The sequence below is a fragment of the Pongo pygmaeus genome, chromosome 1, assembly GCF_028885625.2.
Source record: "Pongo pygmaeus isolate AG05252 chromosome 1, NHGRI_mPonPyg2-v2.0_pri, whole genome shotgun sequence".
Classification (NCBI taxonomy): Eukaryota; Metazoa; Chordata; class Mammalia; order Primates; family Hominidae; genus Pongo; species Pongo pygmaeus.
Genome location: NC_072373.2, coordinates 125,250,740 through 125,322,828, shown reverse-complemented (window position 1 = coordinate 125,322,828; position 72,089 = coordinate 125,250,740).

Below are 72,089 nucleotides of genomic sequence, written 5' to 3'. Positions count from 1 at the left end.
TTTCAATATGTCACAAGACGCATATGGTATAGAATTATAATAACCATTGTAATGTTTTTCTCTGCTAATTTTAACATCTGTGTCAGTTTTGAGTGGATTTTGATTGATTGATTCTTCTCCTCATATAGGATTTTGTATTCTACCTCTTTTTACACCTGGTAATATTTGACTGGAAGATAGACAGTGGGTCTTTAGCTTGTTGATTTCTAGATATTTTTTATTCTTATATGTCTTCATGAGTTTTGTCCGATGATGCAGTTAAACTTCTTGGAAATGTTTTTATACTTTTAATACATATGGCTTAACTTTGTTTAGTTGGGATCATAGCAGGGCTTATCTAGGGATACTTATTTGCCACTATTAATAAAAGACTGCCTTGAATTCTTTATAAAATTATGTGAATTATAATATTTTCTAGGCTGGCTTATGGGAACAGGCATTTTTCTGGTTCTGTGTGTTAGGCACTGTACCTTCTAATAATTTTTAGTGATACTTCTTCTGGCCTGATGTAGTTTCCTCACATGCATGAGTTTATTAATTCTCTACCAAATTCTCAAAGAGTATGGATGGATGACCCTCCATCTCCCTAAATCAGAAAGTCAGCTGGGCTTTACTTCATTTCTCCTCCTGCTATGACATGGTCTGCAGTAAATTTGGCAAAATCTGGGGCTCACCTCATTTGTTTTCCATCTCTCAATGATTTCAGTTCTTTATTGCTTGATATCTAGATGTCTAACATCTCCCAAGGCATTGTTTTTGTAACATGTCTGGCTTTTGCTGTTGTTATTGTTTCAGACTGATTTAACAACTATTAAGCCTAACTTTAAATTCATAATTTTATTTAATTATTTCTAACTATATCTGGTGACCCTAATAATCAAAGGAATTCCAAGTTTCTGCTGGTGAGAAAGAAGAAAGCATTTACTTTTTTATTTCATCCTAAATTTGATTTATGTTGGCAGCCCCAATAGAATCTTTATTTCTAACAAATTATTTGTGTACTATATTCAGCTGACTCTGTTTCATAATCAGATTTACAGTACTGTGCTATAATTTCTGCCCATACTCTCTGTTAACTCTATCCTATAATTCTGTCAATCTCAGTTAAAGAATTTTCTTTTCCTAAGTAATGCCCCAAAGAGATACTTTCAGTACTCACCACTACTATGAAGTACCTATGTTTTACCTTCTAATTATGCATGTGATGCTTTATATATACATTTACTTTTTTATTATCTGGAATAAAAAAATGATGAAAGCCAAAATAACATGTCCAACTCCTTTTATTTCTACACAATATTAAATATAGTTCTCTGCTCAAATTAATATGTGGTGGGTCAATCAAATATCAGATCATCACAATTGGACATTACAAATCACTGGTTCAATGCCTTGTAAAAAGTGCCATTATTTAACATTTATGACAAACTGTACTCATATAAATTATCATTTATATTTGATGTATCTTTTATTATATTTTGGGGGGTGCTTTGTTTCTTAATCTAGCATATTTTTTATTCACTTCCCCCACTGCCTCTAATTTCATTTTCTCTTTTGTGTTCAATGACATCTTAATTAACGAGTTCTACTTGTTTAAAGGAATTCACCCAAACATGAATGATGAGATTCATTTAAGGTACCTAGCATTTCTAGTACCAGTTATATCAAGTAATTATAGTCCTCCCACCATTTTCTTTAGATTAAATTATTGCCCAAACTTTCAAATTTAGACTATAAAAACTACATATTTTTTCTTCTGTTAAATGTTCTATGCATATTCTCTAATGTAATGATTAATTTTTGATATAAATTAAAGCACACCATTATTTCTTTTCTCATGCAGTGAGGGAACTTAAAACATTTGTTCTAGTATGTGCTTTTCAAAGCTGATTGCCAATTTTTACTAATTTCCGATTATTATTCTTCTCAGTTGCTCTATCTCCCACTTCATCAATAACTTTGTTTTGTTCTTCGATTTGACTATTTTTGAACAGCAGTCTAATTTAGTGTAGTGGTTTTTAGAGTGAGGTGAAAGCAAGATGTTTTATTAGAGTATAAAAAGAAAGCATTTTAGTATCTTATAATTATTTTTATCTGAAACTAAATAGATGAATATGTACTATTTGTGATAGTTTAATTGTATGTGTTAACTTGACTTGGCCACAGGGTGCCCAGACATATGGCCAAACATTCTGTGGTCGTGAAGGTGTTTTGGATAAGCTTGCTATATGAATAGGTAGGCTGAGTAAAGGATTGCTCTCCCTAATGCTGGTGGGCTTCGTCCAATCAATTAAAGAACTGAATATAACAAAAAGGCTGAGCAAAAGGGAATTCCTCCTCTCTGACTGTCTGAGGTGGAACTTTGGTCTTTTATAGCCTTCAGGTTCAGATTAAAACATTGGGTTTTTGAAAGTACCAAGCTTGCTATTTTTTGTTTTTGTTTTTGTTTTCATTTGACTGAAACTTACACTTGGTTCTACTCATTCTCAGGGATTGGAATTATAATGAAAATACTTATCAGTTCTCCTGGTCTCCAGCTTTCTAATTCACCCTGCAAATCTTGGATATTGTCAGCTTCTAAAACCTCATGAGCCAATTCCTTATAATTAGTCTCTCTCTCTTTCTCTCTCTCTCTCTCTTAAACCAATTCCTTATAATCAGTCCCTCTCTCTCTCTTTCTCTGTATGTGTTTGTTATTATTAATACATACATACACACACACGCACACGCACACACACACACATATTATAGAGATAGATGTATCTCCTATTGGTTCTTTAACTCTGGTAAAACCTAATACAGTATTATTTAAATATAGATTTATATAATGAGTATAATGTATTGAAGGGATATTGAACTATGCCCCCTTCCTTTACATTCTTTTCTCATTCACATCTATAGCATCTTTCTCTTATATCCTTTTTTCTATTATTAGTCATTCTACGGCTATTTGCTAAACTTTCTGTGATTGTTCTGTAACTGCACTCTGCTTGTGCATTAAAAGATATGTTTTCTAGATATCTACTTTTGGTTCATCGTTCTCTATTCTTTCAATTATCATTTCAGTAACTAATTTATCCTCCTTCGTGCTCCCATAGAAATCTGAACCTATATATTCTTTACGCTAATGTTGAACTTAATTAATTTGTCACATGCCTGCCTTTCTCACATAAAGACAAATTTGCTTAGGAATGGAGACTATTTTTAATTCATTGTTCTATCCTAATTGGTTAGTATATTGTTAGGTATGCAAAAAGGGACAACACACTTCTTTTGTTGAAGTAACTTGAACTGAACTTTTAGTAGGGATAATCTGCAGGGGAAAAGTCAAGATTTAAAAGCTATCTATAGAAAAATGATATAATTATTACTATAGCAAATTGTAACTCCCAAAAATATTTTGGGAGATAAAAGAGTAACAGAATTTGAGTAATCTAGTTCTGTGCAAACATGGAATAGTAATAAACCAACCTAAACTGGTAGAATTAGTTTGGTTCTAGATAATGAAATTTACTAAAATGCGTTTCACCTTGGTCACATTTGTTCTCTTTTAACTTTCAATTTCTCTCTTTCAGTCATGCTAGTGAATTAAGTATGTTAAAAAAAAAGATTGGGCAAAGATATGATTTTGAATGTATAGAAGTTTAACATGATACAATTGTAGAGTTTTTTATGTTTGCATTGCAGAGGAAAGAAAATATTGGCTAGTAGCAAGAGCATAAAAGACAAGGTTGGCAGCAGAAAACTATTTAGTAAATTTGCACAAGTGAACATACTCAAGTGAGAAGTTTTGGGATGAAAATATAGGGGAAATTCAACTAAATTCTCCTAGTATGTATCAAGGTATGTAATATTAATTGTATTTTCAATAAACAAGAATGTTGAGATTATTCCTTTAGGCTAAGTTTAAAAATGTATGAATAAGCAAGTTTTCCCTAAGTTTTAAGTGCCTTTTCAAAAATATAGGATTTGTAGATAGAAATAAATTTAAAAGACAGGGCCTCCTGGCCTAGAACTGAGTAAATTAACTGAGAACACAGCAGGGTTTTATTATTGAGGAAGAAATTAGCTCAATACCTTTTAAAACACAATTTGGGAAACTTTGAGTTCACTAGAAGGCAAAGTAAGAAATATATTTGACCATCAACGAGATGCATTAATTAACTCCTGTCAAGTTCTCTAACATGTTCTTTAATTTTCTTCCTCTCCTCCCCTTTTCTTCCTTTTCTCCTCCCTCCTCTCCTTTCTCTCTTGTCCCCTCGTCTCCGCTCTCTTTCTCCTTAATGTTCCTGATTCCTCATATTTTATATTTAGTGCAAAGGACTAGGACCATAGTAGCCATTCAAAATTATATAGGAATTATATTTCACTACCTTGTATTCAAGGAATAAATAATTAGTTTGTGTACCAGTTAATTAATGATCCTTCATCATTCATTCACAAACTGTTTTCTTTTTTCTTTCTCAGTTCTACCAAACCTACTCGCTCTACAAAGATGAATAAAGCAAGATATCTTTTTGTCAAGGTGCTCAGGATAACTAGTATAGCAGCATCGAAGCATATGAAAGAATATAAAAATCACTTGTGACGTTTTAAAATACAAGTAGTCAATCCCACCAAGACATATTGAGTCAAAGCCTCTGGGGGTAGAGTCCAATGTTCATATTTTCTGAAAAGTTTCACAGTTAACTCTAATATTTACCAAGGGATGATGACAGCTGGCAATCGGAGCACAAAAATACATAATGGATTACAAATGGTATAACAGTATTATGAAAAAGGTGGTTCTGATTGAAAGTTTTGGTTGAAAATATCTGAATACTTGTTTAAGTGCTTGCTTCAGCTATGACAATATTGGCATTTTCTGCCAATACATTTGCAGATTCTTTCTATTAGAAATGATATGAATGTCCTCTCACTAACATTACTTTGCCAAATGTGTTTGTGTGTTTGTGTGTGTGTGGGGGGTGCCATTTCATCACATAAAAAGAAACTTACAGTACAGAATACATGGAATTCTAGCAAATTTCAGGAGTTAACACACTTCTGTTTCTTCTTCCTTTCTTCCCTCTTTCTTTTGTTGCTGTATGACAAATACTGTTTTAGGTATTGATGAATTAGCTGTGAACAAAATACAAAATAGGCAAACTTCACTTTCAGGAGCTAACATTTCAGTCTGGGGAGAAAAAAAAATAAACATATTAACTACTAAATAAATTAATTTCAGATTCCATAAACAATAACATGAAGATAAAATACATAATCATAGAAAATGACTGAGGGGAGGGTGCTACTCTAGCCAAAATAGTATGAAATTATATTTAAATTGTTTCAGAAAAATTCAAAGTAGGGACCATATGAAGATAGATGGAAGGATATTTCTGACAGAAGAAAAGCAGATATAAAGGTCTAAATATGAAACACACCCTAATGTATTCATGTAGCTAAAGACGAAAGGCAAGAGATCTCAATCATCAAATAGCTGTAATCTAACTCATTTCAGGTGCATGATGAAGATACATTAAATGTACTTTAGCGTGTAATGGTAACTAACCAAATTTGTTTTTCAATTGGTGGCTAACTTTTAAAGCAAAAAATGTACACTTTTCTCACCTTTATAATATTTTTTAACTTTTAATTAAGGTTCAGGAGTACATGTGAAGGTTTGTTACATGGGTGAACTTCTGTCATAGGGGTTTGTTGTACAGATTATTTCACCAGACAGGTATTAAGCCCAGTATCCAATAGTTATCTATTCTGCCCTTTTCTCTCAATTAGACCCTAGTGTTTGTTATTCCTTCATTTTCCTAAGTTCTCATCATTTAGCTCCAACTTATAATTGAGAATATTCAGTATTTGATTTTCTGTTCCTGCATAGTTAGCTAAAGATAATAGCCTCCAGCTCCGTCCCTGTTCCCACAAAAGACATAATCTTGGATTTTTATTGTTAAATAATACTCCATGTTATAAATGTACCACATTTTCTTTATCTAATATGTCATCGAGGGGCATTTAGGTTGATTCCATGTCTTTGCTATTGTAAACAGTGCTGCAATGAAGATTTGCATGCATGAGTCTTTATAGTAGAATGGTTTATATTCCTTTGGGTATATACTCAGTAATGGGATTTCTGGGTTGAATGACAGTTCTGCTTATAGCTATTTCAGGAATTGCAATACTGCTCTCAACAATGGTTGAACTAATTTTACACTCCCACCAACTGTGTATAAGTGTTCTGTTTTCTCTGTAACCTCATGAGCATCTGTGATTTTTTATTTTTTTAACAATAGTCATTCTGACTGATGTGAGGTGGTATCTCATTGTGGTTTTGATTTGCATTTCTCTAATGATCAGTGATTTCAGCTTTTTCTCATATGCTTGTTGGCAGGTGTTTTTTTTCTTTTGAAAAGTGTCTATTCATTTACTTTGCCCACTTTTTAATGTGGTTGTTCATTTATTTCTAGTAAATTTGTTAACTTCTTTATAGATTCTGGATATTAGACCTTTGTCAAATGCATAGTTTGCAAAATAATTTTTCCATTGTGTAGGTTGTCTGTTTACTCCGTTGATAGTTTTTTTTGCTGTGCAGAAGCTGTTAATTTTAATCAGTTCTCACTTGTCAATTTTTGCTTTTGTTGTGATTGCTTTTGGTCTTTTTGTCATGAAATCTTTGTCCTGAAATTTTTGCCTGGTCCTGTGTCCTATAGTATTACCCAGGTTGTCTTCCAGGGTTTTTATAGTTTGGGGTTTTATATTTAACTCTTTAGTCCATCTTGAGTTGATTTTTGTATGTGGTGTAAGGAAGGAATCTGGCTTCAATCTTCTGCATATGGCAACTGGTTTTTCCAGAAGTATTTATTGAATAGGGAGTCTTTTCCCCATTGCTTGTTTTTGCAAGCTTTGTCAAAAATCAGATGATTGTAGGTGTGTGGCCTTATTTCTGAGCTCTCTATTCTGTTCCACTGAACTATGTGCTTGTTTTTGTACCAGTACCATACTGTTTGGGTTACTGTAGCCCTATAGTATAGTTTGAATTAAGATAATGTGATGCCTCTAGCTTTGTTCTTTTGCTTAGGATTACCTTGGCTATTCAGGCTATACGATATGGTTAGGCTTTGTGTCCCCACACAAATCTAATCTTGAATTGTAATCCTCAGGTATTGAAGGAGTGACCTGGTGGGAGGTGATTGAATCAGGGGGTCAGTTTCCATGCTGTTCTCATGATAATGAGTGAGTTCTCATGAGATCTGATGGTTTTATATGGGGCTGTCCTGAGTTTGGTCTGTCTCTCTCCTGCTGCCATGTAAGATGTGCCTGCTTCCCCTTCTGCCATAATTCTAAGTTTCCTGAGGCCTCCCCAGCCATGCATAACTGTGTCAATTAAACCTCTTTCCTTTATAAATTACCCAGAAATACTTGGGTATTTCTTTATAACAGTATGAGAACAGATTAATACAATAAATTGTTACCAGGACTTTGCGATACTGCTATAAAAATACCTCAAAATGTGAAAGTGACTTTAGAACTAGGTAATGAGCAGAAGTTGGAACAGTCTGGAGACCTCAAAGGAAGACAGGAAGATGTGGGAAAGTTTGGAACTTCCTAGAGACTTGTTGAATGGCCTTGACCAAAATGCTAATGGTAATATGAACAGTGAAGTCCAGGCTGAAGTGGTCTCAGGTGGAGATTGGAACTTATTGGGAACTGGAGCCAAGGTCACTCTTGCTATGTTTAGCAAAGAGACTGGTGTCATTTTGCCTCTGCTCTAGGGATCTGTGGAACTTTGAACTTGAGAGAGATGACTTGAAATTTGAACTTATGTTTAAAGGAGAAGCAGGGCATAACAGTTTGGAAATTTTGCAGCCTGATCACGTGGTAGAAAAGAAAAACCCATTTTCTGGGAAGGAATTAAAGCCAGCTGCTAAAATTTGAGTAAGTAATGAAGAAGCTAATATTGTTTGCCAAGACAATAGGGAAAGTGTCTCCAGAGCATGTCACAGGTCTTCATGGCAGCACCTCACATCACAGGCTCAGAGGCCTAGGAGGACAAAAAATGGTTTCATGGGCTGGACCCAAGGCTCCCTTTCTGTGTGCAACCTCAGGACTTGGTGCCCTGAGTACCAGATGCTCCAGCTCCAGCCATGGCTGAAAGGTTACAAGGTACAGCTCAGGCCATTGCTTCAGAGAGTGCAAGTTCCAAGCTTTGGCAGCTTCCATGTGGTGTTTGGCCTGTGGGTACACAGAATTTAAGAATTGAGGTTTGGAAATTTCTGCCTAGATTTCAGAGGATGTATGAAAACTCCTGGATATCCAGGCAGAAATCTGCTGCTGAAGCAGAGCTCTCAAGGAGAACCTCTGCTAGGGCAATGTGGAAGGCAAATGTGGGGTTGGAACACCCATACAGAGTCCCCACTGAGGCACTGCCTAGTGGAGCTGTGCACAGAGGGCCACCATCCTCCAGACCCCAGAATCGTAGATCCACTGACAGCTTACACTGCACACCTGGATAAACCACAATCACTCAATGCCAGCCTGTGAAGGAGCTGCCCAAGGTCATGGGAGCCCACCCCTTGCATCATTGTGCCCCAGATGTGAGACATGGAATGAAAGGAGATTTTTTGGGAGCTTTAAGATTTAATGACTGCTCTGCTGGGTTTTAGATGTGCATGGGGCCTGTAGCCCTTTTGTTTTGGCCAAGTACTCCCATTTTGAATGGAAACATTTACCCGATGCTTGTACCCCCATTGTATCTTGAAAGTAACTAACTTGCTTTTGAATTTACAGTCTTCTAGGTAGAAAGGACTTGCCTTGTCTGACATGAGACTCTGTACCTGGATTTCTGGGTTAATGCTGAAGTGAATTAAGATTTGGTGAGACTGTTGGGAAGGCATGATTGGTTTTGAAATATGAAACGGACATGAGATTTCAGAGGGGCTGGGGCAGAATGGTATGATTAGGCTTTGTGTTCCCACCCAAATCTCATCTTAAATTGTAATCCCCAGGTGTTGAGAGAGAGACCTGATGGGAGGTGATTGATTGGGTCATGGGGTCAGTTTCCCCCATGCTGTTCTCATGATAGTGAATGAGTTGTCATGAGATCTGATGGCTTTATAAGGGGCTGTTCCCCCTTTGGTCTTTCTCTCACCTGCCACCATGTAAGACGTGCTTGCTTCTCCTTCCTCCATGACTACATTTCCTGAGACCTCCAAGCCATGTGGAACTGTGAGTCAATTAAACCTTTTTCCTTTACAGATTACTATTCTTGGGTATTTCTTTATGGCAGTGTGAGAAAAGACTAACACAAGCTATTTTTTCATTTCATATAAATTTTAAGTTAGATTTTCTAGTTCTGTAAAAAATATCATTGGTAGTTTGATAGAAATAGTATTGAATCTGTAATTGCTTTTGGCTGTATGGCCATTTTAAAATATTGAATCTTTCTTTCCATGAGCATGGGATGTTTTTCCATTTGATTGTGTCTTCTTGGATTTCTTTGAGCAGTGTTTTGTAATTCTCATTGTAGAGATCTTTCACTTCCCTTGTTATCTATATTCCTAGGTACTTTACTCTTTATATGCCAATTGTGAATGGGATTGCCTTTCTGATTTGGCTCTTGGCTTGGCTGTTGTGGGTGTACAGGAATGCTAGCTGGAGATGATGGAATGACCAGCTGCAGAGAGAAGTACCCTCTCTTCTGAGAGCTGCAGAGATGACCTGCTGGTAGAGAGGAGCTACCCTATCTGCTAAGAGCTTCACAGACCTGCAGAGACATCAGAATGACTTGCCTGAGGAGAGAAGCCACCTCCTCCAGGGCCTCCTATCTGCTAAGAGATGAACACTTGACTGGAAAACCTGACTACAGAGAGGAGCTACCCACTCTTCTGAGCTGTTCTAACACTAAATAAAACTCTTTTTCTTCACCCTTCACTTGTCTGTGTAACTCATTCTTCCTAGACACAGGACAAGAACCCAGGCAAATGCACTGAGGCCACAGTGGCTTCTGACTAGAAAAATCAGCACCCCAGACATCTCATAACACTAAGGGTAGCATGGGCATTTCTACTGCAGAGGCAGTAGAGAGAAGCTTTCAGTTTCCCCATGGGCCAGAGCTGCTACTTGCTTGATACCTCTGGTGGTGTGTGGCTGGAGGCCCAGGTATGGAGAACCCTACCAGCAAAGAGATATAGGAATGGGCACTGATATAGCAGTTTGGCCATTTTCTGTATGGCTGCTGTGGTATGCTGGGGGCCTGCTCTACTCCCTAGTCATCTCAGATTTTCCAGCACCTGGAGGTAACAACAATGAAGGCTGCGTAACAGCAAAGATAACTGCCTGCCCCTCTCTGGGAACTCTGTCCCAGGGATTTACCAAACTGTTGCCAGCCCAAATGCACCTGGAGAAGGTGGCTGAAGACTTCGGTTGGCAGGTCACCTCCAGTGAGGAGAAATGGGACCAGAGACTCACTTAAAAAAGAAGTCTGGCCACGTTTTCATAAAGTAGCTGTGCTGTGCTGAAGAACCACTTCTGCCACTGGTTGGCTTGGGCTCTACAAAGCCCAATAGCTGGAATAGCTAAGTTGCCCAAACAGCAAAGATGGCGGCCCACCCCTCCCTCTGAGAGCTCCATCCCAGGGAAGTTTTAAATCTTTGTCAGCTACAGAACACTGATGGGGTGGCTGGCAGCAACCTTGGTTAGGAGGCCCTGCCCAGTGAGCAAGAATAGGATCGGGGACTGGCTTAAAAAAAACAGTATGGCCATGTTTTCATAGAGCAACTGTGCTGTGCCTAAGGATTGCTTCTGTCCCTGGTAGACTTGGACTATCCAAAGCCCAAAAGCTGGAACAAGTAAGTCCACTAAACAGCAAAGATGGTAGCTTCTCTCCCTGAGAACTTCATCTCAGAAAGTTGCAATAGTGCTAGTGGTGGCTGACTGGAATGTTAAACCAATGGGTCTTACCTGTGAGGCACCATAGAAGTGGGGCCTTCAGACTGTTACTACTCAGCCTCTTGGATTCAGCCTTTCCTAGGGGTACATACCGGGTTTAACATTCCTCTTTGGTGGAGTTGCAGCTACTTTTGCTGGGAAGCCCAGAAAGCCTGGGTATCTCAGTTTCCTGTGTCTCCGTGTATGCCTGAGTGACTGCTCTGTCAAGATTCCATGTAGCTCTGTTAGACTGAAGGCCCTGGTGGAGTGGGTTCACAGGGAGATCTGACCTGAGGGTTGCAAAGATCTGTGGGAGAAGTGTGGTTTCCCGGGGTCACACATTCACTGACTGCTCCCCTGGGCATGGGAGGTTCCCCTTGCTCCATATTCCTCCCAGATGGGCCACCATCCTACCTTGTTTTTTTCCATTCTCTGTGGGTCACATTGTTTCCTTGATTAGTCTCAACGCTTGTACCTGGATGTTCCAGTTAAAGGTGTGGTATTTACTTGCCCCTTTTATTCTTCTCCATGAGAACCGTGCACACTAGCTGCTTCTAGTCAGCCATTGTGGCCACCCCTCTGATCCTTTATAATTTTGAATGTAAGAGATGATTTGGGTTTTTTCCATTTCTTTAACCGAAGAAGACTAATTGATAAGGTATGTGTTTATTACAGCCTCTATCCCTGCTGTAAGATTTCTGGTACAAACATCTCACTGAATTTATCTTTTTTGTTTAATTTGCAGTATATGATTGACTATACATGTAACTATTTTTAATAATATAATCCATATCTATATTTTTATTAGTAGATGTACCAGAAACAATACAACTTGAGTAACTTTTTCTGTTTAACATAGTTATAAGCCAATATAATTAGCTTCTTTGCTATAGGCCTCTTTAAACTTATTGTTGATCACTCAGATGTGTGTTGCAGTGATAGCTCATCATACTCTATGAAAACAACTCAAAGTGCATGTAACCCTAATGAAAAAAGTGACGGACTCTGTAATTAGAGAGCATAAAAAATGTGTTTGAACATAAGTTTGAAACAGCATAATCTAGCGGTAATATAATAGCCAGTACCAGAAGACATGACTTTGACTGAAAAAATATGTGACTTTTAAAATACACACTATGAAATTGGTTGAATTAAGACATATTTTAAGCTATTTTTTGTGTAGAGGTAAAAATAGAAATTTAAAATATGGAAATTAAAAAGTCTGCTTTTCCTCCTAGGTATATTATTTCTCTAGCTAACGTTATATTTCATGGATTTTTTCCTCTGTCATGTTGGCATAGATTCATATTCCTGTTAATTGTATAAATTATAATGTAATGTTCTTTTTTTAAAAAAAATTGTGTCAGGGTGGTTGCTTTTGTGCCCAGAGCAATGTGACAAGCATATGGCCAAATAAGCTAAACAAACAAGAAATTAAAATCACGAATTTCATCAAGAACAATTTTAGAAGAGATTTTAATACATTTTACTGAGTTATACATGATTCCAAATATAATAGGATTCATAACACATAAAGTAAGGCTCTAAAAAGTTAAAATTAAACCATTGCCATGCATAGTATATTGTGCATGCCATTATAATGGAAAAAAAGCAAACAACTCTTCAAGGTCATAATTACTCTGTAATAAACGATTGTGAACAAGTTTGTTAAAGTGTTTACCATTGTTCTGATTTCCAAGCAAGCAGAAACTTTATTAAACTAAAGGCAATTAATTTTAAAATGCTTCAAATTGCAGCTAATGAGCCTACAGGATTCATTACCAGTGAAGGTCACAGAACTAACTAGATCCCTGAATTTATCTTTATCTCTGGTTGTGTGAATGACTAAGCTGAGTATTGGAAGGTCTATCACAGAGCAATCAATCAGACTGTCCCCCAGCAATAGGTCTACAGTAAGGCACTCTGTAAGAAGAATGTCAGAGGGAATTATATGGACTATGTGCACTACTGTAAGCCCCAATTTTTTTTAACGATTTAACTCTAATTTTGTAAAAAAGCTTACTTGAAGTGTCCTATACTTCTTAACATAAGAAAATAATTAAACATTTTATATTATAGCTAACACATTTATATGGTCTTAAAAATCTACTTGGAATAAAATATTTTATTTTCATACGTCAGTAAAGTATCATTCCTAAAGGAGATTATAGCAATGAATAGTAGACAGAATATGACATATCAAAGTCAGTAAATAAGCACCACATAAACCACCTTTTGGCCACACTGGCTGAGATTGCATTGAAAAGTATTTTTAATTATATTGTGGCATTTATTTGCTTATTCTATCATTAATTTTTATATTTATTTATGTCTCATTTTTAATTATTACTTATTTGTTTCATTGTTCATTTTTGAATGATTATTTGTTAAACAAATACTGAACAATAAGTACTAAATAGGGCTGTAGGAATAAGAAACTAAAAACAAAATGGACTATCCTGTAAAGAAATTTGGACCCTACTGAATAGTGTAAGGTATCCTTTCTAAATTGATATGGTTTGGCTGTGCCCCCTCCCAAATCTCATCTTGAATTGTAACTCACAATTCCCACATGTTGTGGGAAGAACCCAGTGGGAGGCAATTGAATTATGAGGGCAAGAATTTCCTATGCTGTTCTCGTGATTGTGAGTAAGTCTCATGGGATCCGATGGTTTTAAAAGTGGGAGTTTCCTTGCACAAGCTCTCTCTCTCTCTTTGCCTGCCGACATTCTTGTAAGATGTGACTTGCTCCTCCTTGTCTTCCTCCATGATTGTGAAGCCTCCTCAGCCTTGTGGAAATGTAAGTCCATTAAACCTCTTTTTCTTCCCAGTCTCAGTATGTCTTTATCAGAAGCATGAAAATTGACTAATACACAAATATAACAATGTATCATTATAGCTGCTATCATAAAAACCTTCTAGAATACATTGGAACAACTAATATTTGGTCAATGTAGCTAATCCTTAGAAAAATTTTATTGTAGCCAGGTGCGGTGGCTCATGCCTATAATCCCAGCACTTTGGGAGGCCAAGGCAGGTGGATAACCTGAGGTCAGGGGTTTGAGACCAGCCTGGTCAACATGGTGAAACCCTGTCTCTATTTAAAATTTAAAAACTAGCCAGGCTTGGTGGTGGGTGCCTGTAATCCCAGCTACTCAGGAAGCTGAGGCAGGACAATTGCTCAAACCCAGGAGATGGGTAGCAGTGAGCCAACATGGTGCCACTGAACTCCAGCCTCAGTGACAGAGTGAGACTCTGTTTAAAAAAAAGAAAAATGTTATTTTAAAATTCTGGCTGGGTGCAGTGGCTCACGCCTATAATCCCAGCACTTTGGGAGGCCAAAGGGGGCAGATCTCTTGAGGCCAGAAATTCAAGACCAGCCTGGCCAACATGGTGAAACCCCATCTCTACTAAAAATATAAAAATTAGCCAGTTGTGGTGGTGCACACCTGTAATCTTAGCAACTCAGTAGGCTGAGGCAGGTGAATCTCTTGAACCCAGGAGGTGGAGGTTGCAGTGATCTAACACCAATGTACTCCAGCCTGGGTGACAGAATGAGATCCTGTCTCAAAAATAAAAATAAAAATAAAAAAATCTATCCTCATCTAGTAGTTTTTTTAAGGAAACATTGGTCTGCCTTGATGATGCCAGAAGATTGCAAGTAGTCAAAGAATATGTGAAAATGGAGTTCATGGTAAAGATACTTGGTCAGCATTTTCCATCTTTAATTGGAGACAATGAAACAATTTTGTAAATTACAAATCATAAATTAGTATTTTTTTGTTTCAGTGAATATCTATCTTCATTCTGTGTAACTTAAAAAAACTAAAATTTTCTTGTTTAAAATTTACAAAACTAAGTGGAAAAATATAAATAATTCAGCTTTCAAATATATATATTTTTCAGTTTATAGCATGTATTTATACTTCTGAAGTTATGAAAGCTTAAAATTAGGCTAAAATTTATAGGCACCCTCTGCTCAAATGTGGCCTGAAAAAGAATCATTTAATGCACAATGATTAGGTACAGGAGAAAAAATAAAGAAAGAAGATTAGTTGTAGAGAGGACAAAAGAAAAAGTATTTAAATGAATAAATAAATGGTTTCAAATGATTTATATTAGTAAAATTAGAATGGGACTGAACAATTCAATGTATATTTTGCATCAGGGAGGAGATCATTATCTTATTTGAATGTTGCAAGTAGAAGTAAGTTTCCCAAATGGTACATAGGACGTGAAAAAATAAAGACAGAGATGGTAATTCACACCATAAAGATGAGAAAAGACAGAAATTGGGGAGTAGCTAGGAGAGTTCAAAGTTAAGTAATGCATTTAACTTTTGGTGCTTGTGTATAGTTTTTAATATATTTCAAATATGAACAGACTTTTCAGCTGATAATGAAGGATCCAATGAAATGGAAGTGAAAGATTACAAACATAGAAGATAAATAATTGAACAAAATTCTGAAGTAAATGAAAGTGACCAAATCAGGATCTGAAGTGAAGGACAAAGCCTTAAAAGTAGATTAGAGGACAAAAAGAGAGATTTGTAGGTTTATAGGAAAAACTCTTATATGTTGTTTGCTAAGCAAATTTTATTTTTAAGCCATTCTTGCATTTTCTATTTATATCAGACATGGCATGGAATTCAGAATTATTCAAGTTCAAATTCTAGTGACTACCTATTAGCTGAGGGATGGTAGAGCAAATAACATTCATGAAAAATTAGTTCTCTTTTAGCAGGACCAGTCTCAGACAAAACCTTTCAGACACCAGTTTTAGGAAGGAAGAGGCTTTAATCAGCTGGGAGCATTGGTAGACTCGCATCTCAAGATCTGAGCTCCCTGATGTAAAGATTCCTCTCCCTTTATGGCTTACAACTCTAAGGGGTCCACATGAAAGGGTCGTGATACATTGTGCAAGCGGAGGCTACATGACTGAGGGCTACATGCCTCAGTGATGGGAGCTAGCAGAACAGAACAGAAAGTTTCACAATGCTTCCTCATACAATATCTGAAATCTATAGATAACACAAGCGGTTAGGTCAGGAGTTGATCTTTAACTACCAGGCCTGGTTCTTGGTGCCAAGCCATCTGGCTGTTGATCTCACTTCTGCTTGTTTTTAACTTTTTGCTTCCTTTTTGAAACAGGAGACAATGGGAGAGGTGGTCTCCTTCCTTATTCCCCCATTTGAGAATCTCACTTATTACTGGGAATTCTCACTTTCATCCTATCTACATCTTTCTGTGAGACAGACCGATAGCGATTCACGTTATACACTTGTGCTGAACTATTTTGGTGAACCAAGGTAGTGACAAAGCTTTTCATTATTTGAAGGAGCAAGGGTAACAAGCAGGATAGCAACAAACAGGTTCCTATTACTATTATTACCCCTATTATAAGAGTTTTAAATCCTCCTAATGCTGGGAACCATTTTCCAAATACAGATCCAGGATCAAATCTATGCCAAACCTGCACAGGCACATGTGCTAGCTTTGTCATATCTCTGACTATGTTTTTGACTACTTGCCCTTGGTCATCTATATGCAGACAGTAATTGGTCACGTTGAATTTTCCACAGACCCCTCCTTCAGCTGCTAGCAAGTAGTCTAGGGCCAATTTATTTTGATAAATAGCATTTCTCATCTGGGTTTCTTGCTGGTCTAGAATAGTCGAAGCTCTGCCAGTTTCATTAGTGATTATTTCTAAGACAGTTTGTAACCATATAATCTGGTTGAGCATGTAAATGGGGGTTCGGTACCCCCAAGAAAAGTTTTGTGCCCATGTGGCAGGCCCATAATACTGTATGATTCTTTCAGGGGACCACTAGTCAACTTTCCAATTGCCTATGGCTATGCCCCTCTTTTCTTAGAAAGTATAGACAGGGAAGCCTAGGAGCTCACCTGTTTTTACAGGCAGCAGGAAAAAAGGATGTTTTAATGGTGCCGATGACAAAACTGCCTGCCCATTGATCAGGTAACTTGGCATGGGCTCTATGTCCACACATCCAGTATAGCCCAGCTGGAGCTGTCCAGTCCTGGTGAGACTCTGGATGGGCCCAAACAGTTTGCAACTTAGTAAACTTACTAAATGGGTTTTTCTCAGTATGGTTTAGACCTCACCGGGTGACTGTTCTTGTGCTGTTATACAGCTTTTGCCCTAGGCAATTGAGTCTTCCTAGGGGGATGGTGAAGCCTTTTCTTCTCTAGCTATGCAGTATTGTCCAATAATTGAGGTTTTTAAGACCCAAAAGTTACCAGTGTGTGCCTTCTGGACTGGAATTATATCAGGAACTGGATCCATGGGCACTAATTCTTGGGCATCCCAAGGCCATTCATCTCCCATAGTGGTTCCCCCGCATACATAACAGGAAGTAACATTGAGGGAATGGGCTATATATTCTGCTAACTGCAGGAACAAATTTTTTCCCAACTGAGAGAACCATATCCCATCCCTAGCTTGTTACTATTAATGACTGCACAGGCATCAAATCTTAAGGTGACTTGTTTGGGAACCCCTTTTTCTTCTGTTCTGGTTAATACTTTACTTGTATCTTTCACTAGTCCCCACCAGTCCTCAGTTCTTAATCTTATTTCAAAAAACTGTGGTCATAGGAGGCTCAGACGGGTTGTAACACACGTCAGGTTGGTCATTCCCTGTGTCACATACTTTATACTTCAGTGGCATTATATAAGCAAGTCCCTTTCAAAGTTCCTAGACAGTCTTAATAACTATAAAACAGAAAGATTGTTTTAACTTGTTCCCTTACCTCAGTAACTTGATGAATACACTGTGTACAGTCCTCCATGTGGGGAAGATCAGCTGAAGTTTTGATTGTACAAGTCCAAATTCTAAAGGGAATGAGTCCCACGATGAGTTTCCTCCTGCTTCAGTGGTGCATAGACCAGTCAGCTTCCGGGTGTGACTGGAGCAGGGCTTAGTCATCTTCTTCAGGATCACTTTGCAGGGATTGTCCAGGCTTGGTTTTACCTCCCAGGCTTCAGGTGCTGCAGGTTTCAGACAGCTGTGGTGGATCCAGGCCGGAATTTCTTCTACCTTCTTGGTGGTGGGGGTGGTCAGAATGACGCTCTGGGGTCCTTTCCACCATGGCTGCAAAGGGGCTACGTTCCAGTCTTTGATCCACACTTGATCACCTGGGGAGAAAGGGTGAACTGGGGAGAATAAGCTAATGGGGCATTTTTCATTTACCCATGCCGAAATTGTTCTTGTAACTTTTCCTAAACCCTGCAGCTGTCGCTGTAACTCAATTTCTCCTAGCTCTCAAGGAGTGCCTGGAAGCCCCCATAATATGGCAGGGGGTCTATGATACAATATCTCATAAGGGGAATATCCTGTTCTTTTAGAAGGGATGCACCTGATCTTAAACAGTACCATGGGGAGAGCCCGCACCCACTTTAAACATGTTTCTTGACACACTTTCTTTAAACTGCTTTTGATAGTCCCTTTGTTCCACCTTTCTGGAACTCTGAGGTCAGTAGGTGGCATGCAGTTTCCATGTGATCCCCAATACCTTTGCTGTCTTCTGTACCAAGTCAGCCACAAACACTAGTCTGTTGTCTGAGCCAATCTGTAAGGGCAGTCCAAATCTAGGGATGAGATCTTGGAGAAGCACGTGGGTTACTTCACAAGCTTTTTCAGTTCGTGTTGGATAGGCCTCTACCCATCCAGAGTAGGTACACACTAGACCTAGCAGATGCTTGTTACCTCCACACTTAGGCATCTCAGTGAAATCCACTTGGAGATCTTCAAAGAGGGCTGATCCATAAGCTTGTATGCCGGGTGGGACGGTTGGACCCTGCCTAACATTGTGCTGCTGGCAGGTGACACCTTGCTCTGTTACAGTTTTGGCAAGGGCCGACAGATGTGAAATGTAGAAGTACCAGCCTAACAACTTTTCAAGTGACACTTGGCATAGATAGGTGGTCTCATGCACAGCCAGCACAGCTGCAGCTCCCAATAGCTGTGGCATGGCTACTCTTCCATCTGGTAACTGGATCCTTTCTTCCTTTATTGCTTGCCCCTCTTCTGCCTGGAAAAAGTCTCTTTCCTCTTTAGAATAAGTAGGCACTAGATCGGGTGCCTGAGGGAGCAAGGTGGCTGTGACTGATGCTCAGTATCAGGTGGATGCTGCTTTGTAAGCTTCTGAGTCTGCTTGAGAATTTCCTAAGGCAACAGAAGTGGTGGCTTGCTGATGTCCTTTACAATGCATGATGGCCACCCTCCGAGGTTTCCATACTGCTTTTAATAACTGTAAAATTTCTTGCTGGTACTTAATGTCCTTTCCCCCTGAGTTCAACAGGCCTTTTTCTTCGTATAATGCCCCATGCACTTGGAGGGTTAAAAAGGCATACCGAGAGTCATTACAAATGTTTACAGTCTTACCTTCACTTAGCTCTAAGGCCCAAGTTAAAACAATGAGTTCGGCCTTTTAGGCTGAAGTTCTGTGAGGCAGCGGTTTGGCTTCAATAACAGTGTCCAAGGTTACCATTGCCTATCCAGTGCACCTCTATCCTTGTGGGTTAATGAAGCTGCTTCCATCCACATATAGCTCCCAGTCTACAAACATCCAAGGTTGGTCCTGGAGGTTGGGTCTGCTAGAATAAACTGAGTCCAACACCTCTATACAGTTATGTTCAACTGGACTCTCTGATACTGGGAGCAAGGTGGCAGGGTTCAAAGTGTTGCAAACTTCAATGGTTATGCAGGGATTTTCACAGAGCAAGCTTTGGTACTTAGCCTAGTATTTGTTAGCCAATGATGTCCTTTGGTATTCATTAAAGTCACCACAGCATGGGGGGCCTTTATGTTCAAGTTTTGCCCAAGGGTTAGTTTATCTGCTTCTTGCACTACCAGGGCAGTTGCTGCCAAGGCTCTCAAACAGAGGGGCCACCCTTTAGAAACCCCATCTAGCTGTTTGGAGAGATATGCCACCAGTCTTGGCCAGGGCCCTACAGTCTGGGTTAAAACTCCAACTGCCATCTTTTCTCTCTCTGACACATACAGTGTAAAAAGCTTTGTCAGATCCAGTAGCCCAAGGGCTGGGGCTGACATAAGTTTTTCCTTTAACTTATGAAAAGCTCATATTCAGATGAGCTTTTGTTCAGATCCCCATTTAAAAGATTCAGAGTTTCCCCCTTTGTAACTTGGTACAGGGGTTTGGCCAGTACTTCAAAGCTTGGGATCCATAACTTGCAGAACCCCACATCTCCTAAGAATTCTGTTACCTGCCTCCTGGTCTTAGGTTCTGGTAGGCTGGAAATGACCTGCTTTCTTTCTGATCCTAGGCTGCATTCCCCCTGTCGGATAGTGAATCCCAGGTAGTGCACCTGCTGTCTGCAGATCTGAGCTTTCTTCTTGGACACCTTATATCCACAGTCCTCTAGGTGCCGAAGCAGGGTGTCCATTCCTTTAGCGCACCCGACTGCCATGGGGTGTCCTAGAAGAAGGTCATAAATGTACTGGAGCAAGATGCAGCCTAGGTCTGTAGTGGGGAACTTTTGGAGGTCTTGAGCCAGTGCCTCCCAGAAGATGGTGGGGGAATTCTTGAACCACTGGGGAAGCTGGGTCCAAGTTTACTGAGTGGTGACACCTGAGCCCGGATCCTCCCACTGAAATGCAAAGAGTTTCTGGCTCTCCAAGGCTAATCTGATGCTAAAGAAGCCATCCTTCAGGTCTAGGCAGGTGAACCAGCTGTCCTCAGCTGGCAGTAACCCCAACAATGTGTACGGATTAGGTACTGTTGGATGTAAAGTCACTGTGGCTTGATTGACCAAGTGCAAGTCCTGCACTGGTCTGTAGTCCTTGGTCCCTGGCTTGGGAACAGGCAGGATGGGGAGTGTTCCATGGAGACTGACAAGGCACTATAATTCCAAAAGTCCTCAGGCACTTAAGATGAACCTGGATACCTTCCAGGGCTTCTATGGGGACTGGATACTGTTTTTTCCTGACTGGCTGGGTCACTGACTTAACTTCTATGAGTACGGGAGTTTGATTGACTGCCAATCTGATGGGGGTTGTCTTCTGCCCAGACTTTTTGCTACCACTGGGCCAGAGCTGGCCCTATCTCTTTGCCTGGCTCAGTTAGGAAGAGTCGCCACTCTGCCTCTCAGGGAACCATCAGGACCATGACAACTCCTGTTCCAGGCAACTTCAGTTGTAAAGAGCCTTGGTTTGTAAAGGAGACAGTAGCTTTCAGCTTGCTAAGCAGGTCCCTTCCTAACAAAGGCAAGGGGCAGTCAGGCATGTATGGGAACTGGTGAATCACTTCATGTCCCCGCACTCAGCAGGTCCAGGACAAACAGAAAGCCTGCTTTGTTGAAACTCCTGTTGCTCCGAATATATCAATAGTCTTTTTAGATAAGGGGGTGACCGGGGTGGTCACTACTGAATGTTCAGCACCAGTATCAACCAGAAACTTAATGTCCGTGTCCCCAACTGCCATTCTGACCATAGGTTCCTTGGGGGCACTTGAGCCGGGTCCCCTTCAGTCCAGCAATCCCTTGGCCAGATTGAACAAGCCTCCTTCGTCCTTGTCTGGGGACTTTTGCTCCAAGCCACCTTGCTTTTCTTTCAGCTGAGGGCACTTATCTTTCCAATGTCCTATTTCTTTACAATAGGCACACTGGTTACATTGCAAGCACAGACAGTCAGACTGGGTATTTGTCCCAGAGCCCCCCTTCCCTTGTCCTTTTGGGGAGACCCCTCTAATAGCTGCAGCTAGTAGGTCAGCGTTTTGTTGGGCTTGGTGTTCACCTTCTTTGCGGCTCTCTCTGCGGCTCCCTGCATATCTATTTACAAACACTTGGTTAGCTATTTCCAGTAATTGCGACGTATTCATACTCACAAACCCAGCCTGTTTCTGCAGCTTTCTCCTAATATCCCCTGCAGTTTGGCTAACTAAGGCCATGCTAATCATGAGCTGACTCTCAGGGCTGTCAAAGGGAGTGTACATGCAATAGGCCTCACACAGTCACTCACAAAATTGCGTTGGACTTTCTTCCTTTCCTTGGATAACCTCAGAGACCTTGTTTAAGTTTGCATCCTTTTGGGCTCCTCTCCTCAACCCTTCTAAGAGTGCTTCCCTATACCGATTTAGCCTTTGCATGCCCTCTGTCTCATTTGGATCCCACTGAGGGTCAGTTCCTGGTAGCTGGATTCTCACATACTCTTGGGAGTTGTGGTAATCAGCTGGAACATGCTCTTCCAGCCACTTAGTTGCTGCCTGGAGCACTCTCCTTCTCTCATCTGTGTTAAAGAGGTACATGAGCAACTTGTGGCAATCAGCCCAAGTGGGGTTATGAGTTTGGATAACAGTTTGGAGCAAGTCATTAAGAGCTTGTGGCTTTTTGGTATAGGATGGGGTGTTATTTTTCCAATTGAAGAGACTGGCAGAGGTAAAAGGTTGGTACACAAAGATATGCCTTTCTACCATATGTCCCTCTTCGTTTCCCCCAGTATACCATTGTTCTCTTAGGGGCATTTGTATCCCAGTTTTAGGTCGCAAGTGAGCTGCCAAATGAGGGGTTTCTCCCAAGACTTCACATCTTCTTCTGTCTATCCTAGGTGGCCTTGGGGTGTGCGTACCTTGTAGAGGCTCAGGTGCTGTGGGCTCCAATGTGGGGAACCTCTCTTCTTGGTAAGGGCAGGGCACCACTGGTGCCATTTCCTGCCATGCATCCTCTGATGTGGAGTCAGATAGAACCTTAGGAGCTGACTTCCCTTGGCAGGTGGAGCAAGATTTTTCCTTGGCTTTCTGTCCCTTTGCTACTAGCACTGCTGCTGCCTGTCCTCTTAGCCACTGTGGGGGGTCTAAAACCAGCTGCAACCCAGTATCTATGTATGGAAACTGATCTGAGTGTCCTGATTTACCAGTTACTTTGTGTCATAGCTTTGAAACTAGGGACCCATCTAGGCTTCCTTCTGATGGCCATCCCACCTCTAATGCTGGCCAATTTATCTCACACAAAGCCTTAAGCTTTCCAGGTGTCATAGCAATTCCATAGTCCCCATTGAATCCTTTCTTGAAACTCTTTAACATAGTTCCTCATGGGGTAGGCTTACTCTGTGTTTTACCCATTTTCCTCTCTTGGGGGACAAAACAACACTCTTACCACAAAGAGGAAGGGAAAAGGGGCAAAAAGTCACTCACTCACCAAGCAATTCACACCAGATCAAAACTAAAACTAAAACTAAACCAAAGGACGGATAAGGAGTTACTCATTCATCAAGCAATTTGAGCCAAATCAGAGCCAAAATCAAAGCCAAAACAGTTCAAATCCAAAAGTCAGAACTGAAATCAAAACCAAAACAGTTCAAATCCAGTCAAAATCAAAACCAAAGTGCTGATAAAGGCATGCTGTGGGTGATCAAGCCACGCTTCCACTTAGATGGAGTGCTCAAATTCCAAGACCAGTCTTACTGTGTTCCAGATGTCCAGACTCTAAGCGCCGATTCTTCCCAGTGTTCAGCCACTGCGTTAATCCTCCACGGGGGTCTGCCGGGCACTCCTCTGGCAAGGCATTCCACCAAGGCAATTGCCTACGCTGGAGCACTCTCAGGATCCATGTCGCTTAAGCTGGCCGGAGTCCCCTGCAGAGATGCTCCACAGGGCAGGCTTAAGCAGCCTAAGGGGTTGCCTCCACTCTCCCTTAATCACCTTGCTTCCTGGTCAGGGAGCCAAGAAATGTAGCAGGACCGCTGGCAGACAAAACATCTCAGACACTGGTTTTAGGAAGGAAGAGGCTTTAATCAGCTGGGAGCATTGGTAGACTCGCATCTCAAGATCCAGGCTCCCCAAAGTAAAGATTCCTGTCCTTTTTAAGGGCTTACAACTCTAAGGGGTCCACAAGAGAGGGTCATGATACATTGTGCAAGTGGGGGCTACATGACTGAGGGCTACATGCATCAGTGATGAGGACTAGCAGAACAGACAGAAGGTTTCACAATGCTTCCTCATACAATGTCTGGAATCTATAGATAACACAAGTGGATGGGTCAGGAGTTGATCTTTACCAGGCCTGGTTCTGGGCACCAAGCCGTCTGGCTATTGATCTCACTTCTGCTTCTTTTTAACTTCTTTGCTTCCTTTTTGAAACAGAAGACAACGGGAGAGGTGGTCTCCTTCCTTACTCTCATTTTAAAATGTAGACAATAATTTCTATCTTAAAGTGTTCCTGTAATAAATACATGAGATAGGCTTTTCAAAAATATGTAGTAGAGTATCTGGCAAAATGGAAGGTGCTGAGCTAATGTGTTTCCTAGTTGACACACAAGCCAACAAAGTTCTTGCTTTATTATTTTCAATGAATTGATCTTATTGCTGATGAACATACTTTCTGAGACTTTGGTTATAAAACAGTCTTTTACTCATAATAAACTGCATTTAAATGAAAAACAAAACCCTTTCATTTTAGCAACTCTCCAGGATAATGGAACAATAATTTACACAAAATAATAAATGTGTTTTTAATTACTTATTTTTCAATAGTCCATCCATGCCTATGATGGATAGTGCAACACAAGAATGCTTTCTAAATTACACCTAAAACAATATTAACAGAAATTTTGCTGCATCAATCTTTTTCAAAAAAAGCTGGTTGGAATTATATAGTCTCTTCATTTCCTATATTCCTATATTTTAATTCTATTTAAAGAGAAACTGATTAAAAAAACAAAAAACAAAACAAAATAAAACATTAGTTGTGCATTCCTGGCAAGATGTTTCAAATGATGGCAACAAAGAATAAAAGTTGAATGTTTGGAATATTGTTTGAACTGCACAGATCTATGGTGGCCTTGTGAGTTTCAGATATACTGTATTTTTATGCTGGTTCTCCCTCAACATTTTAGGAAATAAATTCTACATGAAACATGGTCTTTTGTCCTCCCCTGTGTCTAAAACTATAAAAAACAAAGACAGAAAAAAAAATTAGGGAAAAGATTACTTCAAAGTAATGAAATTGATAGAAAGCTAAACATCTTATCAAATCACCATACTTTTTGCACATTAGTTTATCTTCAAAAAATTCATTTAAATTTATATCTGTCTCCAAAGTTATCATCTATACCTCCCTATTATTCTACTCCTGCCTCCAAAATAACAAAAATAACCAAGGAAATAGTTCAAAACACCATATTTTATTTTAATCCACATTTTGGTCAAAACAGCTCTATTTAGCTAATCATCTACATCTTGGATTTATTCTGAAATATTTCCTGTTCTTACTCCCATATGTCAATATCCATGCCTCTAAATAAGACACTAAGTCCTACTAATTTTCTAAATACTTAGCAAATGTTTTTCTATTTTTTCCCCCAATAACAAATTACTGAAATACGCTTGAGTATTTCTCACCTGGACTACTACACCATGTCTGTAACTGGACTCAACTGCAATCTTGTCTCTGACCAAATCGTTATTTACACTATCTGTAATATCACCTTCCTAATATCCTCCAATATCTTCTCATGGACTATTAAATACAATATATATCTCTTAGCATTTTATATCTGGAAATTCTTGACCGATTTAGTCTAACCATTCAGTTCTTGCCATTTCTCACCTATATACACTTTACTGCAGCAGTGAAGAACAATTTGCTATTCTCCAAATTTGTTTTGCAGTCTCCATGCATTCCCTTGACATCAAGTTCATTGTTATTTGAATGTTCTCCACTGCATAACTGCTTGGTTTTCTAACTAACAAAGCAAATTAACAGTTTCTTGAAGACAATGACTTTTCTTATTTTTTTACTTCTCTGTGTACCCTTGTTTCACACATTGATAGTACTTAAAAATATTGAGTTTTTGCTAATTGAATGAAATAATAAACATAGGTATACGTATGTTTGTGAATTAATAACAGTAACCAATATCCAAGGTTGTAATGAGGTTATGCTACGATATCATACTAGGTCATATATTTTTTATTCTATTTTTGCTTAGCTAAAATTTATTTTTAGCAGTTGTCACCATTAACTTCTCTAAAGAAGAACTTCTATAAAATCATAACTCATTTATGACATGTTTTGAATTTCAAGTAGAAAAATACATCTGTTTCTCCCTAACACAAACATTTTCTATAGTTCCATGGCTGGGATGGTTAATTTTGTGTATCACCTTAATTTGACCCAGATACCTGGTTAAACATAATATCTGTGTCTGTGATGTTGTTTTTGGAAGAGATTAGCTTTTGAATTGGTGGGTGAGTAAAGGAGTTTGCCCTCCCCCATATGCATAGTTGTTATCCAACCTTATGAGGCTCAAGTAGAACAAAAGGCAGAGGAAGGTTGAATTATCTCTTTGCTTAAAGCATGCAAGGCCATGATTTTCACCACATCACAATTCAACTTTTAGTGATTCCAATTGCAGCTGCTGTACCAGACAGGGCTTTATAACTTGAGCAAATTAATACATCTACTTGTGTCTGATAGACAGCTATTGATTTAATAAATAGTTTTTTCATTGTTGTTTGGTTTTTGTTTGTTTTTCCCCATCAATAACTGTTAGTAAAGACTACCAGAAGTAGTTTACTTTCTTATGGCAAAGCCACCTTTACCATGCTGCCTCTGGGATATATCAGCTCTCCATTCCTATGCCACAATTTAGTTTGTAGGTATCTTGAATACCTTTCTCTTCCACAAGATATCACACTAATCCATTATATTGATGACACTTTGCTGACTGGACCTAGCGAGTTAGAAGTAGGAACTACTCTTGATTTATTGGTAGGACATTTGCTTGTCAGGGGGTAAAAAGTAAAGCTGACTAATATTCAAGGTCTTTCTATTTCAGTAAAATTTCTAGGGGTCCCTTGGTGTGGGAGCTGTCAAGATATCCCTTCTAAGGTGAAGGATAAGTTATTACATCTGGCTCCTCCTATAACCAAAAAAGAGGCACAATGCCTAGTGGACCTCTGGATTTTGGAGGCCACATATTCCTTATTTTTTATGTTACTCCTGTGTATTTAGTGAGTTACACAAAAAGGTGCTAAATTTGAATGGGGCTAAAAATAAGAGAAGACTCTCCAACAGGTAAATCTGCTATGAAAGTTGCTCTGCTACTTGGACCACACAATCACACAGATCTAGTGGTTCTTAAAGTCTTAGTGGCAGACAGGAATAAAATTTGAAACTTTTGTCTGGTCAGTATATGTAAATCACAGCACAGGACCTTACAATTTTGGAGTAAAGGCCTGACAGCCTCCAGAAATAACTATTCTCTTTTTTTTTTTTTTTCTTTTCTTTTCTTTTATTATTATTATTATTATACTTTAGGTTTTATGGTACATGTGCGCAATGTGCAGGTAAGTTACATATGTATACACGTGCCATGCTGGTGCGCTGCACCCACCAACTCGTCATCTAGCATTAGGTATATCTCCCAATGCTATCGCTCCCCCCTCCCCCCACCCCACAACAGTCCCCGAAGTGTGATGTTCCCCTTCCTGTGTCCATGTGTTCTCATTGTTCAATTCCCACCTATGAGTGAGAATATGCGGTGTTTGGTTTTTTGTTCTTGTGATAGTTTACTGAGAATGATGATTTCCAATTTCATCCATGTCCCTACAAAGGACATGAACTCATCATTTTTTATGGCTGCATAGTATTCCATGGTGTATATGTGCCACATTTTCTTAATCCAGTCTATCATTGTTGGACATTTGGGTTGGTTCCAAGTCTTTGCTATTGTGAATAATGCGGCAATAAACATACGTGTGCATGTGTCTTTATAGCAGCATGATTTATAGTCTTTTGGGTATATACCCAGTAATGGGATGGCTGGGTCGAATGGAATTTCTAGTTCTAGATCCCTGAGGAATCGCCACACTGACTTCCACAAGGGTTGAACTAGTTTACAGTCCCACCAACAGTGTGAAAGTGTTCCTATTTCTCCACATCCTCTCCAGCACCTGTTGTTTCCTGACTTTTTAATGATCGCCATTCTAACTGGTGTGAGATGGTATCTCATTGTGGTTTTGATTTGCATTTCTCTGATGGCCAGTGATGGTGAGCATTTTTTCATGTGTTTTTTGGCTGCATAAATGTCTTCTTTTGAGAAGTGTCTGTTCATGTCCTTCGCCCACTCTCTTTTTGAGAAACAGCATTTGGCCTGCTCTTGAGCTTTGGTTGAGACTGAATGCATAGGCCACCAAGCTACCATGCAACCTGAGCTGCCCTTCATAAACTGGCTGTTATCTGACCCACTAAATCATAAAGTTAGGAATGCAGAGCAGAACTCCATCATCAAATGGAAGTGATATATACATGACTGGGCCCAAGTAGTCCCTGAAGGCATGAGTAAGTTAAATGAAAAAGTAGTCCAAATGCCTATTGTCCTCACTCCTGTTATAATATCTTGTCTCTCTCAGACTACATATATAGTTTTATGCGAAGATTTTTATAATCAGTAGACAGAGGAAGAGAAGACCCAGAACTGGCTTAAAGACAGTTCTGAAAAATATGCCTGCCCCACCTAAAAGTAGAAAATTGCAGCATTGTACCCCGTTTTCAGGACATCCCTGAAGGACAGTGGTGAAGCCAAATCTTCCACCTAGTGAGAAGAACTTCAGGAATTGTGCCTGTTTTTGCACTTTGCTTAGAAGAAACAGCTAGTCATATGATTGTGCACCAATTCACAGGCTGTGGGCAATGGTTTCGTTACATGGTGAGAGACTTGGAAGAAAGATGATTGGAAAATTGGTGACAAGGAAACTTGGAAAAGAAATCTGCTTCTCTCAATAGGCAAAATATGTGAAGATATCTGTAGTACTTATAATACTCACCAAAATGTGACCTCCACAGAAGAGGATTTTAATAAGCAAGTGGATAGGATAACACATGCTGTGGATATCAGTAAGCTTCTTTCCCCAGCCTCTTGTGTCATTGCCCAGTGGTCTCATGAATAAAGTGCCATGGTGGCAGGGATGCAGGTTATTCATGTGCTTAGCAACATAACTTTCCACTTACCAAAGCTGACCTGAATATGGCCACTGCTGATTACATAATCCAGCTGCAGTAGAGACCAAAAAATATTGCCTTCCTGTTATAGCACCATACCAGGGTGTGAGCAGCCAGCTATCTGGTGGCTGATAGATTATATTGGACCATGTTCATAATAAGAAGAGCAGCACATTGTCCTTACTAGCATAGACACTTTGGCTATGGATTTGCCTTTCCTGAGTGCAACACTTCTGCCAAAAATATCATCTGTGGAATTACAGAATGCCTTACCTATTGTCACGGTATTCCACACAGCATGACTTCTGATGGAGGAACTCACTTTATAGCACATGAATTGCAGCAATGGGCCCATGCTCAAGAAATTCACTGGCCTTACCATGTTCTTCAACATCCTGAAGCAGTTGACTTGATAAAATTGTAGAATAGCCTTTTGAATACTCAGTTACAGTACTAGCTAGATAGCAATAATTTGTAGGGCTGGAGTGAGGTTCTTCAAAAAGCTGTATACGCTCTGAACCAGAATCCAAAATGCTTCTTCCATAGCTGATTCAAAGGCCCAGAAATCAAGTGGTCAAAGAAGGAGTGATACTGCTCGCTATTACCTCGGGTAACTCATTAACAACGTGTTTTCTTTCTGATTCCATGATTTAATGGTCTGCTGGTCTAGAGGTTTTAGTTCTAGAGAGAGGAATATTTTCACCAGCAGGAACAGTAATAATTCGATTGAACTGGAAGTTAAGACTGCCACATGACTTTGGGCTCCTCGTGTCTCTGAATCAACAGGAAGGGCATTACTGTGCTGTCTGGGGTGATTGGTCCTGAGTACCATGGGGAAATTAGACTACTGTTTCACAATGGAGGTAAGAAACAGTATATCTTAAATATTAGGGTGTTTTCTACTATTACCATGCCCTGTGATTAAGATCAATGAAAAACAGCTACAATACAATTTAAACAGGACTACTAATGGCTCAGATCCTTCAGGAATAAAGTTTTCAATCACCCTACCAGGTATAGAATTACAACTTGCTGAGCTGCTTGCTGAAGGCAAGGGGAATACAGAATGGTTAGAAAAAGTCATAAATACCAGCTATGACCATGCTTATGTATATGTTTGTGTGTCTCTGTGTGTAAACTATCTTCATTCTTTTCTCTCTTATTTTATTATCATGCAATGTAAGATGTATTGACTTTATATCATAATACTTAAGCATTGTTAATTTTATATCATAGAATTTAAGTTATGGGATATGGCTATGGCCTAAATGTTTGTCTCTTCAAAATTTAAAGGTTGAAAGCTAATCTGCATCTTTATCATACCAAGAGGTGAGGCCTTTGAGATGTGACTGGGTCATAAGGACAGATCCCTCATGAATGGAATTAATGCCCATACAAAAGGGGCTTGGGAGAGCTTGTTTGACCCTTTTATCATGTGAAGACTGAGCAAGAAGTCACTTTCAATGAAGAAAGGGTACTCACCAGACGTTGAATACTTAGCTTATAAACTACTCAGTTTATGGTATTTTTGTTATATCACCTAAACAGACTAAAACAGACATCAAGGAGAAAAGTAAACATCACTGAAAAACTTTACCTTCTATTCTGAGGAAAAGATTTGTGTGTATTTGTTTGTATACAGCATAGTTATATTAGTAATAATTTTGTCTTGTTATTATATTTATTTGGAGATTAAGTATGGTTTATAGAGATGTGTATGGATTCCAAGTTGATAAGGGGTAGACTTGTGAGGGTAAATTTTATGTGTTAACTTGATTGGGCCACAGGATGCCCAGATACATACCTAGTTATTTCTGGGTGTGTCCATGATGTTGTTATCAGAATAAATTAACACTTGATAAACTGAGTAAAGTACATTGCCTTCTCCAATGTGGGTAGACATCATCTAACTTGTTGAGGGATAGAATAGAAAAAAAATACAGAAGAAAACTTAATTATCCCCTTCTTCTTGACTGTGCTGAATCATCAGCCTTCTCTTGCCTTTGAACTGGGACTTACATTAAGAATCCTGATAATAAGGCTGTTGAACTTAGACTAGAATTTTTACCACTGAATTACCTGGGTCTCTAGTTTACAGGCAGCAGAGTGTAGGCCTTCTTAGCCTCCATAATTGTGTGAGCTGATTCCTTAGAATTACTCATATATAGGATATATTTATTTTGTTTTTCTTGAGGACTCTCTTTGTTGGTTTATCTAATTCTGTAAAGAAAATAGGAAACTTTAGTTTGCCTGTCTCCTGAAGTATAATCTGCTCTCAAATTCCAAACATTTGTTTTATATTTCTTAACCTTGGACTATGCTGCATTATAATGATTTTTTTCCTTGCTCTTTTCCATTTCTTCCATTCCTTCTCTGTATACAACCAATGACTACACCAAAATTAATTCGTGTCTGAATTTTGAGGGGATGTGGTGCAAGTGGGGAGGCTGGCAAGGAAAATATGTTTTAGCTTAACCTTTTTATACCCTCTTAAATGTGTATGAAATACACAAAACAATTTGGAACCACCATTGAATCAAATAACTATTTTATATTACAGAAAAAATAAGCAACATTTAACTATTACTTTATTACTCTAAAAGTATAAAATATAAAGTTTTGTTTACACTGTTTTAGCATTTTACAATTTGTCTCACATGGCATTAAAAATATATGTTGGAAAATGATCTATTTCAGAAAAATGTAAGTCTAGATGCAAAATATGTAGCAGATGAGATCACTGTGATAAGAACTACATGGCTTATCAATGTCTTTTCATTCAAAAGTTATTAACATTTCATTTCTTTGTAACTCATTAGCATCTCCAAATCATATAATTCCAGAAGATATAAACTAGAATTTGACTTGTGATTAACTTTTGAAACATAGAATATTCATGAGTTATTCTGTTACTATTCTTATGTATTTAAAACTGTCTTAATAACTGCTTTTGGAAAAATAATTGATTCAGTCATTCAATCTGAACATGCATTTGGTGGTTATTAAACTCAGACACATGTCTACAGAATTCAAATATCCAATCTCCATTAAAATTAAAATATGACATCAACCTCTTATTCATAACATAATTGTACTATGTTTTGACAAGTGTATCACCATAATTTGAGCATCCAGTTTGAATGTGCAGCTGTTTTTTTCAATAGCTAGGAACATGTTTGTCCCTTTATCAGATAATTTGCTTATTACAAATGTTATATGTGACTACAATAAAAAATGCCCTCATAAATTCAAAAAAATCCCAAACAACTTGAAAATGTGGTTCCAATACTGAATATACAATTTTTTTTAATGATTGGGGTACTCCTCATGGGTGAGGCTTTTGCTAATGTATTGATTACTGGCAGATAAAGTGATATGGGGCCTAGTAATGGGGCTGATAGATTGGGAAGAGAATGTTGGAAAGGAGGTTCTCACCTTGCAAGGCACCATCCTGCTGTTATGAGGGAAATGTGGGGATGAGACATGACTATAAGAATGTCCTTTTGGCTCATTAATTATAAAACTCCAATTTTCCTTTGAAGAATTAACTTACAATGAGCTAATTCACTCACTCATTTATTCATTTATTCAACAAGTATTTTGGAGTACAAATAATGAATAAACACAGTGCTAGAGAATGTAAATGCCATTGCCAAAAATGGATGAGCTAAAAATGATTCATGCCTCATGGGCTTCATTCCAAAAAGAGACACACAGGGAACACTTATTATACAACTAATTACATGGTGATAAGAAAAATGAAAAAGTACAGAAAGCTGTGACAGCATTAGAAAAGAGCCCTGATGTAGTCTGTGAAAGAAGGGGAGGTTTCTTTGTGGTAGTATTACTCAATCTGACATTTAAACAATGAATAAAGGTGAGTTATGTGAGAAATGGAAGAGAAGTAGAGAGAGATACAGGTTGAGGAACATTTCCTACAAGGACCCTGAAACTAGATGAGATATCTGAAAAACTGAAAAGATAGTCTTTGTGGCTGGATTACTGAAAATTGAGGAAAGAATAGTTGAAGATTAGGCTTTAAGAAAGGGAGAAACCAGATAGCACAGGTTCTTCTAGGCCACATTAAGCATTTTGGATTTTATCCTAAGAAAATTAAAATGTTTTAATGAAGCCTAGCTGTATCATACTTATGAAATACATATGACCCATTAATTGTCTTTATTTCTTTCATTGTTGACAATTGAGTTTTTGTCAAGAGCAGTGTTGATGGATGGCCAGAGCAGTGTGTATGAACACTCACCAATTTAAGAATGGAAATTCTGCAGGTTTATGGAAGGCAGTAAAATCCAGAACAATGGTCAACATTATGCAAATATGCTTCTGCCCTCTACATAATGGAAGGATTCTGATAAAGTCCTCTTCCACCACGTGGATGACTGGTCTTCAGGATTATAGTACTGGAGAATGAGCACTGGTAGTAACATGGCAAGTCAGTGAGAGGAGGGCCTGGTGGTTGAGACTCTGTATAATCTGCACCCCTGGAACTAGTATTTCTTTTTTTTATGCCTACCTGAAGAAAAATGCTGATCTATTTTACAAAATAATCTTTTCATATTTTCTTATTACAAGCTTTCTCTGACTTAACACTTAGTTAAGTTAACCTAAGACTGTATAGATGAGACACAAATATCCTTTTCTAATGTTGATTATACTTTAAGTTCTGGGATACATGTGCAGAACGTGCAGGTTTGTTACATAGGTATACACGTGCGATCGTGGTTTGCTGCACCCATCAACCTGTCATCTACATTAGGTATTTCTCCTAATGTTATCCCTCCCCTAGCTCCCCACCCCCCAACAGGCCCCAGTGTGTGATGTTCCGCTCCCCGTGTCTATGTGTTCTCATTGTTCAACTCCCACCTGTGAGTGAGAACATGCAGTGTTTGGTTTTCTGTTCTTGTTCTAGTTTGCTGAGAATGATGATTTCCAGCTTCATCCATGTCCTTTCAAAGGACGTAAACACATCCCTTTTTATGGCTGCATAGTATTCTATGGTGTATATGTGCCACATTTTCTTTACCCAGTCTATCATTGATGGGCATTTGGGTTGGTTCCAAGACTTTGCTATTGTGAGACACAAATATTCTTATCTGGTCACAAATTAGGAGGCCCATTAACATGTCTTCTTCAACTTCTTATTAACCCTTCTATTTTATTTTTTTCAATGTCTGATTATCCTATCAAAGCATTATTCATAGATATCTCACCCCAGGTGCTCTCTCCTTTGAGATAATGCTAAAAATTTAATTGTACCAGTTGGTGTTCTAACTCCTAATATTAGGTGTTACTTTCTTCACTTTCATTTAGGATTATGCAAAAGTGGGATTTCAATACTGTTGTACACTTCCAGCCAGTGCAAAGATATTGTAGAGTGTTATCTGTAAATCAGGCTTGGATATTTTTCTCATCAGAACACTGATCACAGAGCTTATTAATGGTGCCATATATGAGTTTTGAGGTAAGACATAGTGGGGCAGTTAACAACAAGCTGTGTTAATCAATTTCTCATGCAACTTGCTTGTGCTGGTTGGGACCTGCTTGAAACAAGCTCATATATACTACCTTTTCTTCATCATAATGTACTGCTGGGAATGTCTAAATGTATTGCTGAAGAGAATGCAATAAAACCTAAGACACTGTGTGTAACTCAGGTTGGACAAACATCTCATACCCAGTGGTTAAGCATTTTAGTTTACATCATCATCCAGAAATAGGAAAAGAAATATTTCTTGAAAAGGAATATAGTTAATTATTAAGAGAGCACAGCCTTTCTTCCATTTCTTTGGGGGGTACCTCTGTGTCTCTTGCATTGGGCCTTGCTATACAGTTATACCAAATACGTCTCTACTGTAAATACTTATGTAACACTAGACTTGTGGGTTTATGAGATAGTAAATTTGTATACACTGAAGTCTATATCCACCAATAAGCTTTCTGGGCTACTTCAAAGTTATCCTTCCATAACTCAAAATGGGTTAAGAGGAGTGCCACATAGAAATGTTGCTTCCAAATTTGTGTAAAACCTAGGAAGCAATGACTGCTTGTTTTATTGTTCTGAAAAGTAATGTGGCCAGGTGGAGTGGCTCACCCCTGTAGTAATCCCAGCATTTTGGGAGGCTGAGGTGGGAGAATCGCTTGAGCCCAGGGGTTTCAGATCAGCCTGGGCAGCATGGCAGGACCCTGTCTCTACCAAAAATAAAATAAACAAAATTAGCTGGGCTTAACGGTGCATGCCTGTGGTGCCAGCTCCTTGGGAGGTTGAGGCAGGCGGATCACTTGAGTCCGGAAAGTCGAGGCTGCAGCGAGCCATGTTAGCACTACTTTACTTCATTCTGGGAGAAAGAGTGAGACCTTGTCTCAAAAATAAGTAAGTAAATAAAATTTAAATTAAAAACATGCAGAACCCTGCTATTTACTGTGGAGCTGATGTCTCAAACTTTCTAAGATGACTAGATTCCTAGTTACTTCATTGGCTTGGCAAATACCAGTTTTCATGAGAATGATCTCCTGTCCTCTGGAATGTAAATGAATTACCACAGCATCTAAGACAACTGCTATCCTCTCCTTTTCAGGTGCCATTGTGATAAGAATATTTGTGGAACTTGGGGATGACCTTTGAAAGAGTGAGATTGTTAAGGTCTTTCCTTGACTATAAGATTGTCAAGTTCCTTAAAAACTTAATGTTTGTTCAGAACCTAAAATTTAATGCTGAAGTAACATGTTGTAGGTAGAGCGTGGCTGATTTTGCCAGATAAAATAGAACTGTTTCCAATTTTAATGATTTCTGGAAAATAATTTTGTTTATTCTGAAATCAGAAACTGCACCAAGGGTTTTGCTTTGTTATTCATCTTAAGATAATTGCCACAAAACTTTTACATCTTTATTAATTTTTAAGAGAATATATATAAAATAGCAGTGACAAAGTCAATTAAAGCAGTGATCTTGAAAAGTGATAATCAACTCATTTTTATCACCCATTTGTTTTGTCCCCCAGGAATAACTGATAACTAAAAGAGGATATGAGTATTCAATCAAACACCATTTTACAAAACTACTTAGGTCAGCTCCTTTTGTTTCCTACATCTTGTATAATATCACCATCATATACCCCCAGTAATGAAGTGTTGAGAAGGGCATATCACCTCTGTTGTATTCTTCCCTAAAATGAATAAAGTAAATATAATAATGACAAAGTGTCAAGCATGAATTGTGGGACATTCTACAAAGTTATTGATCAATGCCCTTCAGAAAATGTCAATGTCATGGAAAACAAGGAAAGACTAAAGAACTGCCACAGATTGGCTGAATCTAAGGAAAAATAATTGAATGTGGAATCTGAATTGTATCCTAGAACAACGACAAAAAACTGACATTGATAGAAAAATTGGTAAAATTTAAATAACATCTATAAAGAATATTGTATCTATATTAGCTTTAATTGCACTATGCTTACATAAGATGTTAATATTAGGGGAAACTGGATGAAGGATACAAAGGACCTCTTTTTACTACTCTTAATTGAAAATTTTATTGAAATAATTGTAGATTCACATGTGTTTGTAAAAAATAATATAGATGCTACTTTTACATTTTTTTCCAGTTTCCTCCAATAGCAACATTTTTAAAAGTTGGGTATAATATCCCAACCAAAATTTGTACTGATACAATCTACTTACCTTCTTTATTTTACTTTCACCCATTTGTGTGTTTGTAAATTCCGACTTCTAATTCTTCGGGTATTGTTCTAATTGAAAAACTATTTATTCCTTAACTACAAATCTAGAAAATTGTGTAAGAATAGTAGATTAATTTTAGGATAAAACTAGGCTTACACTGAGGAAAACTTCATGCAATCCTCATTTATCACTTAGTGCTTAAGCTACTACTGTGACTAAGGAAAGGAAAGCATGTTGTAGTTTTCAGATTAATGAAACTTAGGACCTCTGTCAACATACACTCAAAAGATCTAAGTGTTTCATTCTCCAAATTGCATAGTTATTTCTCTCTTTGGAGAAGGCAAGAAAGAAGATTCTGAGAATGTATTTATCTTACTGTAGGTCTTTCTGAGCCTGTAAAATAAAGAGTTTAGAATTAATTTGACAGTAATGATTCTATTACTTCAAAACAAGCCCCCGCTTCTGAAGCCTAATTATATTTTATTTTAAAAATATATAATAAGTAGATTCTTAGCAGGTTGCCAATCATATGGTCTAGCTGTTACTGAAGACTCCTGAATATGAGAGATTTTTGATTACCACATTGGCCCTGCTGTTTATTGTATTCATTCGCCCTGGTCATTGAGTGCCACTACATGCCCTGAGAACCTCACAAAATTCTGCAATGCCCATTAAAGTAAATCAGCCATTTTCAACTGAAGTGTATTTCAAGAGCATCAATATATTAAATAATTTATGGCATATATATTTATTATTGGCCACTATTGAGATTGGTTCCCAATGTACCAAGCAAACAATTAATAGTTTATTCTGATGATTGACTAGGAACCAAAAGAAGGAAAAAAATATACAAGTATAGATAATAAAGAAATGGAGAAGTTGGAGTGGATTTATAATTTGTAAATCACCCATTTTGCATCTATAATGCCTTTTAAGACCCCGAAGACATGTACCTCACAAACACATTGAAAAATGCATTGGTAAATAATGTGTTGGCATATTTGAAAATAGTTTTAATAGCTTTGGAAATGACTTATTTTATGTGGGTGAGAAGGGCAGCGTAGTGTAGCGATTAAAGGAGTAACTCTAAGCCCTAATGACCTATTTCATACTCACCACCTACTAGCTTTGCAAATGCATAAACACTCAATACTTTTACCCTAGCACTTGAAAAATGAGTATGAGACTGATAAGTATTTAACAGGGTTGCTATTAATGTCACAATTGCACCTTCTGCAATCTGAAACCCTTACTTGGCTTCTTAAAGCCTGGAATCAATGAGTGCCACTCTCACTGCTAATGATATACAGTGCTTGACATTATTATTCCTACTTTTGAGAGTTTATCATTAATACTAGATTTAAAATTTCTGAGTTTGTTTATTTGTATCTGATTAGTCATACCTTGTCCCCATGTTCCTGTTCTAAAAGCCAGAGTAGCCTATTAAGTAAATTTCCCACCTTTTCAGTTTCTGTAATAAGTTCTGCTTCCTATCAAGTTTTAAGTTACACATTTTAAATAAAGTTTAGATGATTGTAAGACAAGAAAATGGCACATCTCTCCTTTAAAAGTGAAACCAACTGTACTAGTAGAGTAAACTTCTGATTATATTTTCTCTCCTTTGGTTCACCATTGTATAAAAAATAATTTGTTAGTCAACTTAAAATAAGTATTCCAACCCACGTGGCCATTAAAAAACATTGTGAAATAGGCTAATGTGACTCCACCTCAAACTGAAAAAATTCTGAGTTATGGAGAAATGTCAAAGTAAATGTCCTTATAATGAAATGACTTTCAATTTCTTTCTTTGGTATATTTCTCAACTCAACAGACACTATCTACTATAGAAACCAATAGCTATCTATAATTGTTTATAGGCAAAACAGAGACAAGCCAAATGCAGAGCTGTGTATGCCAAGTAAGAACATAATAAATTCATATTAATAAAAGCGTTGCAAATTATTTATATTGAACTTACCTTATGAACTGTAAGATTTTGTTATTTTCTAGTTTCAGAATGATTAACTTTAAATTTTAATAGTCAAACTTAAAAATGTTTAAGTCAAACTTAAAAATTTAAATTAACTGTCCAGATGTACTTTCAGATGTGCATTCTTGTGCAGCAGATGTGTTCTTTGGTTTTATATTCAAATTTGAAGTTCTATAATCACAATGTAGATGGCCTGTGGAGAATTGTATATTTTAATTAAAAATAGTTTCATACAGAAAATAACTATTTCATAATTCAGTTGATTGGCAAATTGTAATTTTGCAATTTCTGAAAAAGAGCCTCACCTGTTCTTTGATATTTCATCTCATATCACCATACAGCAATTGCAAAATCACCTGTGATACAAATATAAATCCCCTACATGGAATAGAGAACTGCTACCTAACTGATATCCCTATTTCCATTCTTGACTCAATACAATCCATCCTCCATACAGAACCAAATTAAGCTTTCAAAATATAAATCAGATCACATTTGTTTCTATTTGATTGTTTTTCCATTGAAATTAGAATCAAATTCCAGTGTCTTGCTCTGATTCACAAGACCCTCATAGACTTCCCTGTTGCTAGTTTCTCAAGTCTAACTGGTGTAACTCTTACCATTATTTAATACACTCCTTTCAAATTATTCTTTTTTCAGTTTTTAGATTCATTAAATGTTATTAATACGCTGAGTGTCTTTGCACATATCATTCCCTTTACCTAGAAAAAAAACAACATAACAATTATTTCTATTTTTGTATACCTAGCTCCTTTTCAAACCTCAAGTAGATATAAATATTGCCACTTCTTCCATCACTCTATTTTTAAATTATTGATACCAGTTTCTTTAAATTAATAACACTAAATTAATTTTCTTTAAGTGTTCATTTTCCTAAGATCTCTCTCTAGATTTGAAGTTTCATGTGATCAGGTACTATACTTACCATGCTCACAAGTTTATAAGAAGTACCAAGTCAAATATCTGGTACATAACAGATATTATATCAATATTTGTTGAATTATTGGGATAAATACATTAATGAATAATGCTCCATAATTGAATCCTCTAATTTCTATAAATTTAGATATACATGTATGTATTAATATTAGTCTTACTTTAGTCATTTCAGTCTCCATAAGTACATCTAATGACTTCACAAACATGTTTTAAATAACAGACTAAATCAGTATTTTCAATGGTTTTACAAATCTCCAAGAGACAAGGGAAATCAGATTGTGCCTTTTTATCAGTAGCAGCACATATATATTTAAAATTTATATTAATATTTATGTATAGGCATATATAATGATATGTATGAAGACAGTGAGACATGAAAGGAGAGAGAAAAATGTATTGAAACTTTGTTTACAGATGAGTAGATATTGTGTCTACATTTGCAGTTAGTGCTTGAAGTTATAAACTAAAGTGCAATTTTATTAGATGTATAGCATAAATTTTCCAATGAAAAATTTTTAATTAAAACTTATATGGTAAAATGACATGGGTGTAGAGTTACATACATATATATATACACACACACAGACATATATGTGTGTGTATATATATATACATATATATATGTATATATATATACACATTCCATTTGGAAACACTTCTTTCTTTTGCTCTGTGCTGTGAAGAAAACACAAATAAAAAGGCATTTATATTCTAATATTATAAATACTAAATTATAGTGATATAGAAAGAATAAAAAAGAAAAGAGTATCAAAAAAGATTTGTTTAACCAAATAGTAGGTTCACCTTGAAAAATACATAGAAATTATTCTGTGAAAGGGAACAAAGGGAAGGTAAGTCACATATGTTTGGAGTACACAAGATTGTTTGACAGGGTCCTAGTTGTATGTAACAGTTTGTGATTAACAGAATGAACACAAATAAACATACTTTTGGGTTATATTTTAAAAATATTTCATTTTACATTAAACTACTTGTATCATTATTAATTATTATAGTAACTTTTAAAAATAGTAAAATATTCCCCTATTCTATCACATTTTATGTGTCTAACCACATTAAAAGCTAAATGGTACATATTATTACTCCTACTTTACATGTAAGGAAGAAAAATGTAAATAGAAAATTTACTATAAATCTCTGACAATTTGACAGCTCAGATATTATTCTTTATTAATATTTGCTAAAAGCTATTCAATACCAAAACACATTTTCCTAAAACTCAGTAAAATGTTAATTTAAAGGAATTTTACATTTAAAAAAGGACAAATAAATAAGCAGTCTGCTTCACTCAAGTTTCAATACGAAAACCTGCAACATATGAAGAAACATAATTTACCTTGACACAACATCATTATTTGTTAAGATAAATTAATAAACAGCACGTTTGGCTGCAACCAATCTATTCAATTGTTGTCATAGTTGATTAGAATATCTGTCTAAACTGTAATAAACTGTGAATGTGTTAATATATGATAGTGTCTTTTGTTTATTTAATGTGAAACAATTGCCACTTATTCATTCCACCAGTCACGATTTTCCATGAGTGATTCTACCTCTTGCTTACAGTGTTCAAATGAACAAGACCATTAGTCACATTTTATTGTTGCCCAAAGCTATTATTTATTCTGAGTTAGAGATATTGAGGTGATTTAAATAGGTAATGTGCAATCTCACTAATCAGGTTTTTTCTAGAGATGTATGTTTAGTAATTTCAGAAAGCGAAAGTATCACAAATGAAGATACATGGAATCTTAGTGCATTATATTGCCTAACTGCAACAATATTCAATTCAAATTTTCCATGAATATTATTTCTAATAATATTATTCTGTTCCTTATTTTAATTATTTGTTATTATAAGAACTTCTCTTTCACAAATCAGTTGTGGTCAAGCTAATTGAATGTAAATTGTATAAATAAGATTATCATATTAATTATAAAATCCATTCTTACTCTGTATTAATTTATCACTTTTTAGAATTTATTTTCTCTCATTACTTGTCTGGTTATTTGTTTTTATTTTCTGAAGGCTAGGTATTTTCATTTTTTATTAAATAATTATATCTACTATGACTAAATTAATTTTCTCATATCTATTTTTATGGATAGTTTTGAACTACACAGTTGTTGTTTTTCAGATTTTGAATTTACATATTATGTTTTCTTCATAAATTCCATGCTATAGCAATGTATTTCTTTCATTCCATAATTATAAAGGATTTCAAATATTTTCATAATATATGTGGAACAGTTACTAACATAGAAGGAAACATGCTGCAGGGGAGGTAAACATCTTGCTTTCTTCAAGTAATAGTCATAGTTTTCTAGTTGTAGCTCCTCCAATACATTCAGAAATGTGGCGGCTCATTAAAGTGCTTATAATCTTCTTGAGCAAAAAGGTAAAGTCAAACTAAGATATTTTGGAGACATTGATATGTAGAATATTATTTTTTTAGGTATGAGGCTACAAATGATATACCATGGCAGTAGGTCCTTTAAGAAATAGACTGAATTGTGTAGAAATGTTTTCATCAAAAGTATTTGCCTTTTTGCCTAGTATTATTAAAATCAAATGTAAGTACAAAGGCTCTGTTACCAAAACAAGTCTACAATTATCTACAGAATACAAACTAGTAATGAATATGAGGAGATAGTCATTGACAGCACAGATTTTGCATATTTTTCCTCTGTAAATTAACATGTCCCAAAACTTGTGATTTTAACATGCTGTTGATACGAACAAAACTCAGTAATACATTTCTATTCCTATCAAGATTCTTACTATATGTTATTATTACTTATTCACAGAGCAACTTCAGTGTTTTCAAAGAAATAAATTCTGTTTTAAAGAGCACTTTAAATATATATGTCTATTGTGAAAACATACAGGAACAAAGAATACCACAATGAATTTAACGAGAGTGCTTTCTGAAACTAGATTTGTTAGAACATATTTTTAATAAAATTTTTATTGGGTGAAATAAATATGTGATGCTAGTGATTTTTATTGTTTAAATCTGATGGGTTTTAAGAATTAAGATAGTATAATGCATTAGTATTTTTAATTATTATTACACTTAATAATATATTTTCACTTGTCTTTACTCACACACACACCTACACCCCTTATCATTGTCAAATGTAGTATTTCACATTTGTGATATAACTTTCTTAGTTGGGTTATGCCATCTTGCAATAATTTACAAATGTTTTAAAGAATAAATAGATCAATGAATGGTACGTCACTAGTTCATACACATTGGATTTAAGCCCTAACATGAACCTAATATATTAAATTATATATATTCCTAATATCATTGATAACATTCTTGATTTCTATATGCTACACTCAGTTTATTTTGCTTTTAGCTGCATTATCGTTTCTCTGAGCTTTATGTCTTATGTTTTTGCTTCTTAAATTAGTAAATACATTTAAACAATTGTTCCTACAGCAAGCATACTATGTAGATTTGCACTTGCTTTTAAAAATAATCTAGACATGAGTTATCCTACAAATAGAAGGATGACCATTCCAGGCCTAGAGTTAATCAGAAAGTCCAATATATATATAATTCATTTTTTTCTAGAATTTTAATTAATTAAATGCTTCCTAAGAACATAATGAGTAATATTATGTTTTAAAAAATTGAAATAGAAATGTACTTTAATGTCTTATTTAAAATATCAAAGAAAGTAAAGAAGAAAAAAGAAATACATGGTATCAGACAATGTTTACATGAAACTACAATGTGGGAATACATTGCCAATTAACTATTCATCCGATTCTCAAGAAAAATAATAATGGAGTGTCCTACAGAAGGCTCATTTCTACAATATCTTGACTATGCCATATTCTGCTCTTCAGGCACTCACTTTCCTTATATTTAGCATACTGACACTTTAAATTGTATATTCTTCAGGGCTTAACTAAGAATATCATGTAAAGTGTTGAGAAAAATTTATGAAAAATATTGATATTCTAATAGCCTCATCCAACCTGGGAACTTCAGAGCTCAGTCTTTTTGTAAGAAAGCAAGGCTACCATGTTGGTGTGCTGCACCCATTAACTCGTCATTTACATTAGGTATATCTCCTAATGCTTTCCCTCCCCCCACCCCACCCCACCCCAGGCCAGGCCCTGGTGTGTGATATTCCCCTTCCTGTGTCCAGGTGTTCTCATTGTTCAGTTCCCACCTATGAGTGAGAACACGTGGTGTTTGATTTTTTGTTCTTGCAATAGTTTGCTGAGAATGATGGTTTCCAGCTTCATCCATGTCCCTACAAAGGACATGAACTCATCCTTTTTTTATGGCTGCATAGTATTCCATGGTGTATATGTGCCACATTTTCCTAATCCAGTCTATCACATGTATACATATGTAACAAGCCTGCATGTTGTGCACATGTACCCTAGAACTTAAAGTATAATAATTAAAAAAAAAGAAATTAAAAAGAATAAGAAAAAGAAATAAAATAAAATCATTGGCTTCAACAAAAAAAAAAAAAAAAAAGAAAAGAAAAGAAAGCAAGGCTACCACCAAATAGTTCATAAAAGAATATGCAGAGAGACTCAGAGAGCCCTGGTTCTGTCACCCTTACATTTGCTTCTACACCACCATCAGTGTTGATAATATGACTTGTCTACCAAGGCCCTATATGGTCCTATGTCACTGTCACTGCTGTAATTGAAAATCAGTGCCATGATTTCTACATTTCAAAAATCTTTCTCCTTTCCCTTACAACTCTGCAGAAAACTCAGAACCTTGCCAGACAGTGATCATTAAAGGTAATTCCAACATGTTTGAGTTTCTGTTTAATTTTAAAGGAAATACATGCCTTAAAACTTGATAGAAAGCTGAACTCATTATAGAAACTGAAAAGACTGGAAATTTCCTTAATAGGCTACTCTGGCTTTTAGAACAGTGTACATAGAAGGAGTATTTAGGCCAGCCCTAGCCTGAGGCAAATCACCAATCCCAGTGGTAGGAGCCTCAGTTCTGGCAAGCCGCACCACCATGTGCTAAAGTACTCTGCGGTACCAAATAAAGGTCAAAAGGACTGAAATTCTTAGGCAAGTCTAGGTGCCATGCCCAAGAGCCAGTGGACTTAGTGTGTATGCAATCTACAGAGATATAAGCTTGAGCAGCCAAGAGAGACTTGCATCACCCTTCCCTCAACCAGAAGCAGCACAAGTTGTAGCTCCAGGAGAGAATCCTTCTTCTCAACTGAGGAAAGGAGACAGGAGTATAAAGAGGACCTTGTGTTGAAACTTGGATATCAGCTAAGCCACAGTAGAACAGGTCACCAGGCAGAGTCCTGAGGCCTGCATTCCAGGCCTTAGCATTTAGAAGGCATTTCTTAACACCCCTTGTGAAATGCCTAACCTTGTTTTTACTCTAACTCGTTACTTTGAATTTTATCCTGCTTTTCTCTTTAATCACCTAGCCTTGCTTCTCATGTAAATAAGACTCTCTCTAGCTGGGAAAGCCGGACAAACTCCAATTGACCCCTTAATTTACAAGACACTAAGGGCTCCTTACCCAACCCACTTCCGCAAGGAGTTGACCTGTGTAAACAGATCCTCAGCATTTCAAAGGAGCCCAATTAACTGATAAGGTACTAGCACCAACAATGTATGAAGTTCCCAGGATTTTTCTCAAGGAGATAACAACATAAAGCCTTGAGTTCATGCCCAGCATAGACCTTATATCTAATTATAACGAAAGATTTAGATCCCTGCACCTGGTACCTTTGCTCTTTTTGTAACCATTTGTCTTTTAAATTGTTTATCTCTCTGTAACCATTTTGCTTCTTTTGATTCTTGCATGTTTTTACTTCTGTAGAATTATTGCATTTGACTTCCCCTCCCCTTCCTAAACCTAGGTATAAAAGTTAATCAAGTCCCTTCCTCGGGGCCGAGAGAATTTTGAGCGTTAGCCGTCTCTTTGGCCGCCGGCTTAATAAAGACTCTTAATTCGTCTCAAAGTGTGGTGTTTTCTCTAACTCCTGTGGTTACAACACTTGGGCCAAAAGGATACCCATTGCCTTAAAAAGAAAGACCTAGCCCTGGTAGAATTCATCACCTGCTGACTAAAGAGTCCTTGGCCCCTGATCAGCAGTGGTAGCCAGGCAGTACTCACCATGGGCCTTGGGTGAGACTCAGAGTCATGCTGGCTTTAGGTGTGACACAGTGCATTCCCAACTGTAGGGGTTATTGGGAGAGACCCCTTCTGCTTGAGAAAAGGAGAGGGAAGAATAAAAGCAACATTGTCTTGCAGCTTGGGTACCAGCTTGGCCAAAATGGGCTAGAGCACCAAACAGAATCCTGAGTTTCCTGATTCCAGGCCTTGATTCCTGGATGGCATTTCTAAACCCAGCCTAGGCCATAGGGGAGCCCAATTTCTGAAAGGAGACACTGAGAACTGTCAGCATTCACCACAAGCTGACTGAGGAGCTCTTGGATTGGAGGGAATATCAGTGGCAGCAAGGCAGTACTTGCCACAGACCAGGGGTGATGACAACAAGGAGATACTCCTCTGCTTGAGACAGGGGAAAGAAGAGTAGGAGAGGCTTTTGTCTTGCAGCTTGGGTAACAGCTTAGCTTCAGCAGAATAGAACACCAAGTAGATTACAAGGGTTCCTGACTCCAGGACTGTCTCTTGAACAGCATCTCTGGACCCACCTGGTGACAGGGGGAATTCACCACCCTAAAAGTAAGAATACAAGCCTGGCTGGATTGACCACCTACAGATTGTAGACCCCTTGTTTTTTGAGTGAACATAGGTGGTAGCTGCTTACTGGTCATTGTGGGCATTGGATGAGACTCAGTACTGTGCTGGCTTAAGGTCTGACCCAGCAAAGTTATAGTGGTGGTGGCCCCTGTGAGTATCATTCCTGTCCCAACTCCTGGAAGCTCAGACAGAGAAAGAGACTCTTTATTGGGAGGTGTGGAAGGGCGGAAGGAAGGAAAGAGAATAAGAATATCTGCCTGATCATGTAAGGAATTAGCTGGGATCCTATCCAAGACCACCAAGAGTACATCTACGACTCTGCAAGAGCCACAGTATTACTAGACTTGAGGTGCCCCTTAAAGCAGATATAGTTTCAGCGACCAAAGACTTGAATTACAACACTCAAGTCCCTTCAAACACCTGGAAAGCCTTCCTGAAAAGAATAAGCACAAATAAGCACAGAATATGAAGACCACAATAAACACCTAACTCTTCAATGCCAGCACACTGACATCCACAAGCCTCAAGACCATCCAGGAAAAAATGACCTTACCAAGAAAACTGAAAAAAACCAGTGACTAATTAGGGAAAGACAGAGTATTCAAAATAGCTGTCTTGGGGAAGCTTTATTCAAGATAACACAGAAAAGAAATTCAGAACCTATGGGAAATTTAACAAAGAGATCAAAATAATTAAAAAGAAACAAGCAGAAATTCTGGAGTGAAAAAATGTAATTGACATTCTAAAGGATGCATCAGAGTCTCTTAATAGCAGAATTGATCAAAGAGAAAAAATAATTAGTGAACTTGAAGACAGACTATTTGAAAATATACAGTAAGAGGACACAAAAGGAAAAAAAAAATAACGAAGTATGCCTGCAAGATTTAGAAAATAGCCTCAAAAAGACAAATCTAAGAGTTATTGGCCCTAAAGAGGAAGAAGAGGGAGAGAGATTAGTGTACAATGTTTATTCAAAAAGACAATAATGAATAACTTATCAAATCTACAGAAAGATATCAATATTCAAGCACAAGAAGGTTATAGAACATGAATCAGTTTAACCCAAAGAAGAATACCTCAAGGCATTTAATAATAAAACTCTCTAAGTTCAAATACAAATAAAGGGTGCTAAAAGCAGCAAAAGAAAATAAACAACATACAAAAGAGCTCCAATATGTCTGCCAGCAGACTTTCAGTGGAAATCTTACAGGCCAGAAGAGAGAAGCGTGACATATTTAAAGTGATGAAAGAAAAAACGTTTATTGCAGAATAGTATATCTGCTGAAAATACCCTTCAGACACAAAGGAGAAATAAATACTTTTCCAGACAAAAAAAAGCTGAGAAATTTCATAAATGCCAGGCCTGTCTATGAGAAATGATAAAGGAAGTTCTTCAATCTGAAATAAAAAATTTGTTAACAAGTAAAAAAAATCATCTGAAGGTACAGAACTCAGTTAACAGCAAGTACACACAAAAACAGTAAGTATACAGAATATTATAACGCTGTGATTGTGATGTGTAAAATACTTGTATATTCAGTAGAAAGGCTAAAAGATGAACATATCAAAAATAATTACAACTTTCAAAACTTAAGAAAATAAGTTATAAATAAAAACAACAAAAAGTTAAAAAGTGAGAGGATGAAGTTAAAGTGTAGAGTTTGTATTGATTTTCTTTTTGTTTCAGATACACAAAATATAAAAAGTATGAAATTGAAACATACCACCTGAGAAAATCACCTTCACTAAAAGGAAGACAAGAAGGAAGGAAAGAAGGAAGATATCACAAAACAACCAGAAAACAAATAAAATAACAGGAGTAAGTCCTTACTTGTCTGAAACATTCAACCCAAATGAACTCAGCTGTCCAATCCAAAGACATAGAGTAGCTGAATGGATGAATAACATAAGACCCAGTAATCAGTTGCCTACAAGAAATACACTTCACCTATAAAGACACACATAGACTGTAAATAAAGGGATAAAAATAGATACTCTCTGCAAATGAAAACTAAAAGAGGCAGAAGTAGCAATACTTATATCAGACAAAATTGATTTCAAGACAAAAATTATGAATAGACAAAGTCATTGAATAATTATAAAGTGGTCAACTTAGCAATTAAATAAAACAATTGTAAACATATATGCACCCAACAATGGAGTAACCAGATAAATAAAGCCAGTATTAGTAGAGCTAGAGAGAGAGAGACCCCAATACAAACATAGCTGGAGACTTAAACACCCCACTTTCAGCACTGGAGAGGATATCCAGATGAAAAAAAAAAAATCACCAAAGAAGCATCAGAGTTAATCTGTAGCATAGACCAAATGGACCTTATACATACTTACACAATATTTTATACAATGGTTACAGAACAGAATACACAATCTTTTCCTCAACACGTGGATCATTCTAAAAAATGGACCATAAGTCTATTTTGTTTTGGGCCTAAACAAGCCTTAATTTTTTTTGAAATTATATCAAGTATCTTTGACCACAGTGTAATATAACTAGAAATCAATAACAAGAACTTTGGAAACAAAATAAACACATGGGAATTAAACAATATGCTCCTGAATAACCAGTGGGTAAATGAAGAAATTAAGAAGGAAATTAAACAGTTCTTTGAAACACATGATAATGGTAACACAACATACCAAAACTTGTGGGATAGAGTGAAAAGATTACCAACAGGGAAGTTTATAGCTATAAGCGCCTACATCAACAACAGTAGAAAAACTTCAAATAATCAACCTAATGATGAATCTTAAAGAACTAGAAAAGCAAAAGCAGGCCCAACATAGTGGCTCATGCCTGTACTCTGAGCATGTTGGGAGGCCAAGGCAGACAGATAACTTGAGCCAGGAGTTCAGGACTAGCCTGGGCACCATGGTGAAACACCATCTCTACAAAAAAAAAATATGAAAAACTAGCCAACACGGTTGTTCGTGCCCATAGCCCCAGTTACTCAGGAGACTGAGGTGGGATGATCCACTAAGCCCAGGAGTTGAAGGCTGCAGTGAGTCATGATTGCACCACTGCTTTCCAGCCTGGGTGACAGAGAGAGACCCTGTCTCAGAAAGAAAAGTAAGAGTGACCAAACCCAAATTAGTGGAGGAAAATAAATAATAAAAATTGAAGCAGAAATAAGTAAAATTAAAATGAGGAAAAAATATAAAATTTCAATGAAATGATTTTTTTTTAAAATGATAATATTGTCAAAATTTTAGCTGGACTAATTAAGAAAAAAAAAAGAAAGGACCCAAATAAAATCAGAGATTAAATGAAGTAATTACGACTAATACTGTAGAAATTCAAAACATCATTTGAGGCTACCATGAGCAATTACATGCCAATAAATTGGAAAACCTGGAAGAAATTTATAAATTTCCAGATACATACAACCTACCAAGAGGAAACCCTGAAGAAGCTGAAAACCTGAACAGACTAATAAGTTATGAGATCAAAGCTTTTTTTTCTTTTTGAGATGAAGTCTTGCTCTTGTCACCCAGGCTGGAGTGCAACGGCCTGATCTTGGCTCACTGCAACATCTGCCACCCAGGTTCAAGCAATTCTCCTGCCTCAGCCTCCCAAGTAGCTGGGATTACAGGCGTTTGCCATCAGGCCCGGCAAATTTTTGTATTTTTAGTAGAGACAAAGTTTCACCATGTTGGCCAGGCTGGTCTCGAACTCCTGACCTCAGGAGATCTGCCTGCCTTGGCCTCCCAAAGTGCTGGAATTACAGGCATGAGCCACTGTGCCCAGTGAGATCAAAGCTTTAATAGTAAGTTGCCCAGCAAAGAAAACCTTGAGACCTGATGGCTTCACTTCTGAATTCTACCAAACATCCAGGGAAGACGTAACACAAATTTTATTTGAACTATTCCAAAAAATAGAAGAGGACACGTACTTTCAAACTAATTTTATGAGGCCAGTATTGCCCTGATGCCAAAAGCAAAGACATATTCCCAAATAAAAACTACAGGCCAATATTAATGAGTATTAATACAAAAAAATCCTCAACAAAATATTAGTAAACCAAATTCAATAACACATTAAAAAGAATAGTCATCATGAGCAAGTGGGATTTATCTCAGGGATGCAAAGATGGTTTAACTTAATGCAAATCAATCAAGATGATACATCATATCAACAGAATAAAGAAAGAAAACCATATGATCATTTCAAATAATGCTGAAAAAGCACTTGATAATATTTGACATCCCTTCTTGATAAAAACCCTCACCAAATTAGGTGTAGAAGTAACATACCTTAGCACAGAAAAGCCATATACAACAGATCCTGAGCTGGTATCATACTGAGTGGTGAAAAACTGAAAGCCTTTCCTTTAAGATCTTGAATGAGACAAGGATGCTGACTTTCACCACTGTTATTCATCATAGAACTGTAATTCCTAGCTAGAGCAATCAGACAAGAGAAATAAATAAATGTCATCCAAACTGCAAAGGAGTAATTCAAGTTATTCTTGTTTGAAGGTGATGCAATCTCACATTTGGAAAAACCTAAAGACTCCACCAAAACTATTAGAACTCATAAGCAAATTCAATAAAGTTGCAGGATACAAAGTTGACATACAAAAGTCAGTAGCATTTTTTTATGCCAACAGATGAAACACTAAAAACTAAAACCAAAAAGTAATCTCATTTACAATAGCTACAAACAAAATAAATTACCTAGAAAGTAACCAAAAAAGTGAAAGTCCTCCACAATGATAACTAGAAAATTGATGCAAGAAATTGAAGAGGACATCAAAAAATCAAAATATATTCCATGTGCATGGATTAAAAGAATCAATATTGTTAAAACGTCCTTAGAACCCAAAGCAATCTACAGATACAATATAATCCCTATCAAAATACCAATGGCATTCTTTAGAGTAAGAAAACAAGTCTTAAAAGTTACATGGAACCACAAATGGGCCAGAATAGCCAAAGCTATCCTGAACAAAAGGAAAAAACTGGAGGAATCAGAGTGCCTTAATTCAAATTAAACTATAGAGCTATAATAACCAAAAGGGCACAGTAACAGCGCACAAACCAATGGAATAGAATAGATATCCCAGAAATAAACTCAGAAATCTACACTGAACTTGTTTCTGACAAAGGTGCAAAGAATGTACTTTGGGGAAAGGACAGTCTTTTCCATAAATGATGCTGGGAAAACTAGGTATTCATATGCAGAAGAATAAAACTAGATTTCTATCCCTCTCCAAGTAAAAATCAGATCATAATGAATTAAAGACTTAAATATAAGACCTTAAACTATGAAACTACTAAAAGACAGTATTGAGAAACTCTCCAGGACATTGAACTGGGCAAAGAGTTCTTGACTAATACCCCAAAAGCATAGGCAACCAAAGCAAAAATGGATAAATGGTATTGCATGAAGTTATAAAGCTTCTGCACAGCAAAGGATATGATCAACGAAATTAAGAGACAGCATGCAGAATGGGAGAGAATGTTGGAAAGCTTACCTATTTAATGAGATTAATAACCAGAATATATAAGAAGCTCAAATAATTCTATTGGAAAAAATCTTATAATCAAATTAAAAATGAGCAAAAAATCTGAATAGACGTTTTTCAAAAGAAAACATACAAGTGATAAGTAAGTATATGAAAGGTGCTTATCACTGATTATCAGAGAATTGCTAGTCAGAACTACAGTGAGATATCTTCTCATCTCACCCCAGTAATAGTAGCTTTTATTCAAAAGTCAAGCAATAACAAATGCTGGTGAGTACAGGAGAAAAGGGAACTCCCATACATTGTTGGTGGGAATGTAAATTATAACAACCACTAGGAAGAACAGTTTGAAGTTTCCTCAAAAAGCCAAAAATAGAACTACTATATGATCTGGCAATCCTACTGCTAGATACATACCCAAAAGAAAGGAAATTGGTATATCAACTAGCTAACTGTACTTGCATTTTATTGCTGCACTGTTTACAATAGCCAAGACTTGGAAGCAACTCAAGCATCCTTCAACGATAAATATATAAAGAAAAGGTCTTACATATATAAAGTGGAGTACTATTCATTCATAAGAAATAAGATCTTGTCATTCGCAACAACATGGATGGAACTGGAGGAGGACATTATGTTAGTTGAAATAAGCCAGGCCCGGAAAGAAAATCTTTCCATGCTCTCACTTATTTGGGGGAGCTAAAAAACCCAAAACAAGGCTGGGAAGGGTAGTTTTGTGTGGGAAGTAGGGATGTTTGGGTACAAAAATGTAATTAGATAGAGAGAATAAGGTCTAATATTTAACAGCAGAGAAGGTGACTAGAGTCAACAAAAATTTATTGTACATTAAAAAATAACTGAAAGAATATAATTGGATTGTTTGTAACACAATGAAAGGATAAATGCTTTGATGAATACTCCATTTACCCTGATGTGATTATAATGCTTTGTATGCTTGTATCAAAATATCTCATGTAGCATATAAATACAGACACCTACTAGGAATCCACAGAAATTAAGAATAAAAATAAATAAATATTAATGGTACCCATTGGCCATATTTACATGCTTTATTCTTTTGTCCTGTACATAACAGAGACTGGAGATGGTGCCATTATTTTCACTTGAACTGCAGAGTACTAGTCTCTGTTTTTCTCTTAGGTTTTATTATCTTCTTTATTTACATGCATCTCCTTAGTAATTTCATCCGATAAAATGGTTTTAAATATCAAAGCTGAAGACTTTTTTTTTAACCTCCAGTAGCAGTGTCCTTTTGACCTCCAACCTTGTGTATTTAACTCCTCAATAATTCTCTTCACGTGAAATGTAATTAATTTTTGTAAGACAAAAATAATAATTTCTCTGCTTTCCAAATTATTTCTCCACCAGTACTGATCATTTAATTTTATCCTACATTTCTACTTGGTCTGAATAATTCTCAATACTTCCCTTTCTGTCATACTCCACATCCGGTCCATCAGCAATTCTCATTGGTACAATGATTTAAATATATACATTATCATTCATTTGATGTAAAATCAATAAGAATCATTGATCTTCTTACAGTGTCACAACTTGAAAAAAACAATCTATAATGCGTGTATGTGTGTAAAGTACAAAAAGTATAAGCCTGCATTAATAGATACGCAGTATAAAAAGGTACAATTTCTTTCATCACTAATATAAAGTGGAAGGGAGTCAGAATGTAGAAGTAGAGTTTTTGTATGTAATTGCAGTGAAGTTGTTGTTAGTTTAAAATAAATTGTTAGGCTGGGTGCAGTGGCTGACACCTGTAATCCCAGCACTTTGAGAAGCCAAGGTGGGCAGATCACAAGGTCAGGAGTTCGAGACCAGCCTGGCCAACATGGTGAAACCCTGTCTCTACTAAAAATACAAAAATTAGCCGGGCATGGTGTTGGATGCCTGTAGTCTGAGCTACTCAGGAGGTTGAGATAGGAGAATTGCTTGAACCTGAGAGGCAGAGGTTGCAGTGAACCGAGATCACGCCACTGCACTCCGGCCTAGGCGACAGAGCGAGACTCCATCTCTAAATAAATAAATTGTTACAATGTTAAAATATCTTATGTAATGGCAATGATAATTACAAGAAAATATACAAGACAAATCAGAAGAGAATCAAAACGTCCCTACAAAAATATCAATAAAACACGAAGTTAATCAAGATAGCTACGAAAGGACACAAAAGATAGCTATAAGACAGACAGAAAACAACAAAATGTTAATATTAAGTCTTTTCCTATCAGAAGTTAATTGAAATGTAAACATAAATTACATTGAATTTAATTAATAAACATTAATTAAATTTAAACATGACAGTTAAAGGATGTTGACACAATTAATTACAAAAAAAAAAATCCAACTGTATGCTTCATATGAAGCATGCTTTAGATTAAGGATACTCAGAAAGCTAAAATTGAGAGTGGAAAAAGATGTTTTATGCAAAATGGAATGTAAATAGATAAGAGTGGCAATACTTAGACAAAACAGACTTTAAGACAAAAACTGTCACAAGAAACAACGAATGACATTAGAGAATGACAAAAAGGTCAATTCACCAGAAGATATAGCAATTACAAATACATATTCACCCAACATTAGCACACTCGAATATACAAAATGAACATTGATAGAATTTAAGAAAAAAATAAACAGCAACCTCAAAATTGTTGGAGACTTCAGTTATGGATATCCCACCTTTAGTTATGGATAGAAAAATCAGACAGAAGATGAAAAATAATAGAGATATTTCACAACGCTACAGATCAATTGGAATTAACAAATATATACAGAATGTTTGATTTAACAATAGTGGAAAATATATTTTTTAAGCACACATGGAATATTTTTTAAAATAGACAATAGAAATGCAAACAAATTTAGGATCGAAATTATACAAAGTATCTTCTTTCTCAGCAGAAGAAGATAAATAATAAATGTTATAGCAGAGGTAAGTGAAGTAGAGAATAGAAAAGCCATAAGAAAAATCAACAAAACAATTTTTTTTTTAATTTAACTAAATTGACAAATCCTTAGCTAGACTAAAAAGAAGGCAAAAGGCTCAAATAATTAAATTCAGAAATGACAGCGTAAACGTTAAAACTGATCTCACAGAAATAAAAATAATTATGACAGTATTATGAATGTGAACAAACTGGACAACCTAGAAGAAATAAATTATTAGAAATACATAGTATGTGAAGATTGAATTATGAAGAAAAAAGAGAGCATATCAATAATTAGTAAAGAGATTAAATCTGTAGTTAAAAATCTCCTAACAGAAAAAGCTCAGGATTACCCTGTTACCAAAAATCAGACAAAGGCATAAGAAAAGAAAATGATGGACCAATATTACTGATGAATATTGATTAAAAAATCCTCAATAAAAACTAACAAACTAAATTCAACAGCACACCATCTCAATTGATGCTCAAGAAGCATTTGACATAATACAATATCCTTTCATGACAAACACTCTCAATAAATTAGGAATAGAAGGAAACTATCTAAATATAATAAAAGCCATATATGGACATAGTACTAGAAGTTTTAGCCAGAATAATCGAGAAGATAAGGAAATAAAAGCCATGAAAGTTAGACATAAAGAATCAAAATTATCTGTTATCAGATGACATAATCATACAAGTAGAAAACTCTAAAGACTCTACAAAAAATGATTAGAACAAATTAAAAAATTTAGAAAAGTTTCAGGATTCAAAATAACACTTAGAAATCAGTTCCATTTCAAAAGACTAGAAATGGCCAATCTGAAAAAGTAATGAAAATAACCTCATTTACTATAGCCTCCAATAGAACAAAATACTTGAGAACAAACTTAAAGAAGTGAAAGATTGTTCACCAAAAACTACAAAACTAAAAGAAATCAAAGACACAAATCTTCTTTGCTAAGATAAATCAAAGAACAGACAAATAAATGGAAAGATACTCTATACTGTGGACTGGTGAACTTAATATTGTCAAAATTTTCATGCTACCCAAAGCAATCTACAGGTTCAAAGCCATTCTTATCAAAAATACAAGGGCATTTTCTTAATTTTGCAGAAATAGAAAAATGTATTCTAAACTCCATATTAAAGTGGTATCATTGGCAGGGGTAATACCCAATGTTCATTGTTCCACAGCTATGGAAAACTGGGACACCAACCCACAAGAGTGGGTTTAAGAGTGGAAGTTCAACAGGTGAAAGAAAGAGAATAGCTCTCTACTGCAGAGAGAGGGGTCCCAGAGAAAATGGGTAGCCAGTTCCATGGTGAAATGCATGAGGTTTGTAAACTAACTTGAGGAGGCAGTGTCTGATTTACATAGGGCATGAAATATTGGTCAGATTAGGTGTGCCATTTGCATACTGCAGAAAGAAGCTGGCTGCCCCACCCTAATCCTTTATTATGCAGATGGGTTCTATACCTGGCTGGCACCATGTTTCCTGCTTTTCTACTGTACACGTGATAACAAAGAAAAGGGAAGATGGAGACTCCATATTGAACATATCTGGCTTTCAGGTAGCCCTTTTCTATTGGCACAGCTGCCTGCATTCCCCTATGCAAGTTTCCAACTTGCTTATCTATGTTTGCAGTGTGACTTCACAGGCTGCTCTGTTTTAGAAAAGAAATGATTTTGGGGCTTGTAAGAGTTAAAGAAAGAGGAAAGAAATACAAAAAGTAGCTCAGCAGTCAAAGACAGGTTTATTTTGGAGAATACATCTGAGAGGGGCTTCTGGTCAATTTCAATCAGCAGCACTCTCTCTTACAGACTGAGTATTTAAGGGTTAGTGTGAGAGAGCTTATCACAGGCTTGGAATATTTCTGTGTGGAGGAGAAGTTTATTGCAGGGTTGGCATGTCTCTGGTCAGAGGGGAGTTTATCTTGGGGCTGACATCTCTTCAGATGCAGGGGAGGTTATCTCGTGGCTGGCATGTCTCTGGTTGGGGAGGGGTTTATTTTAGGGTTAGAATATTTCTGATTGCAGATGTCATTTGTGTTCTATGGTCATGCTGACATTAGCCATCAGGCTGATGCCCTTTGGCTTGGACCCAGGCGGTTTTTGATCAAGAGGAACTTTACAATGGCAGTGCTTGTCCAAGATGGTGAGGCTCCTGCTCTGTCAGGGCTGCTTTTTGTTAAAAGGGAAACCTTGCCAAGGATTCCCTCACTTACTGCCAAAATAATTTGTTTTTATCTCTTGTATTAATACGGAATCTCAAAGGACCCCAAAGAGCCAAAACAATGTTGAGAAAGAAAAATAAAACTATGGGCCTCATACTCCCTGATTTCAAAATATATTACAAAGCAGGAATAATTTAGGCATGTGTTACTGGTTTAGAAATATTGACCAATGGAATGGAATAGAGAGCTCCAAAATAAACCCACATATAAATGGCCAAATGCTATTTGACAAGAGTGCCAAGACTGAACAATGGGGAAAGGATAGTATCTTCAAAAAATGGGGTTAGAAAAAATGGATATTCATTGGCAAAAGAATTAATTTGGACCTTTACCTCATATCAAGTACAAAATTTACCTCAAAAGTGATTAAAAACTTAAATGCAAGATCTGAACTTATTAAACTCCTAGAAGAAAACATAGGGGAAAGATTGAAGTCATTGTATTTGACAATAATTTATTGGATATGACATGAAATGTACATACAATAAATTCAAATATAGACAAATGGGACTACAACAATCTATGGAATGGGAGAAAATAACTGCAAATTATATATCTGATAATGGGTTAATATCTAGAATATATAAAGAATTTCTATGACAACAAAAATGAATAACTTGATGAAAAATTGGGCACAGAAATTAAACAGTTTTCCAAGAAGAGATACAAATGTCCAATAAATGCATGAAAAGATAATAAACATTAGAACTCATCAAGGAAATGCAAATTAAAATTACAGTGAGATATCACTTTATGTCCATCAGTATGATCACTAACAAAAGAAAAGAAGTGTTGGCAAGGATGAACACTTGGCGAGTGTTGAGAATTTGCATTTTTTTGCACTGTTGGTGGGAATGTAAAATAGTGTAGCTACTATGGAAAGCAGTATAAAAAGTCCTAAAAAAATTGTAAATAATAATAACCATATGATCCAGCAATTCCACTTCTGGTATAGAATCAAAGAATTCAAAGCAGAATGTCAGAGATATTTGTAAAGTCATGTTTTTCATAGCATCATTCACTATAGCTAAGATGTGAAGAAATTCTCATGTGTAATGACAGATAGACAGATAAAGAAAATGTATATAACTACAGTGGAATATTATGAAACCTTTAAAATAAGAAAATCCTGTCACATGCTTCAACATGAGTGAAACTCGAGGAAATTATCCTGAACAAAATAACTCTGTCATGAAAGGATAAGTATTGTATCATTGCACTAATCTGAAGTATCTAATGTAGTCCAAATTATAGAAACAGAAAATAGAATGGAGGTTATCAAGGGCCTCTAGGGAATGGGGTTAGTGTCTAGAAGATAAACAGTTTTTGTGTTGGAAGATGAAAAAGTGTTAGACATTTATTGCACAAAAATGTGAATATATTTAAAACTGAACTGTACACTTAAAAATGGTTAAGAAAGCAAATTTAATGTAACTGAATATATTTTACAATAATTAATTATAAAATAAAATATATACATAATACATTACTCTTCATTATGAATACCTAATACTCCAATTATTTTTGTCTCGTTTGCTTGCTATTACTCTTTCCATCTATTAAGAACATCCCAAGACTTTCCTGAGTCTACTAGAATCTGAAAAGTTACTGTCTTAATTGGTTGGCTAATTTGACAATCAGAAAAGTATTCCTGCATTTCAAGTTAGTGAGAAGTAAGATAAGAAAAATCAACAAACTTTCTTATTTTATTTAAAAGGTAAACATTGCCTATCTATGTCATTCTTATTGGTGCTGAGTTCTATGGATAAATCTCATCCTAAGAGAGGCCCATTTGTCTCACTGAGATTTCAGTATCAAGAGGAATAAAAACAATTAAATTTCCAATTATAATGTAGTATATGAAAGTATTATCATATGGAAAAGGGGTAGGTATATATACATTCAGAAGACTCCTTAGAATGTTTACTGATACCTGAATAACATAGGGAAGTTCACAACATGAAAGTATGGGTAATAGAGAAAATGTTTCCATAGAAAGAGTATATGCAATGCTCCAGAAGTTAGAGAGTACTTCTAGTTTAGCAAATAGTAATAATCAAATGCTTGGTTGTATAATTTAAAATATATGTATTAATGAATTAAAAAATGAATCCTTCATGATGAGATATTTTTAAATACACTAGTTTTAAACCTGACGGTATAAACTTGAAGTTGGATAAGTATTAAAATACATTGATGAAAGATATTAAAATAAATTCTATTAATGACAACTTTTTTACAGTAATAGAAACTATGAACATCTTTCCACATTGCCTTAGCAAAGCAAAAAAGTAAACTAGTGTTCTAAATCTATTAAAGTAATGATGATTTAGATAATTTTGCCAGTACCTAAAGTGTGCTTTAATATCCTAATATGAATTTAAGTATTGTAATATCTACTGTATTTTTATTTAATTAGGTGGTGTTATGAACTTATCTGGGTCTTCCTCCACCCCAAGTTTCTATGTTGAAGCTCGAACTCTCAATATGACTGTATTTGGAGACAGGGACTACAAGGAGAAAATAAAAGTTAAATGAAGTTATAAGGGTGAGGCTTTAGTTCGATAGGGTGGTCTCCTGATAAGAAGAGAAGACAAGAAAGACACAAGAGAACTCTGTCCCTCCAAACAGACACAAAGAAGAGCCTTTGAGAAAATACAGCTAGAAGGCAGCCATTTGCAGGCCAGGAAGAGAGTTCTTTTGCCAGAAACCAAATCTGATGGCTCTTTGATCTAGAACTTGTAGACTGAAGAACTGTGTGAAAACAAATTTGTATTGTTTAAGCCACCCAGTCTGTAGTATCGTGTTATGGCAGGCCAAGTAGATTAATACAGATGAAATCATCAAATATTTTCTCTATGATACCAATTCTTTAAAATTATTTTTAAATAATTATTCTTTGAAATTATTTTAATTAATTATTTTAATTATTTTGAATTGTTAAGAATTGTGGATTACTAAGCAGACACTTCTTGCATGGGTTTAATTTGTATTTTAAATGTTAATACAAATGGTCTCTGATTTATGATGGTTTGACTTAAAATGTTTGTAATGTTTGATGGTGCAAGGTAGTGTGTGTTCAATAGAAACCATACCTTGAATTTTAAATTTTTATCTTTTCCCAGGCTAGCCATGAAACATGCATGCAGTCATGCATGTTATGCAGTGCAGTCATGAGGGTACTCTGTTGCCAGTGTTTTGTGGATATTCAGTTTTGTGTTTTTTGCATCCAGTCATGTCTAGAAAATGCCCATCTGTGTTTCTTGCTTCTGGTAAATAAGAAAAGAGGAAGGCAATTACTTTTGAGATAAAGTTTCAAATAATTGCCCAGCATGAAGGAAGTAATCCAGAAATAGCCATTGCACATGAGTCAGGACTTGTGCAATCTACACCCTCAACCATCTTAAAAAATGAAGAGTGAATTGGTGATACAGTGTAATCATCAGTATCAGTTAAATCAATTGTCATCAAGGTGAGTTAGGCCAGTTGATGATACAGACAAATTACTTGCCTCATGAATGGAAGACCAGACATAGAAGTGTATACTTCTTATCCTACTGACTATCCAGGCTAAGGCAAAAAGTCTTTTCGATATGCTAAAAGAGTGTGCTAATGATCCTATATATAGGTAAACGTGTATTGCAATTTATGAGTAGCTCTAACACATCAAAAGACATAATTTTCATAATGTAAATGTCAGTAGTGAGGCATCAAGTGCTAATACTGAAGGAAGCGAACCACTTCTAAGGTAGCCTAGGCTGAACTAGGATATTTGATAGGTCCAGTGTATTAAATGCATTTTTGTGATGGTATTTTAAATTGATGATGGATTTATCAGGACATAACCCCATTGTAAATTGAGAAGCAATTGCATACATGACTACTAACTCTTGGGTAGTTGTTAATCTTTCTTTGATATTTTTCATCCTTTCATTTTTCTGTAATGCATTCTAGATGGTCTTTGAAATACAAACTAGTTCACTTGCTCTCTTTATCCCTTTCTAATAAACTTCCCATTTACTTAATAAGTTCATTTATCATATTTTTTCTAGTTTATTCTATTTAAAATCCTACCTCTGACACTGTCAGGAAAATAGAATCCAAATTTACCTGACCATTTTAAACAAGTGGAAAGGAGAACAGATATATAAAACTATATATATATATAGTTTATAGTTATTGGGCATTGATGAGTGATCTGTGAATGGCAGAAAACACATTGGAGAGTTTCCAGGCCACTGCACAGAATGGTGCAACCATAGCTCAGCCTTGCAGGCTTATAGGTTTTTCTTTTTTATTATTTTACTTTATTTTTCTTTTGAGATGGAGTCTGTCTCTGTAGCCAGGCTGGAGTGCAGTGGCACGATCTTGGCTCACCACAACCTCCGCCTCCTGGGTTCAAGCGATTCTCCTGCCTCAGCCTCCTGAGTAGTTGGGAATACAGGCACACGCCACCACACCCAGCTAATTTTTGTATTTTTAGTAGAGACAGGTTTCACCACGTTGGCCAGGATGGTCTCAATCTCGTGACCTCACGATTCGCCTGCCTTGGCCTCTGAAAGTGCTGGGATTACTGGCGTGAGCCACCACACTGGGCCAGATTTGTTCTTTTCAGGAGACAGAGCCTAGACTTCTGGTAACACTGAGCTGTTAGAATTTGTGAAGTAGGAAAAAAAAAATAGGAGGGAATTACATACAGTGAGAGAGAGAAGAGAGAGAGAGAGAGATCTACAAATGCTGATAATGGTCTCAGAATATTTTAGTATTTTCAAAAATATTTGCATGTAAGAAAACTATTGCAGCTCAGGGTCAGAGGGTAGGAAGAACACAAACACACACACACACACACACACACACAGAGAGAGAGAGAGAGAGAGAGATAGTCCAGACACAGTGGCTCACGTTTGTAATCCCAGCACTTTGGGAGGCAGAGGCCGGTGGATCACATGAGGTCAGGAGTTCGAGACCAGCCTGGTCAACATGGTGAAACCCTGTCTCTACTAAAAATACAAAAATTAGCTGGGCATGGCAGCATGAGCCTCTAGTCCCAGCGACTCAGGAGGCTGAGGCAGGAGAATTGCTTGACCCCGGGAGGCAGAGGTTTCAGTGAGCCGAGATCACGCCACTGCACTCCAGCCTGGCGACAGAGCAAGGCTCCATCTCAAAATAAATAAATAAGTAAAATAAAAAAGAAACAATCTCTGAAGCCCACACAGGATTAGAATTTTTTTGTGTTTCTACCAATCAGAGTAAGACAAAACAACAAAACAAAACAAACTCTTAGGAAGACATGAAATAGAGTCATCTGGATATTATTTTGTATGGGGTTACATTGGGCTTACATTGAAAGCTGCTCTCACCCTGCCTTTCTGCCCCACAAAAAAAAAATTACTAGGCATGCTGAATATATGTCACCTACATCCTGGAGAAAAATTAATCAATAGAAGCATACTCAGATAACAGATGAAAAATTGAGCTGAGCAAGACATGAAATAAAACAAACATAGGAAAACAACAATATATGTTACCAATACACCCCATATATGCGGGAATGTAAAGGAAAGAATGAGCATCTCAGAAAAAAATGTGAAGAATTAAAATATTTACATAAAACTTATAAAGATAAAAATACATCTAAATGGAAAAAATATACACTATGCAATTAATAGCATAATAGAAACTGCAGAAATGAAAACTAGTGAGCTTGAGTGAAGCAATAGAAACTATCCAAAATGAACCAAAGATAGAAACAAATATCACACCATTATTACATTTAAAAATCTTTTTAAGAAAACAAAATTCTTGAAAACCTTGGAAGTATCTAGGGCAAAAAATGCCTATCATGCACAAAACAAAGATGAAATTTACAGACATTTTGAATGAAACATTACAAGCTACAAGATATAGAAAATATCAGAAATTGCTAGAAGAAAAAAGAAAGTCAAGCTAGGATTTTATATCCAATAAAAATGCTTTCAAAAACAAAAGCAAAAACACCTTTTTAGACATACAAAAGCTGAGAAAATGTATTGCTAGCAAAACAGCATTACAAAAAATAACACAAAGGTAGTTTTTCAGGCAGAAGGAAAATAATACTATATGAGATCTGGGTCTAGAATAAAGAAATGATAAATATATTGATAATTGTAAAAGACAAATGGATAATTGACAGTGTGTTATGAGGTTGCAACATATACAAGTATACTACAAAATGTATATTAATGTAAAGATTTACACTTGTCCATGGGGTTATTTGAAGGTAGATCATTTAAATACATACTCTGTAAAGCACTAAAAAAAAAAACAGAAGACACATGTACAGCTAATAAACTAATAAATAATATAAAATGGAAACAAAAATAATAAATATAAAAGAAGGCAAGAAATAAAAGGAGACAATTAATAGGACAATTAGAAAACAAATTGTTACGCTGGCCACGGTGGCTCACGCTTGTAACCCTAGCATTTAGGGAGGCGGAGGCGGCCAGATCACTTGAGGCCAGGAGTTCCAGACCACCCTGACAAGCATGGCAAAACCCTGTCTTTACTAAAAATACAAAAAGCTACACAGGCATGATGGTGCGCACCTGTAGTCCCATATACTAAGGAGGCCTGAGGTAGGAGAATCGCTTGAACTGGGGAGGTGGAGGCTGCAGTGAGCCGAAATTGTGCCACTACACTCCAGTCTGAGTAACAGAGGGAGAATGTGTCTCAAATAAACAATCAGATCAAATAGCTAAACGGCAGACTCAAAGTCAAACATCTTGAAAATTATATTAAATTCAAATTAATATGTTTTAGAAATCTTGTCAAATTGGATAAAAAGGTAAGAATTAACATATATTGTTTACAAAAAACAACTTTAAATATAAGGATAGAAATATATTGTGCCAACAAAAATGAATAGAGTGCTGAAATGGCTATATTAATATTAAATGAAGTAGGGTCCAAGGCATGAAAAAGTACATGGAATAAATAAGGCATTTCATAAAGATAAATAGATTGTTTTATCAATATAACTGAATTATTCTAAACATTTGTAATCAAATTGATACAGCTTCAAAATACATGACATAAATATGATAGAATGACAAGGAAAAATAAAATCAAAATTATAGTTCATTGTATCAATTGATTAAAGAATTAAATCAGTAAGTTTATAGAAACTGTGAACATCATATCGACCTGCTTGACTTAGCAAACCTATGTAGACCAGTTAATAGAATAACATAATATATAAGCTTTTAAAATAAACACAGGAGTTTTAACAAAATTAACCGTATCTTGGGTCATAAGGCATATGTGAATAAGTTTTAAAAGAATTACATAGTAAAAAGTATCCTATCTGATCAAGGAAGAAAAAAGTATCCAGAATATACCTAAATATTTTGAAATTAAACAAAACATTCTTTATTAACCTATAGATTCAAGAAAGAAATTGGAAAATAAATATAAAGAGTTAATGAAAATTAAAGCAAAATATGTCAAAATAATGTGTGATACAACTTTAGAGTTCTTAGTGTGAAATTTATATAATTAAATGTTTATATTAGAACAGAATAAATGATAAATGACCAATGATTCCACCTTATAAAATTAAAAAATTAGAACAAATGTAGTCCAAAGCAAAAAGAAAGTAATTCAGAACAGAAATTAATAAAATTGAAAACAGCAAAACAATATGGAAAAATTTTAAAAATTCTCACTTTGGGTATGATAAATAAAACTGACAAATCTGTATCAGGTACAAGAAAAAAAAGGAACATAAACACACATTTCCAATATCAGAATGAGAAAAGAGAAATTACTACAGATATTACAGATGTGAAGTGGATAATGAGAAATATTATGGACAATTCTTTGCCAAAATTATTCAACTTACATATAATTTTAAAATTCTACACAAATTACCAAATTCATTTTTTAATGATAAGAATAGCCCTATTTCCAACTGTGTCACCTTCAGAAATGTATCCAAACTCGCCATGATTCACTTACTATGATATAGGAATATTAATAGTTCATACACTAGAGGACTGTATGAAGATTAAAGGAATTAACACATGGAAGTCCTTGAAATAGTATCTATCACATAATATGAGTCATGTATGTGTGTCACCATTATTAATTTCCTTGATTTTAACTTTTTTTTTTTTTTGCTTTTGGCTTTTAAGGTTTTTTTCTTTCAGCTAAGCTGTCCTTTTTAAAATGTGTAAAGTGTTCAACAATTTCATTATTTCAATAAATTGTAGTTTAATTATTTCATATAATTTTCCAAAACATTGAAGTCATATATATGAATTAAGACAATCCACCAGAGCATATTACTGACTTTTAATAAACTGTGTTTGAATAAGTGCTAAATTTTTATATTTTAAGGAAGTCTTCTTTAATATTAAAATTATTTACCAAACCTCACCTGATGGATGGAACTAGAGGTTATTACGTTAGGTGAAATAAGCCTGGCATGGAAAGACACATAGCACATGTTCTCACACATGTGAGAGCTTAAAAAAAATGATTTCATGGAATTAGTGAATAGAATGGGGTTACCAGAGGCTGGGAAGAGTAATAAGTTTGGGGGAAAGAGAAGTAGGTTATTAGGTACAAAAATACAGGAATAAGTTCTAGTGTTGGCTAGTACAATAGGGTGACTATAATTAACAATAATGTATTATATATTTTAAAGTCACCAGAAGAGAAGATTTGGGTTTTTCCCAACACAAAGAAATGATATAAACGTTTCAGGTGATAAATGTTCCAATTACCCAGATTCGATCATTACACACTGTATGCTTGCATCAAAATATCACATGTACCCCACAAATATGTGCAATTACTACATATCCATAACATTAACAATGAATAAAGAAAACCAAACTTTATGATATTTGTACTTTTCATATCAATTATTTGGGAAAATGCAGTGATCTACTCTAAATTTAGTAACTTCAAAAACAAATTTTGTTTTATCATAATACAGTTTGGGCACATTTGAAAAATAGCAGTGAATATGCATGCTATTGTGTGTTTCTGTCTAAGATGTAATGTGCACTCATGTTACTGAAATGCATCTTTAGCGTAGGCTTTGGTAAATGTCAACACCTTCAGCATTTCGTATAATACATACACTGAATATTTTAAAAGTCCTAATTTATTATTAAAAGCCTACAAACAGGCCAGGCACAATGACTCAAGCCTCTCACCCCAACGTTTTGAGAGAGCAAGGTGGGAGGATTATTTGAGCCCAGGAATTTGAGACTAGCCTGGGAAACATAGTAAGACTCCATCTCTACAAAAAATAAAAGAAAAATTATCCAGGCTTGGTGGTGCACACCTATTGTCCCAGCGTCCCAGCTTCTCAGGTGGCTGAGGTGGGAGGACTGCTTGAGCCCAGCAAGTAAGGCTGCAGTGGGCTGTGATCACACCACTATATTCAGCTTGGGCAACAGAGTGAGACCCTGTCTCATTAAAAAAAAGAAAAAAAAAAACTACAAACATCTTATTTCTTAGAAGTAAAAATGAGGATGAATTATTTGGGAGATATTAAAAAACACAGAATAAATATAATATATACTATGTATCCTGTCTAATAAATGTATTCAGAATAACCTCATTTTACAAAATGTAAGGTAAAGACAAAAGTAAGTTTATTGAAGATTGCCTTAATTATTAGTTACAGTGAATTAAGTAATGCTTAAAATCAATGTGTTATTTTCCATTAAATTAAGTCTTTGGTAATCATTTAGCGTATTGAGATGTAATTTGTCAAATGATCCTTAAACAGTATATTTATAGCATGTAGGTCAATATGTGATTGATGTTAAAGTGTCATTAGCTATGGATCATAACAGGATCAAATTCATCTGTTTCTTTTTAAAAAAGTGTTTTATATAATTCCCACGATTTTTTCCCCTTGTTGTTGTAACACATATTTTTTTAAGAATTTCCTTTTTAATCATTGAATAGAATAAAATTATTGTGACTTCTTTACCTTCTATTTTAATCTATCAAGTTATTGCATTAACCTGTCTAAGAGTGTTCTTTCTACTAAACACAAAATTTATTTAACCTTATATTCAGAGAGGATAAAATGCTTTTGTAATCCAGTCAAAAAGAGTCAATTTATTGGTTCAGTGTACATGTGTTAAATCCACAGTGTGTTCTTTATATGTGGATTTCTATCTTCTATTGTAAATTGCTCCTATGAAGTACCTATGTTTAACAATATGTAAAATGTTCACAGTAAACTGTTTTTGTGGATCTATATTTTAAGTGGCTAGGGTTTTTTTCTGTTGAAGAATAAATCTTTATCCAATAAAACAGAAATACAGCTATAAGATCTTATAAAATCAGTGTTTCCTTTAGAGGCGACATTGTGAGATTTATCCGAATAAGCATTGTATTGTTAGTACCAGTGATAAAGAGTAACTTACCAGGAACAGGTGCATTTGGTTATATGTGAATAGAGTAGAGATTAAAAAAAATTTATAGAATTTTTTGCTCTTAACATTTAATGCTAGCTGTAATCCTAGATATATAGCTTTAAAGAAAACACTGAACACGTTTGAAATGTTTATTGAATGGGCTGCATTTTATATTCTTGAGTGACAGACACTATCAATACTTTAGTGTGGTTATGGACAATATAATCATTTAAATGTGCAAATATGAAAATAAAACTATTATATCCATTTCTTCTTTTCCTCTTGTTCAAAATGAATGGGAGTTAATCACAGTAGCATTTTTCAATCTAGAAACCACAGTATATATGTTGAGGATGAATAGATGACATATGTAGAGTTAATAATTCAAATCATATATGCCTTCATATTCACTGCGCCCATTTAAACAAAGATGTATAATCACATATAGGTAACATCTTAATGTTACTAATTAAAATATCACGTCTTCCCAAACCATCATAATATCAAATCAGAGAACAGTATTAAAAGAAGTAAGATAATAAAGCCAATATTCTAATTCTGAAAAAAAAAATTTTATATTATTTAATTTGTTATCTCATATGTTACCCAATGGAAAGTAGATGCCACCAATTGAATTTATTACACTATTACATGTCTATATTACCACTATAGACACGGTCAAACCTGAAATACATATCGTTTGTTTGAAAAAGATACTAATGAGTATACTCATATACTGTATGAGTCCAATTACATGACTTTCTGGAAAAGCAGAACTATAGATGTGGTACAAATATTGGTAGTATCACAGGATTGGGGGAAGGAAAAGTCGATTTTAACAGGGAAACACAGGGAATGTTTTAGGGGCATCAACTTTTAACCAGTTGAATAGTGAGATTATCAATATATGACATTATGCATTTTCCAAAATACATGGAACTGTAGAGAATAAAAAGTTAATGTCAACGCATGCAAATAATGACAACAACAGCAACAACAAACTAAGGACTTACAAGGTCAGAGAAATTTCAGACAAAATGAAGAATGAGACAGAGCAATCTAACGATATTGCAAATATATGAAGCAACATCACAAAAAAAGAGGCAGGAAAAAGGTGTTAATCTAAGTAACTCTGGAAATAGTCAAGTTTATAAAATTAAAGGTAAAAGAAACTGTGCATAAGCACTATTCTGCTTAATAAGGTAATATACCACTGAAATATGGGATTAACAATTTTGATACTGTTATACGAGCACATTAGAATTGAAAAATTATGTAAATGGGTAGTTAGAAAATTTTCTAGCTTTTGGGGAGTGGGAGTTTATAGGTAAGCAGAAAAGAAGGTTGGAATGAACCATATTATAATAGATTAAATTTGGACACATCAATATGAACTTATGTTATCTTAATATACATACAGATGATTAAACATAGACATATTTATGTGTCTATCTTTATACACAAGTTAATATACACTCAGCATTTTATTTGTTCTGTCAGCTGACTTCACCTAGGAGTAATTTCACTCCAGTAGCAGTGGACACACCTAACATCCATATATTGGATTCCAGTATTGTTATCCATTAAAAGGAACCAGGGCTTTTTGACTGGATTCTAGGAATCAGGGAGTATGTAGAAGGAACTATGCAGGATGATTCTGCAGCATCTTTTAGTGCCAGAATATAAGAAAGTGATCAGCCAGGCATGGTGGCTTACGCCTGTAATCCCAGCACTTTGGGAGGCCAAGATGGGCAGATCACGAGGTCAGGAGATTGAGATCATCCTGGCTAACATGGTGAAACCCTGTCTCTACTAAAAATACAAAAAAAAATTAGCTGGGCATGGTGGTGGGTGCCTGTAGTCCCAGCTACTCAGGAGGCAGAGGCAGGAGAATGGTGTGAACCCAGGAGGTGGAGCTTGCAGTGAGCCAAGATCAAGCCACTGCCCTCCAGCCTGGGTGACAGAGCAAGACTCCGTCTCAAAAAAAAAAAAAAAAGAAAGAAAGAAAGTGATCAAAAAAAGAAAAATGCCTAGACCAGCTTAGTTGTGGAGACCCTAACCCAGTGGCGGTAGAGAAATTAAAGACACACACACACAAAATATAGAGCATGGAGTGGGAATCGGGGGCTGACAGCTTTCAGAGATGAGAGCCACGAACAGTTTTGCCCACATGTTTATTGACAGCAAGCCAGTGATAAATATTGTTTCTATAGATTATAGATTAACTAAAAGCATTCTTTATAGGAAACAAAGGGATGGGCAGAAACAAAGGGATGCTCTGTGGCTAGTTATCTGCAGCAGGAACATGTCCTTAAGGCACAGATAGCTCATGCTATTGTTTATGGCTTAGGAATGCCTTAAGCGGTTTTCCGCCCTGGGTGGGCCAGGTGTTCCTTGCTTTCATTCCAGTAAACCCACAACCTTCAGCATGGGCATCATGGCCATCACAAACATGTCACAGTGCTGCAGAGATTTTGTTTATGGCCAGTTTTGGGGCCAGTTTATGGCCAGATTTGGGGGCCTTTTCCTAAAAGAAAAACAACACTACAATAATATAATAATGAAATATGTCAAAGGGACATAGGATTCAACTGAAAGAGCTCTCAATGACTACAGCTGGAATAAGTTGAGCAAAAAATAAAATAATATGTTATTAAAACTCAAATATAAAGTAGATATTCATGAGTTCATATGTATACATGTAAACTGTTTAATTTTTAAAAAACAGGGGAAAAGAGATACATTTTCTATACAGAAGATTTTGATATATTTTATGAAGAAATGCCACTGAAGTTGGTGGAGCATAACTCCCTAGTTTGTAAGTGTAGATTGCTCATAGTGACTCCCTTCAAAAGAGTACAGCATGGAAAGGAAAGAAGAAGAGCAATGTTACAGTGGAGGAATGTAACAGAGTCTACTTCATCCAGATAATAAAAGTATACATCAAAAGTTACAAGGGAATGTGACAGCATCAAAATGGCAGAATAGAAGCAAGCTGATTTCTCTACCATCACCCCACAGAAAAGTAGAGGTCAAAATCTCTGATGAACATTCATGTAAAAATCCTCAACAAAATACTAGCAAATCAAATTTAATAAGACATTAAAAAGATTATTTGCCATAATCAAATGATATTCATCTCAGGGAGGCAAAGACGGTTCAACATATGCAAATTAACAAATGCAATACATCACATTAACAGACCCAAGAGCAAAAACCATATGATAATTTCAATAGATGCTGAAAAGCATTGATAAAATTTAACATTCCTTTATAAAAAAATTGTGCAATAAACTAAATATAGAAGGAACATACCTCAAGACCATAAACGCCATATATGACAAACCCACAACTAACATCATACAAAAGAGAGAAAAACTGAAAACACTTTCTCTAGGATTTGGAACAACACAAGAATGATCACTTTTACCACTTTTACATAATACTGTAAGTCTTAGAGCATTCAAGAGAAGAGAAAGAAATGAAAGACATCTATGTTGGAAAAGAGGAAGTCAAATTTTCCTTGTTCACAGATGACATCATCTTATATTTTTGAAATATATACTTGTTCATCTATGAACAAGTGGTGCCCATATGTGGGGCTTGAACCCAGGTCAACCAAAAATTTGTTAGAACTGATAAATGAATTCAGTAAATTTGTAGGATACCAAATTATCATTAAAATTGTGTGTGTGTGTGTGTGTGTGTGTGTGTGTGTGTTTATCCATGGGGACAATCTGTAAAAGAAATTAAGAAAATACCATTTACAACAGTTACAAACCTATAAAGAAACTAGGAATAAATTCAATGTAAGAAGAAAAAATATCTAAAAGAAATCTACAAAACTCTCATGAAAGAAAGAGGACACAAATAAATAGAAAGCTATTCCATGCACATGGAGTGAAAGAGTCAATATTATTAAAATAGCAATACTACCCAAAGCAATCTATAGATTCAATGCAATCCCTATCAAATATCAATGCCTTTATTCACAGAAATAGAACAAAAACTATCCTAAAATATATGTGGAACCACAAAAGACCCTAAAAAGCAGAAGTAACCCAAAGAAAAATAAATCTGACAGCATTACACTACCTGATTTCAAAATATACTTCAAAGCTTTCATAACCAAAACAGAATAATAATGGTCTTAAAATAGACCCATAGCCCAATAGAACAGAATAGAGAGCCCAGAAAGGAATCCACATATCTACAGTCAACTCATTTCCACAAAGGTCCCAAGAACATGCACTGAGGACGGTTTTTAAAATAAATGGTGTGGGAAAACATGAATAACATATGCAGACAAATAAAACTAGGCTCCTATCTCTCATAATCTACCAAAATGAAATCAGAATGGATAAAAGCATTTTACATCTAAGAACCGAAAGTGTGAAACTGCTATAAGGAAACATAACAAAAAATTTCAGGACATTTGTCTTAGCAAATATTTATTGATTACAACCTCAAAGCAGAGGCAACAAAAGCAATAATAGACAAATCGGATTACATAAAGCTAAAAGATTTCTGCATAGCGAAGGAAATAATCAACAAAGTGAAAGGACAACTCACAGAATGGGAAATAATATTTACCAACTATCAATCCAAGAAGGGATTAGTAGCCAGAATATATAACAAATTCAACTCAATAGCAAAAACAAAAAAAAAGTCTGAT